Source organism: Podarcis filfolensis, assembly GCF_964270895.1.
Source record: "Podarcis filfolensis genome assembly, chromosome: 3".
NCBI lineage: Eukaryota > Metazoa > Chordata > Lepidosauria > Squamata > Lacertidae > Podarcis > Podarcis filfolensis.
In genome coordinates this window covers 47,255,026-47,327,114 of record NC_139606.1, presented here as the reverse complement: position 1 = coordinate 47,327,114, position 72,089 = coordinate 47,255,026, and positions in this window count along the sequence as shown.

The window sequence follows — 72,089 nt, the reverse complement described above, 5'->3', positions numbered from 1 at the left end:
CCCATACTGGGCTATGATGAAGGGTCCGAGATGCGGGCTACACCTTTCCCTTGCTCCTCTGCACCCCTCTGGTTCTTTCAGGAAGCAATCGCATCTTATGAGGCCAACTCTAGCCCAACAAAGCTTATACCGTAATAAAAGTGTTAATCCTGAACAGGTTAAAGGTTTCCTTGTTGTTTTCCCTTTGAATGTCAGTGATTTCTAAGTGATGTTGTCTTCTGGGTAGGAAAGAAATCTATCTAGTTTCAGTGTCCATTCATGCAAATGCATCTGAATGGAAGATAATGCAACCCACAGCTTCCCATTACACACCTTTGCAGCCCAAGAAGTACGTCTAGGTTTGGATTGCTTCTGAAGCCAGAATGGAATGGAAAAGGCATTTGACCCAGTGGCGTAGCGTGGGGGGTGCAGGGGGGGCGGGCCGCACCGGGCGCAACATCTGGGGTTAGGGCAAATCCATGGGTTAGGGGGCGCAAATCCACGGGTTAGGGGGCGCAAATTACTTGCCTTGCCCCGGGTGCTGACAACCCACGCTACGCCACTGATTTGACCCAGGGTGCAGCTGATCAGGAGTAAAAGCGTATGTGCCTAAAAAGTTCCATTGGCTCCCAGCCTGAGCTCAATTGTAAGTGCTTGTGCTAAATTTTAAAGCCCTGTAAAGCTGAGTGCTTGGGAAAAGAAATGATTACACCTGTATCCACATTGGAAGCTGCTTTGTACCAAGCAAGACCATCGGTCCATCTTGCATGATACTAAAGTTCTCCTGGGTTTCATGTAGAATCTTTCTCAGCCCTACCTGGAGAAACCAGGAGTTGAACCTAGAACCTTTCTCAAGTAAATCAACTGTTCTACCACTGTCCATACACAGGTCACTGATGGAGGCCCACTTCTGGTGCACCTTCCATTGTAAGTAAGAAGGAGAAGCTTCAGAGAGGCACCTTTCTTTTTTTATTTCTATACCGCTTTATATTTTTAATAAAAATCTCAAAGCGGTTTACAGCATATTAAATCAATAAATCAATAAAACATCGATGTTCCTCCAGCCTCATGAGGAGCTACTTTTGTAGGGCTGGGTGAGTGTGGGCCCCACCCCCTAGGCTAGGTGTAAAGGGCATTGCGGGGAGGGGCCTTCACACTCACAGCCGGGCGATGTGGAGCCCTAGCTCTGGAATGCCCTTCCAAAAGATGCTCACTTAGTACCTACGCAAATGTCAGTGATAGGCAAAAAGCCTTTTTAATTGTTCAGGTATTGAGTCTTATGTTCAAGGCCAGATTTAGGTTTGATGAGGCCCTAAGCTACTGAAGGTAATTGGGCCCTTTATATGTCCAGCTGTCCTTTATCAACAACAAATTGTCGCTGTTTTTGTGTTTAATAATAATAATAAAATTTTTTATTTATACCCCACCCTTCCCAGCCAGAGCCGGGCTCAGGGCAGCTAACACCAGTTATATATGTTATATATGCTATATGGTAATTTATGGACCTAATAGGTATCTAAAGCCATTTGCACATAACAAAATATATATTTTATCAAAGTAATTGTTGAACTGAAATACAATTGAGAAGAATATTTTAGGGAGCAGGCTAGCAGGCGGGACCCATTACTTACATCACAGGAGCCTATACAATACAAAACACTGTTGCTTTATGTAGGTTTTATTTTATTTGTTTTTTATCTTATATTTTGGAAATGTACATCTAATTTTTTCTCCTTTACATTTTTTGGTGGGCCCCAAGAGAGTGAGGCCCTAAGCTATAGCTTGTTTAGCTTATACATAAATCCGGCACTGCTTATGTTGCTCCATCAATGCAGTGTTCATCTCCTGGATATTTTATACTGCTGTCCTCTCCACACACACCCCACCTCCCCAATTTTTGTTCTTGGTTTATTGGCTGCACTTTGCTGTTGTTTAATAAAATTATGTAAGATTCCCTGGAAAATACAGTGCATTGAGGGCTGGAATAAAAATTTATAAAAACACAAAAACAAGCAAATAAATAAAATAGCCTGCTTTCATACAATTATATTTTCCTTGTGCATACATCCTCCTGGCTTTTAAATCAACGCAGGACAGGCTGATCCAGAGAGTACATGAATATACTGTATAACAGAGTAGAGCCTTTAGCAATATGTAATGGGGTGGGGGAGAGACACTTGGGCAGCAGCTCTTGAGATGAAAATGGGAGAGTTCCAAATGTATTTCCTGTTTTTATCTGTGGAGTCTTAGAATTTTTATTTCGTATGGTTCAAAGTACTTATAAGCTGTTTTTCACAGCTACTATCTCACAAAGTGACATACATCAAAGAAATGTTACAGGTTCAGTAGAATAGATTCACGGAGAGCTGAGCGTAGCCGAGGAAAGCTAGGCCTCATCTGCACTATACATTTAAAGCAGTTTCAAACTACTCTAAACAGCATGGCTTCCCCCAAAGAATCCTGGGAACTCTTAAGGGTTCTGAGAGTTGTTAAGAGACCCTTCATGCTCCTTACAGAGATACAATTCTGAGTTGTTTAACACTCAGTCCCTCTTCCCAGGGAATTCTGAGAACTGTAGCTCTGTGAAGGGAAAAGGAGTGTCCTAACAACTCACACATGGGTTGTGGGCATGGAAAATGGGAAGCCTGGGGTGAAGAAGAAGAAGAGGAGGAAGAGTTTGGATTTAATATCCCGCTTTATCACAACCCCAAGGAGTCTCAAAGTGGCTAACATTCTCCTTTCCCTTCCTCCCCCACAACAAACACTCTGTGAGGTGAGTGGGGCTGAGAGACTTCAAAGAAGTGTGACTGGCCCAAGGTCACCCAGCAGCTGCATGTGGAGGAGCGGAGACGCGAACCCAGTTCACCAGATTACGAGACTACTGCTCTTAACCACTACACCACACTGGGAAGAAATATTAAAATTATTTTTCTAAGCAGTGATGGCGGCTAGGGTATTAATAGCCAAGTGCTGGAAGGGTAACCATATACCAACTAGAGAAGAATGGCTACAAAAGCTGAGCGAGTACTTGGAACTTGCTAAGTTAGCTGAAGCCTTAAGGAACAAGTCAAATAAAATAGTCCAGAAGGAATGGGAATGCCTAAATACCTACCGCCCTAACAGATGATCTCCGCAGGCAGCTGGATCAAGGCGGGTCAGGGCTGCTGATTCTTCTAGACCTGTCAGCAGCCTTCAACATGGTCGATCACGAACTCCTAGACCACCGCCTTGCCGATGTGGGGATCCAGGGCACAGTCCTCCAATGGCTGCGCTCGTTTCTCTCTGGTCGGGGACAGAGGGTGGCGCTTGGGGGGAAATTGTCATCGCGCCACTCCTTGGTGTGTGGAGTGCCTCAGGGTGCGATTCTCTCCCCGATGCTTTTTAACATCTTTATGCGCCGCCTCGCCCAGCTTGTTCGGAGTTTTGGGCTGGGTTGCCATCAGTATGCCGATGACACCCAACTCTATCTGTTGATGGATGGCCATCCTGACTCGGCCCCAGACACACTGACCAGATGTCTGGAAGCTGTGGCTGGATGGTTACGTGGGAGCCGGTTGAAGTTAAATCCTTCGAAGACAGAGGTCCTCTGGCTGGGACGGGACGATATGGGATTGAGGGGGCAACTCCCATCTCTTGCGGGGGTGCAATTAGTGCCAGCACTGTCCGTTAAGAGTTTGGGTGTAATCTTCGATACCTCCCTCTCTATGGAGGCGCAGATTACAGCTATAACAAAGGCGGCATTTTTTCATCTCCGCCAAGCTAAGCAGTTGGCCCCTTATCTCTCTCGCCCTGACCTAGCCACTGTGATCCATGCGACGGTCACCTCCAGACTGGATTATTGTAACTCGCTCTACGTGGGGCTGCCCTTGAGACTGACCCAGAAACTCCAGCGGGTGCAGAATGCCGCGGTGAGACTCCTTATGGGGTCTTCGCTGCGAGACCACATTCATCCGGTACTATACCAGCTGCACTGGCTCCCGGTGGAGTACAGGATCAGGTTTAAGGTGCTGGTTTTAACCTTTAAAGCCCTATACGGCCTAGGACCCTCGTACCTACGGGACCGCCTCTCCTGGTATGCCCCACAAATAAACCTACGGTCTGCAAATAAAAACATCCTGAAGGTCCCAGGCCTCAGAGAGGTTAGGCTGGCCTCAACTAGAGCCAGGGCCTTCTCGGCTGCGGCTCCAATCTGGTGGAACGCTCTGTCACAAGAGACTAGGGCCCTGCGGGACCTGACATCTTTCCGCAGGGCCTGCAAGACAGAGTTGTTCCACCAGGCCTTTGGTCAGGGCGCAGCCTGACTCCCTCCTCTGGCAACCTGCACAGAGTTTTGCTTAATGGTTGCCATCAACTTGATTTTAATTAATTTTTATAATGAAATATTTTTAGAATGTTGGTTTATTTGATTGTTTGATTATTTGATTGTTGTTAGCCGCCCTGAGCCCGGCTTCGGCTGGGGAGGGCGGGATATAAATAAAATTTATTATTATTATTATTACCTATCGAGTTAAGGTTCAACAACCAATATTTGGTTGTGTTTAGAATAAACCTGTAAGTGGGAAAATGTCTCCTTATACCAAGATGAGGAATCTATTGAAATACAGAGAAATTGCTTTAGTTATAAGAAATGAACCACCGTGAGGTCGATGGAAGTCAAAAAACCAAAAGTATAATAAAAAGAGATTCACCCCAGAAGGGTCAGCATCTTGGTAGAGAAATGACATTCTGGGATGTCTATTATAGTTATCTTGTAATATACTTATGTTCTTACTTTTTGCATTTGCTCTGTTTTCTTTTTTGTATTCAGTTGAAATGTTTTGTTTTGTTTGTATCTGCATAATAATTCAATAAAAAATTAAATCAAAAAAAGGAAAGATAGAACTTCAAATCTTCACACCTATACCTAAAGGAGCAATACATATATCAATAGGAAGTCAGTTCCATAGCTGTGGGGGCACTGTCAATTATTTTGGACCAACCCTTTGCTCAATGTAAGAATCTTGCAACTACAGTATCCTTGGCATATGTTTGCACAGCCCCAGCTTATGTGTGCCCAGTAAAGGAGAATCTACCAACTCTGCAGGCAAGATCTAATACCACAGCAGTCCAAACATTACCCTGTGCCCTACCTTGATACTGTTTTACTGAAAGCAGGAACTCGGCAGAGCAGACATGACAATGAGCAGTTTTCTCTACCCAAAGCTCCGATTTCTGGCCGCTGTGGCTTTATAGATCCTGTAATTTAACATGCTGTTACTTTTTCATGACACCTTCCAGCAACCCAAGAACTTGTATGGTGCCTTAGGATTTACCACTAATGTCTCCTAGGTAAGCTCTTGAATGACCCTGAGGACGTGCGACACACATACACTTGTTTCACAGCAGTGCTACAGAATAGAGCAGAATGGGCATCTCTTAAAGGTACAGTTCTGTAAATTCTCCACACAAGTTAAACAGCATACAATGTGAAATAAAAAAGGCGGGTGAAACACTAAACATCAATACATAATGTGAACAAAGCTCAAATGAGCCATTGTCAAGTTCCCAATGGAAAGTAATTACTGATAAAATCCATTTTTGGAGTCCTTTCCTGCCTTCACTTATTTTTTCTCCCTTCCTTGCTTGCAGTCTTATTTTAAATCAATCTAATTTATTCCACTGCCACTGCCTCCTAATGTGCCCTTGTTGTTTGAATAAGGGAGGAGCCAGCATGGGAGAGCTTTGTTATTCATCAGGACTCTTGCTTCAATAAAGTCCCAGCCATGTTTTCTTGGAGAATTCTTTTGCTTAAGAAAAGGCAGAAGACTACCAACGTGTTACTGTACCTTTTTTTTTTTACAGCGCATTAGCTAAAAATATACAGATTATCACATCAGAAATGCCACCGAATTTAAAGCTTTTAAAATCCACCTTGTATTATGAAACTATGTGTTAAAAAAATACCTTTCAGCTCTTGTATTCCCCTTAATATTATGTATCCACAAGTTCATTCTTGAAGCTTGCTTTTAGTAAGAAGTTTAAGTTTATTTAAAAAGCAAGATCAGCAAACTTTATTTGAAAAGGTAATAATGATTCCACATTAATATCTATATGTAAATACACTATATGTTTTAGGCCAAGCTTCCAAATCCTATTACAGATTCAATCCTATTAAAACATTCCCAAGTTTAAGCCTGCTTTAGAGTTTTTCATCGAAGTGCACGACCCTTCCTAAAACCCCTACATGTGTGGTCAAGGGAGCTAAGGATAATTGTAAACTCCATGGGCTCCCATTAATCTTAGCACAGTCAGATATTAGTGCTTGTACCTAAACAAGGACAATAGTTAAAGCCATCAATAGTCTTTTAATGAGGCAGATCAAAAACAAATGGAAGCAGCAGGAGGCTAGGTTTCCACAAGGAGGGGAAGCACAGGAAAAAGGCTTTGTCTGATTTCTTGCACAAAAAGTAGATGGAATTAGTCCCTCTCAACTGTTAGATCTGTTGTAAAAATAGTGTTTCACTCACTTTCAGCTTCGAAGATACGGGATAAGGAAAGAGAGAAAGAGAGAGGAAGAAGGAGAGGGGGAACAGAGACAGAGAGATGTCTACTGATAATCATGTCAGGAATATGTGTGTGTCTGTCAAGAATTGTAATAAATTATCTCAGTCCTTGCAGGCAAATGAAGCAGCCTTTGAAATCCCCACAGATGTTATTTAGCCATCAGGGGGAAAGAGAGGGAAAGAATGTCCTGTTATGGAGTTTGTTATTTAACAGGAGGAAGGAGGAAAGTTGATAAGAATTTACGGCCTAACATGCATGTGCTGCAGTACTGTAATAGTTGCCGAGCAACAAAAAGGCACCATGTCATGGCTGTGTGTGGGGTGGGCTGAAGAAGAGAAATGAACAGCAACCCAGCTAGCAGAATAAAGTATCTTACAGAAAGCGGTACTAGTTTCCCATATCAATTGCACCTCTCAGCTTCCTTTTGTAGTTATTTGGAATGTAACCACCATTCTGAACACAAAGGGGTTGGTATCCAAAGAAGTCCTGCTTTAAATTAGGCACATTGAAATCAATGGGCATTGTTAAAGATATACATTTAATATGCATAAAATGTAGTGTCTGTATGCCTTGAGGTAAAAAAAAAACTTATGCAGAGAAGTTTGCAGTTAGGCAGGAGGTTCGTCTCTAGGTAAATGTGGCAAGGAGAAACTGGAGTTTGCTAATAGATGACTCATAGCAGGAAGATGAAACCTGAGAACTTAGTGGCTTTGTCAATTGATGGAGCCAACAACAGTTGTAGATGCTCAGCTCAGTGTTGTTGAACAAACAAGTCACTTAGGCTTTCTTCCCGGGGTTACAATAAGGAAAGTTACTGAACTTAAACAAGAATGGACTGCATTGCCTGCGATTAAATAGCAATGTGTTATTTTGTAACATTTATTTGTAACCATTTTAAGACTGTTTCTAGTAAAACTGTGAAACATACAGTGGTACATTGGTTACAAACTTAATCCGTTATGGAAGTCCGTTCTTAAACCAAAGCATTCTTAAACCAAGGTGTGCTTTCCCATGGCAGCAGGGGACTCAATTTACACATGGAACACACACAACAGGAAGCGGAACATGTTCTTATTCCAAGGCAAAGTTCACAAACCGAAACACTTACTTCCGGGTTTGCAGCCTTCTTAATCCAAGTTGTTCATAAACTAAGCTGTTCTTAAAGCAAGGTACCACTGTATTATTGTGGTGGAAAGCAAATTCATTTCTACTCTGCATGAGGTCCAGATCAGGGATTCCGTTTGCAGCAAATCTAACAGCCATGACTAGGTTCAAGTCCCCTGATTTCAGTGGCCTATTTGAGTAACACTTAATTGCATATAACTCAATGAAGTTTTTTAGCAGTGTGTGTGTGTGTGTGTGTGTGTGTGTGTGTGTGTGTGTGGTTTTCAATAGAGAAAACAAGGGCAGGGTGGAGGTATGGGCAAAGCTGTTTCATATTTTCACATTGAAGCAAAGGTTTTGGGTAGACCTTTCAAAAACAAAAGAAACATAACACGCTCATCTCCTCATGTCTTTGGAGGAATTTGTTTCCCACGAGGCCTCTCAGAATACACATTTACGGAACTTTGAGAACCTTCTTTTCATTTTAGCCTGGACATGGGGTAAAAAGACAGCATGGCAAAATGTCTTCAAATATTCTTAGTAACCCAAAGTTCAAAGGTGTCCCCCCTCCAATTTTTTATTTTTGTACTGCAGTGTATAGAATCCAGACTAGACGGAATATTACTTTGGCTGCCTCCAGTGCACTTGCTAGAAGCAGGCCAGTTTACTAGGATACAGGGCAGATTGTTTGGCAAATACTGCTCTGCCCTCCAAGACCTCACCAATGCTCCCGGCCACCCAACATCAGCAGGCTGAGGCAGCGACCTCACTCTGCCTGATGGCAGGTAAAGGTAGGCCTGCAAGCAAATGAAAAACTCTATAGAATTTAGCACGTGCAAGCATGTGTAAACAAAGACCATTCACATATGTAGAAATATTTCAGGACAATATCACTTTTCTTTTTTCCTGCTCTATATATACATAAAGCAAAATTTAAAGTGTTCTACTTGTGCCATGGAAATTCCCTTCCTCTCCTCACCCCACACTCCCTCTAAATACTTTCTGTTTTACCCACAACTTTCTGAAGCAGATCTGGGGAGGGTGTGGGTTATGCCTGGGGAAACGAGAGGGGACAAGTTGTGCAAGCAAAGGAAATTTCATCCAAATGTGAATGATTAGTAGCCCTGAAGTTTCAACCGTTCTTGCCCGGAGAGATTGCAACCATGGCATGCCATGCTCATTCATGCTCCATGCTTATGCTACACATGATGAAGGTTAATTCACAGGGAGACTGAGGTGTGGTATGAACTGTTAGTTAATGTGTGGAGGATTCTGCCTTTGTGCATGAAATTGGATGAAATGGTATCTGGTCACATCCAGTGCTCTAATGCTATTATATATTTCACAGATATCTCTTTCATTTGAAAATTGGTCAAGGGACCTAGTAGGTAGCTAAGCATAGAAGCCATAGAGATATCTGAGGTGGCAAGAGGGATAAGCAACTGGAGGGGTCCAAACTACAAGCAAAGAAGATCACTTGAAGGTGAGAATATTTTCTCTGGAAATTTAGTCTGAGAGATAGAATAAGAAATGTTATAATAGCATTAATGAACAAGTGGGCATGAATATTTGATTATTTTGGGGTCATATCTCTACACATTTCAAAGTGGGGAACAGAACACAGGATACATTGATATGTGGTGCTGAGGTGACCAGTCATATACCTAACAGTGTAGTTAAATTTTGTTGCTTGAACTGTGAAATATTAAAGATCCAAGATAAACATGTGCTTCTCAATCTGACCAATTCCATTACGTGCACTACTGAAGGATGAAACTTTTCTCCTAGATAAAAATGATGATGAAGAATATTGATAGTTTACATAAAGCTATCTTCAATAAGCCAAGTGAAAGAGCTAAACAGAAACCCACTCCCATAAACTAGCTTTATTTGAATTTTCAGATAAATCAGAACTTAATTTTACTTTTTCACATGTTAAGTTCTTCTCATTCAGCCAGATGTTGGAGTTACTTATAGAACAATGAATCAACATTGTTTACAAACTTGACTTGTGCAAGGAAAATAATTCTGCATATTCCATAATTCTCAGTGCTCACCTCAGTCTACTACTTGGCAGCAGGTGTGAGGGTTCTGAAGCACATAAAAAGTTGTCAGGGTCACTCATTCACTTCTATTTATGATTAGCTCCAGTCCAAACCCACATCTGGTGGCATACCTGGAGCTGCCCACTTCATTCGAGTAGATATAAGAGTCTACATCTGCAGTCTGGTGCATATGCCTTTAAGGCAACACATTAAAAATATCTGCTATCGTTATAAACCTTGGTGTTATTTTGCATTCTCTATCTTTACATGTCTTTAGAAAGCTCTTCATGTGTCAAAGGTTTTAGGAGGTCACAGTGTGTCCTCACAGTGGGCAAGCTGGATGTTTATTAGATTGCTCTGGGCCCAAACATTTAGGCCTTTAAAGGTTAAAACCAGCACTTGAAATTTGGCCCAGAAATGGACTTGAAGCCAGTGTAGCTTATATAACACAGGAATGATTGAAACTGACCACCGTACTGTACACTCATCAGGACTTTGGTGGTTGCTTTTAAAGGCAGCGCTACGAAGAGTGCATTGCGTTAGTTTAGTCTGACTGTGACCAGAACATGAGTCACAGTGACTGGGTCTGCACTCTCGAAAAAGGGCTGCAGTTGGCATACCAGTTAAACCTGATAAAACACACTGATGGCCAACAGTACTGTCTGGACTTCCCCAGTCAGGGACAAATCCAAGAGTACTCCCAAACGGTAGGATTAGTCTTTAGAGGGAGTGATACCACAGCCCAGCACAAAGTGGTTTTGTAGCATAATAGCCCCTTCTGAGGAGATGAAGCCTGCAAAACTTTAGATTGATAGGTGAAGGAGGGGTTGTGCGAGGTGTGACTTTACTTGCTGGAGTGATCTTCAAGGGGTTTTTGTTTCCCACTTGTGTTTTCTATAAACCTTTACTTGTACTTGTACACTATCTGATTCATCCAGTTAGAGAAGGGATTTGTTACTCATTTCAGAGACAAGAAGCCCAGTATATCACTGTGCTTTACTTTAAAAGCTAGGAACCCATGAAAGATGTAATTCTCCTAAGGGATGCTGCAGCAGGCTGGGCAGAATGTTAGAACCAGATGGAAGTTAAGAGGTTTTTTAGGATAGGAGGAAACTGCTCCAAACAATTGGGGGTGGGGGGTGGGGCGGGGGGAATTCAGCTGAATGGATTAAGAAGCTTGTAGATTTCTAGTTTTCCTTTAATAACCAAGCCGCTTCTCTAAACTTTGATTTGGCTGAAAAATGGGCAGCCTAGTGCTTTCCATTTTGAAAATGGAGCATGGTGAGAGAAAGTGGGGAAAGCCAAATGCTACACAGCTCAAGAGCTACCCCATTTATCTCAAAGGAGGCTTAAAGTCATGTGTGGGCATTAGGGCATACATGGAGCTTTGGATTAGGAAAAATGTCTAAACTCTCCTCAGGGATGTCAGTAAAAGTCAGCAACGAAAGAAATGTTTGTAGCTTATACAAGTGAATGGAAGACAATACAAGAAAATGGATAACAGGAAGGTGTGTTAATATAACTGTTATACCAGAAAATTAAAGTATTAAAAATACTGTACATTAGCTTATAAAGGAATATACCCAAAAGACTTTATTTTAATGTCTTTCCAAAAGTCTTCCAGAGAACATTTTCCAGTATCGTATTGTCTATCATGAACAATATTTCTTTGTAAGTGAGGAAGGGGCTTTGTATTTCCACAAGAAAGAAAACCACATCTTTCACAACTACAACCTTCTGTAACCTCCCTGCCCTCCTCACTCCCACACCCATACACAAAGACCCTCCTTAATTGTATTACTATGAGGCTGCCCTCCAACCCCTACTCAAATGAGGACAAGGCTAGTTTTGTATTTCATGGGATAACAATTTATGAGCAATTAAAAATGAAGAGACACAATGCATTCATCACAGCCGCAGCTAGACAGGCAGCAGAGGTCAAAGGTTCCGGCAATGAAGTGTGCACAATATATTTTTATTTCTGTTTTCACTAAGAAGGAAACGGGTTAGCTAAAAATTATGACTTGCCGCCTCCATTTCAAAATAGGCGCACTTAATCTTTCAAGACAGTCTATTCTTGGACAGATGGGTGATGGAAGTGTGTTCACAAGCATACATACACACAGGCATACAAACAGAAGGGAAAGCCATATATATTATTGGAAAACACAGAGTACTTATAAAAGGAAAGCTATCAATTGCTAATACTGTTCATAGGTGAGTACTGGTGTACTGTAGTTACCAAGAGCGTAAACTCTAGCCTAGGAAATCTCTGCTTCAAATCTTGCTTCAGTCATGATCCAAGTAGTGGGCTGATCTCATTTCTTTAACTTCTTTCTTCGGGCCCACCTGTAATGCAGAAAATGATAATAATAACACTAGCAGTAATAATAACACAAGGTTTTGGTAAGAACTGTAGGAACTATTACTGGGATTAGAATTCTTTCCACACTAGCTCTTTGCTCTGGCATTCTCATTTTATTGTTGATGGGGAATCCACACAATATCATTTCCAAAGCATTGCATTTCTATTAATAGCAAAATAGGGCTATATTGTAATAATGGAAGGAAAAGATTTTTTAAAATAGAAAGAAGCCAGTAGTTTCACAATAGATGATTAAATAAGGAAGAATAAGCTGTGCTGAGAAAGAGCACAATAATATGAGCCTGCAAACAGGAAGCTTTCAATGAATGTTGGACAAGTCCTTTGTTGAACAGAATGTTGTTGTAGAAAGTAGGCTACCAAAATATTCTTGGACACAAAGCATTAAGATAACCCTATGTGCAGGTTAAATTAACCAGTAGTGCTATTTACGTAGGGTTATCTGACATAAAGTCAAAACATAGATACAGAAAGCCTTATGTACAAAAAAAATCTGTATCAAAAAAATAAAAGGAAGAAAAGTGACCGCATAGTGTTGAAACTAGCTTGCATTTGCAGCATGAACATAAAAGCAAAACAGATATAGCATTTCCCTCCCCATGTAATGTCTGGTTGTGATCTCTGTTGTGATCTCTGCCACTGAAAAAAGGCAAATCATAACTGAATTTATGCATCCTAAAAGCTTTTGCTTCTGGGATAGCATGGAACTGCTGCTCTGAGCACTCCGCCCTGAATGATCCCATATTTTTCTAGAGTAACCCAAGCATCAGCGTTAATCACGTAGCAACCATATGTATATCAATGACATTTCGCCTAATGCAAAAGCAGTTTTGAAATCTATGAAAATGGGACTGGGAACATACATTCGTTAGGTTGCAGAATAATAATCTATATCACATTTAGGCTGATTTTAAGATCAGCTCATATTAAGAGCATATTAATGGTCCCTATGCTATCATTTTATATCTATTCGTGAATCTTAGTCCTACTTTTCTCTCCAAATCTCTTATCACTTTCCTATACTGCTGTCCCACTTGTTTTCCCCCTTTCCTTTCTGTCCTTACTTTGAGGTTCATGACAACCTACTTCTGGTCCACATTTAAATCTTTGTGCTACTGCCTTCTGCTTTTCAGCCCCATCAGCCACGTCACAAAGTGTCTTGCAATGAAAATTAAGACTTTTAAAGAGCACTTGTATGCCTTGACTCTGCAGACTTTCACTGTGGAAGCTAGACTGTGGCTGCAAACATATACAAACTTACCTGAGAGTAAACTGCACTGTACACAGAGGCTGAAGTATGAGTAAACATGCTTAGGATGGCACTACATGAGGATTCTTCATTCTTCTTAATTCTACAAAAAATAATAATCCTCATTTACATGAATAGCTTGTGATGCCCCCTGATGTCGTTGGACAGTGTGGCCCAATGATCAGCGAGATAGGAACTATAGTCCAATAACTTCTGGAGGGCCTTAGGTTCTCCATCATTGATTTACATTGACTTTCTATGTCTGGCTGGTCATTGGTATGGAAAACAAGTTCTGCGAGAAAAGGTTAAAGGAACTGGGTATGTTTAGCCTGTAGAAGAGAAGACAGATGGGAGACATGCAGTGTTTATTCTCTTCTCTCTCTCTTACTTCAAAATTAACTGAGCCAGGAAAGCTGGGAAAATGTGAAAGAAAGAAAAAGAGAAGAAAATGAAGGTGTCTTGAAAACAAACAGGGGAGTAAAAGGATGCTCGCCCTTCGATTATTTAGGAATGTGAGCCCGTAACCTAACCTCTAACTGGTACTGAAACCTCCTCACCTGTCCCCCAAAAGCATGACAGTTTATAACTGCGGAGACTAAGATTACCTTTTGACAAAACGGTAACAATCCTTGGAAAAGTGTTGAAGGTTCTCTTTATATTCACTGTTACGGTATACTAGGGACTAAAGGAGGTTCTGCACAAAATGCATAGCTGTTGCCTCTAATAAAGAACCTTTGAATTAGTCCCTCCCTGGAATAAGATCTAAGGCAGAAAGTTATAATATAAATATATTTGTGTTTCAGTTTTTCAGGAAGCTATATGTCTCTTGGCCTACTGAGCTCTTTAATGTCATGTAGTAACACAGTTTTATTTTATTTATATATTCATTTGCAGTCAGCATCATCCTGTGCTGCAGGAAGGTGTTTGGGTAACTGGATGCAAGTGTTCTAGCTAGAAATTACAGCTGCTGGAGCCCAACCAGTCATACTGCGACTGTAAGGCTTAGTTCTGCAGTTATTTATTGTTGTTGTTTAGTCGTGTCCGACTCTTCGTGACCCCACGGACCAGAGCATGCCAGGCACTCCTGTCTTCCACTGCCTCCCGCAGTTTGGTCAAACTCATGCTGGTAGCTTCGAGAGCACTGTCCAACCATCTTGTCTTCTGTCGTCCACTTCTCCTTGTGCCCTCCACCTTTCCCAACATCAGGGTCTTTTCTAGGGATTCTTCTTTTCTCATGAGGTGGCCAAAGTATTGGAGCCTCAGCTTCAGGATCTGTCCTTCCAGTGAGCACTCAGGGCTGGTTTCCTTAAGAATGGATAGGTTTGATCTTCTTCTAGTCCATGGGACTCTCAAGAGTCTCCTCCAGCACCATAATTCAAAAGCATCAATTGTTCAGCGATTAGTCTTCTTTATGGTCCAGCTCTCACTTCCATACATCACTACTGGGAAAACCATAGCTTTAACTATATGGACCTTTGTTGGCAAGGTGATGTCTCTGCTTTTTAAGATGCTGTCTAGGTTTGTCATTGTCATTGTCATTGCTATTTGCCATTGTTATTTATTAGTTGTATAGAAACTTTGTATTTCCTGTGTCCGGTGTCCAGACCTGGGCATTGCAATGCTATTCATGTTTATTCAGAAGGAAGTCCCACTGTCTTTAATGTGGGTATGCCATCTAGAAAGGTGTTTAGAAGAACTGTAGCCTTGGCAACCAATTATCACATAGCTTGAAGGATGTAAACGCTAGGAACAGTCATGTAGTTTTGTATTGTATTTGTATTTTTGGACTGTACTTTGGTTTAGGATCGAGATCAGCATGTCTTTTATCAAGTGCTTTATAAATGAGGTGTGTGTCCACTGAATATCACTATGACTCCCTTTTTATATATATATTCACTCATTCCTGGGAAGAGGAAAAAATTGAGTTTTCCCATTTTCCACCTTTGGTGGAAACATCAAGAAGTGCAAACTTATTGAACCATTAACAAAATCTTCCAAACTGGAATGTGAGCTAACACATTAACATGCCTTTTGAATTATGTTAGTAATACCAGCATTGTAAGAAATGGTCAGCTTCAGGTATAATATATATACTTACATTGGCTAGAATTACATTTTCTAGAGCTTGGAAAGAAAGCCCAGCAGACTAGATTTAATTAAGCAATTATGGGAGCAACTAGGGACAATCAAACTAATGGCTATGCTAAGAAGTCGGGAAACATGAAAAAACTTTTAAGTGATGAGAACCTGATGGGCAGTTATATAAAAAATTAGAAATATCAGATATAGGTAAACAATCAAGACTGCTATAGATTGTTTAGTTTTTTCTTTTACAACCCCGCCCACCACAAATGTAATGCATGTGCCAATATTACCCCCCTAACATGGTATATGGCAATGTAATGTGATATACAGATAAATATTAAGAAACAGAAACTAGAATGTAGAGAAGATTTACAATTCAGATTGAACAAACTGCATGCTGAAAATGAAATAAAATTCTGTTGATGGTAGACCTCTGAAGCGCTTACCACGACGGCTCCTATCAGTGCTGCATTACACATTTGGCATTCTTTTTATCCATTTAGAGTAATGGGAATTTATTAGAAGCAATCTTTAATGCTCACTCCCAAATTCCAACAACAAATTACCGTAACACGAAATGGCATGGCATAGATGCACTACAGAAACTAGAGCAGGTTCTCAGAGTTTGATTATTGGCATACAGGTCCCCTGCAGCTCTAATTAAATTTGTGTAGAGTTTAGATTGTGTTCTTTACTCCCCCTCTCCCACTTTGTCTAATGTGGCTTTTTTCCATTTCTGTGTTATTTTCCTTGTTTGTTTAACTAGCAGATTCACGCACCTGAGCTTGGCAAGAGGAGGGAGGGGGAAAACATTGCTGCTCCCTGATAAATCTTCTGCCTTGATTTGTTATCTTCCTATTGTTTAATACACAGTGTACTGAAAGGAGGTAGACAGGAAGGAATCAGTACAAAAAGAAGGTACCCTACGGAGAAGCTGGAACTGTTTGAAGAAAACAATTCATTTCATTGCGAACATAAGCTTCAAGTAATGTAATGTTGCATACAATGAGTTGTCTGTTGAATCTTCCTTACTCACTCGGGTACCACCCATGTTTTGTTAATGTTTCCTGTTTATTAAATGGATTTATATGCAGCTTGTTGGTAGAACAAAGGTTTGCAGCTGGGCTTTTCTAGAGAAGGGCAACCTTTGCCCCTCAAGAAATATAGTTGGGCTACAGGTCCATCAGCCCCATCCAGCACATCTAATTATGAGGGATAATGGCAGCTCCAACAACATCTGGAAGGTCACAACTTTCCCATCCTAGGCTAGTCCATTGGAAACTGGGAAGATAAGGAAAAGGTAAGGCAGAGGCTGGGCTGGTATTTAGGGACGACTCTAAGCTGAATACAACATTCTACATCTTTCCCCTTTTTAGGACACCAGTCTGAGGACCTTACTAGATGTAAGATTAATTACATGCTTGTCTGCTTGTTTTTTTCCTTACTAAATATCAGCAAGTTTTGGGGAATTAACTGAATGATAGCATCAGAACTGCAGCAGGGATAAAGGGTTAAAGACCCAATCTACCAAGGCTGCAGTCCTGATTCAGGTGCCACCCCTGGTTACTGTTTAGTTTTTGAAAAAGCAAATTAAGCACACAAAGGTCAAAAGAGATTGTCATGTCCACCTTGGTTCTGGGAGTGAAGAAGACATTTAGAGAAAGGCTGCAAACTCTTTTCTAGCTCAAAATTGCTATCCTGCAGCTGCTTTTTTGCTTGTGGAAAAATGATATGGAGTCCCCATCCGCACCTAAAATACAAAGCTGTGGGGAAAGGTTTACTAGGCTGTTTGTGTGTACTTTCCTTTCTGCTTTAAGTTTAAAAAGGCCACAGTGGATTAAAAAAATCACATTACACCACATAATACGTAGCTTGATGCATAATCACCAATGGAATAATCTTTGTTTGCGTTCATGCAAATCAACAGGTACATCAAATAAACAATTATTTTTGTAAAGTTACTTTTACTTTTTATAGCTCTGCTCATTTTGCAGGAAAAGAAAAAAAACCTTTCCTTCCTCGATTAATATTTCAAAAGGCTCATCTCAAAGATTTATGATTGGTTGTTGGAAGTTAACACTAAGGATCTGCCAAGTTACACGAAGGCCTGGAACAAAGATTTTGACAGACAATTAGATGAACAATGCTGGAACAGTATATGGAAGAGTGGTCCGCAAATTTCAATTAATGTCAACATCAGAGAGAGTGCTATTAAATTTTGCATTATGTGGTACCTTATGTCTCAGACAGACTAGGAATATACTCTGGACAGGAAAAGGGCTTTGCTAGAAAAACCATGGCCAGCTTAGGTCCTTTTATTTGTAGAGGGTTTTTCAAAAAATAGGGTGGCAGAGGTTGGCTTTTATAAAAGGATTTGAAACTGTCATTAGGATAGCTGTCCCTAATGACCCAATGCTGAACCAATTCCATCAAATTTGGTAATTGTTAATTGCTTTTATTGAGTAAAGAATTGATAATATTTGTGACTGCCAGCTACACTGCTTCTTTAATAGGAAGTATGGAGTTTATTTTTAATCAGGTCCATAGTGTGAAGAACATGAGGTTTTTTATTCTTTCCTCATCAGCTGAGATCTCCCTGAAAACCATCCCTGCCTGTATGCTGCAGTCCCAATATAATTTGACCCCCACACCAAAATTGGTTCCAAAGAGTAGGGAGAAGCATGGAGGGCTCCAGGGAGGAAGGAGAGGATGGGAAATGCCTGTTCTGTTCATGCAATGTTGGATTTCACCCATTATACTTATTCAGTCCAGTCTTGCTGGGGGCATTGTACCTACAGAAGCCATAGATGGACAAGGAACTGAGCACACAAATGGGTGCTTCTTACGCAATTCCTCTGCACTATCCAACTGCTAGCCCTAGTTGTTGTTTAGTCGTTTAGTCATGTCCAACTCTTCGTGACCCCATGGACCAGAGCACGCCAGGCACTTCTGTCTTCTACTGCCTCCCACAGTTTGGTCAAACTCATGTAGGTAGCTTTGAGAACACTATCCAACCATCTTGTCCTCTGTCGTCCAGAGAACCCTCTTAGAGAAGTCATAATTGCACTGAATAGCTGTACTGTATAGTAACAATAGTAGGGACCCTCTTTAGCCTCATTGTCCCCCTCTCTACTGAACAACTGAGGATATCACTATTCTAAGATGTCTCCCTGCATGCACAGTTGCATCCAAGCCACTGATTATGTACACTTGAACTAATTTTGCATGACAGCACTCTCACTAATCTTTTATTTGTGTTTATAATTTTATTTACAGCTAATCTATGTGTTTTTAAAATATATCTTTGACTGCAATATGAACAATATTATAATAAAGAGAAAAAGTATTTAACTGATGATGAGACAGTGTATCTCCCTGTTCAAACTTTAAAGAATAAGTAGTGATTACAATCCCTCTTATAGCTCTTATAGGAAATGCTGGAATAATATTATTCTCTTTTATCATTTATGTCCAGCTATAATCAATTTTTGGACTAATGTGCTAGAAAAGATTAATTATTTGACTGGTTAAAGCTTGGCTATAAACCCTTTGTTATTTCTTCTCACAGATACTAAACATATTTTAAGAATACAGAAAATTGGGCTTTAGTCCCATATACATAATTATCTGAGAGTAATTCTTGTTGAACTCTAAATAGTACTTCTAAATAGACATGTATAGCATGGCACTGTTCATCTCAGACATGGTGAATTCTTTGAGGATCCTCTGAACAAAATATTGGAGAACAGAGAAAATTCAAATGTATCTGAACAGGATTATAATTAGTTTAAGAATGTTGCAATGGCTAAATTAACTAGCATGAACAGAAGAAAACAATATTTTGTAAAATACTGGTTATCTTTTCCTAATTTTTGGAATGATAAGCTGTATGATATGCTGTATGAATGATAAGCTGTATGAGTTGAATAGGATCCAAACTGCAGCAGTCTGATTGGTCCTAGAACAATAGGATCCAAAAGGCAGCAGTCTGATTGGTCCTAGAACAATAGGATTCAGAAGCAGCAGTCTGATTGGTCCTAGAACAATGCAGCAGTATGATTGGTTGGCAGGAACCACCCAATCACTCTCCAGATAGAAGTGAATCCACAACCTGATTGGCTTACAGTAGAATTCCGGAATTAGCCAATCATGTGCAGCCCTTTGTGTAAATAATGTATATAAAGCAGATACTTTGAGGGGACATTCATTCATTCCTCCTCACCACTATGAGCTGAATAAAGAGCATGAAATCACTTTGCGACTCTGAGTATATTTCACTCGGCATATTTCAAGTATTTAGGACACCGAGAAATAGAAATTCTGTATATGCTGCATGTGTTCTTAAAACAATCCTAATCATAGAGTAATATCTACTTGTATCTGCGCACTAAAGGAATGGACTTCCGTGATGCTATGGACTGGCTGGATGTAGAGGAGTGGCGGGAGGCATCAGCTGTGGAACCCCCAAGGAACCCCCAGGGGATGAAGGCCAGGGGATTGGTGAAGAGGCAACAGGGTTTAGTGAGCATGCAGAGCCTGTGACAAGAGGGCAGTCCAGCACCAGAGGCTGAAGTGGAGGCTGGAGAGCAGGGGTTCAAGAGACAGAGTGGATGTAATTTCCCCCTCCTGCTGTGACCACTGGCGGAGGAAGGGGGTGCGGTGGGTGCAGTCTGCCCCGGGTGTCATCCCTGAGGGGGAATGACATCACTGCCCCACCCCCCTGGGATGCTAGCTCTCCTCACGCCTCTGGCTGTGACCAGCTCTCCTCACCCCTTGTCTCCCAGAACATGAAGAGGAATGGAGAGGGTGGACCAAAGAGAGATAAGGTGACAGAGCCTCAGTTTTCTGGGGAAGAACCTGAGGGAGGAGTCTTGGAGATCAGAGGGAAGGCTGGGATCTTCATTCCTCACAAATGCCTCATTGGGGAAAGACCTACTGGGAAGGGTTGCTGTGATCACTAGGCCTGACCTGGGCTGGAGCTAGACATGTCAAAGAAGTGTTTCAGTTAAACGCAGTGTATTCTCACACAGGGAAATCCCGTAGGGAAAGACGGAACTCCACAATGCCATCTGGTGTCATGTCGTATATATGCAACACATATAAAATGCTTTTTCTTTACCAGTCTAGCTGAGTCCCTGGTCCTGGACTTCTGCTCCTGACACATGAGCAGAACTGGACTGCTCTTACCTTTCCTCAAACCTGTAGCCTCCTGCATGCCCATAAATCTGATCTAGGGGATTGGGAGAAGCAGATTTTGTGGGCACATGGAGGGAAGAGAGGAAGAGAAATGCCTGTTGTGTGAGAGGACTTTTGTTCACATGACTTTGAATATCTCCCATGATCATAAAACTGGGGAACACTCTGACAGCACTGGTCAGATATGGTGGGTCTCTACAGGTCATTGTTTATATGCACAGATTGTTCATGTTCTTAACTACAAAAGCTATTTGAGGTGTTGCTACATTATAAAAGTTGCTCTGGCACAGTCTCTGATCTTAAAAACAATGTATTTTGTGTTACAGTATATCTGTGTACTCTGTCCTGCAAGCAATCCACTAACAGCCTTTGCTGCTTAAAAAAACCCTGCACTGATTTTCTGTGATTTTATTTGAGAGTTGCAGCTTGATCAAAAGAGATTAAATAAATCAGCAAGCACTAATCGGAAGCCATTATGACAACTTTTCTGCTCAAATGGCTTGGCAGCATCTATCTGCTGACTTAAATGCAAACAATCACAAGCTTCCAAACTAATTATGGAGCAGAACATTATAAGGCATAGGAGATTTGACAGCTATCATTACGAGAAAAAATATGGAATTTATTATGCAAATGGATAGAATATCTATCTAATGAAAATAATATAGTAGGATGCGAACCTTCAGTACTGGAGTACTGATCACTGCTCATTTTTTATGTATATTCTTAATTTTGTTTAGTTAGAATGGAAATTTTCACTGTATAGAAAGTCAGATTACTGGTCCAGGTTGCTCACTGTTGTCTACACAGACAAAGGTCTTTTTCAATTCTATCTGGCTGCTGGTCACCAAACCTGCTGGTCAGGTCTGCCATAGAGGAATTCCTTAGTCTTACTCCAGAGCAGGCTTTAAGCCCAAATGTATTCTGCATGTAAGTTAAATAAGCAATTCTTTAAAATTGCTCATGGTGGGTTCTTTTTGGGTGGGGTGGGGGAGGAAGTATGATCAGCAGTCCTGTGAGCCACCTACTGTTTCATTTGGCTTTTATTTAATCACTCCAGTTCTCAACATCGTTTCACTTTATCCTGTGATTAATTAAGCAATCGTCACTTTTTAAAGATTTATTTCCTTTTTGTGGAAAACGGAGGGTATGGTTTTAATAAAAACATAAGATATATGATCAATATCCACAAATGCGACAAAAATATTGCAGGTTGGGCAATGAAGTTTAAATCAATCATATATTTTTATTACAAGCTAGACTCTCTCTTCTCAAGAGAACACCCACAGATAGATTTTATAAAACCTGCAGATTGGGTGCACACACACACACACACACTCACACTCACACGAAACACAATATGTTTATAAAGGGTAATTACAAAAACAGTTATGGTCTGATGGCGATTCAGGGTTTCTCCTGAGCACACAAAAGCTATTACATTATAGGAAACAATAATATATTATTGGTGTGTTTAATTGGGATTGATTAATAGATTAAACAACCAGTATCAATTTAAACATTGGGAATTTGTTCAGATTTTACTAGTTTTATTAACCAGATGAGTGGGGCAATCTGTGTTCACCCAGCCCAGCATTCTGATTGGGATGTTGTTTCTCCCACCCACAAAAAATCAGATTGGTCTTCAGGAAGGTAGAGATCTCTCAGTCAAGTACCATGGTACAAATGAAAAGAGCTTAGCCCCTTTTGGAACACTTTTTTTCTTTGTGTCCCACCCATACCCAGTGTTTGGTGTCTGTTTTGGTGGGGAAATGATTCAAGAAAAAGGGCTTCGTAGTCCCTCTGTTCTCTTATCAGCACCCTTGTGGTTATATTCTATTTAAAAACCTGTCCCTGAAAAGAATAATATACATGAGGTGTAGTTCAACAATTAATTTGACCCCCAAGAGCCACTGAATACCGTATTTTTCCCTCTATTACACGCAGATTTTTTCTCCTAAAAAGTAAGGGGAAATGTCTGTGCGTGTTATAGAGCGAATGTGTGGTCCCTGGAGCTGACAAGCGTGAGTGAAGGCAAAAATCAGGCAAATATCAAATCGTCCGGAGAAGGGAGGAAAGAGGAAGCTGCTGCTTTCCTGCATTCTGCCTCAGGGTCTTACTGCCCACCCGCTTCTGTTTCCTTACTGTGTTTGCTCAGACGGAACAAAGAGCAGAGAAAACCCCTCCCCTCCAGGCAAGCAGAGTGGAAAACAGATTCCTCTCCGTGCGTCTGGGACTCGAAGGCAACATGCAGGTTGGGGGGGGGGAGAGAGAGAGAGCGGGCTGGCTTGTGGGGGGGGGACTTTTGCCTTCCTTTCCTCCCTCCGGTAAAACCCCTCTCCTGCATTCTTAGCCAGCTGCTTCTCTGCACACCCCTCTCCTTGTCGCTTCTATGTTTTTCCTTCCCTCCCTACTTAAAACGTGGTTCCAATCACGGATCCACATGGATCCTCAGGATCTTTGCATTGAGTCACCCCAAATTCACCATCAGATCACATAGCAATGATCTGATGCAAAAACAGGGCTGCAATGCTGCAAAAACATGGTTACAAAGCACGGATCCACATGGATCCTCAGGATTTTTGCATTGGGTCACCCCAAATTCACCATCAGATCACATAGCATGTCCATGGCTACAGCCTGCACCAAAAAAATCACGCACCCACTGTTTCCTGGGGCTGCAATGGTGCAAAAACATGGTTACAAAGCATGGATCCACATGGATCCTCAGGATCTTTGCATTGGGTCACCCCAAATTCACCATCAGATCACATAGCATGTCCATGGCTACAGCCTGCACCAAAAAAATCACGCACCCACTGTTGCCTGGGGCTGCAATGGTGCAAAAACGTGGTTACAAAGCATGGATCCACATGGATCCTCAGGATCTTTGCATTGGGCTACCCCAAACTCACCGTCAAATCACATGTCTGTGGCCGCAGCATGAAGCACAAAAATGATACATCCACTGTTTCATTCAGAATTTTTTTTTCTTGTTTTCCTCCTCTAAAAACTATGTGCGTGTTATGGTCAGGTGCGTGTTATCGAGCGAAAAATACGGTACATATTTTGCACTCTTAATGTGTGGAATGTGCTTCTTAGTTTGTTTCATACATGCCTAAACCTTGGAAGGAGGTAACTTAGAAGTTAGCCTGATTTCTAAATCATTTTTCCTTTTGGAATAGTATAATCTGTGGTAAACTAGACTTTTGTAGACACGAAACCCATCTGAGTAAGGTAAACTAACAACAGGTAGAATATAATCTCCATTAATGGATGCATTGTCTGATAGCCTTGTTGTAGACAATCAATGGGTATCTGTTGATTTATGCAATAAACCTAAAGATAGTTTTTTGCAAAAGCCTTTGACTATGTTGACCACAGCAAACTATGGCAAGTTCTTAAAGAAATGGGAGTGCCTGATCACCTCATCTGTCTCCTGAGAAATCTCTATGTGGGGCAAGAAGCTACAGTTAGAACTGGATAAGGAACAACTGATTGGTTCAAAATTGGGAAAGGAGTACGGCAAGGCTGTATATTGTCTCCCTGCTTATTTAACTTATATGCAGAATTCATCATGCGAAAGGCTGGGCTGGATGAATCCCAAGCCAGAATTAAGATCGCCGGAAGAAATATCAACAACCTCAGATATGCAGATGACACAACTTTGATGGCAGAAAGTGAGGAGGAATTAAAGAACCTTTTAATGAGGGTGAAAGAGGAGAGCGCAAAATATGGTCTGAAGCTCAACATCAAAAAAACGAAGATCATGGCCACTGGGCCCATCACCTCCTGGCAAATAGAAGGGGAAGAAATGGAGGCAGTGAGGGGTTTTACTTTCTTGGGCTCCATGATCACTGCAGATGGTGACAGCAGTCACAAAATTAAAAGACGCCTGCTCCTTGGGAGAAAGGCGATGGCAAACCTAGACAACATCTTAAAAAGCAGAGACATCACCTTGCCAACAAAGGTCCGTATAGTAAAAGCCATGGTTTTCCCAGTAGTGATGTATGGAAATGAGAGCTGGACTATAAAGAAGGCTGATCCCCGAAGAATTGATGCTTTTGAACTGTGGTGCTGGAGGAGACTCTTGAGAGTCCCATGGACTGCAAGAAGATCAAACGCATCCATTCTTAAGGAAATCAGCCCTGAGTGCTCACTGGAAGGACAGATCGTGAAGCTGAGGCTCCAATACTTTGGCCACCTGATGAGAAGAGAAGACTCCCTGGAAAAGACCCTGATGTTGGGAAAGATTGAGGGCACAAGAAGAAGGGGACGACAGAGGACAAGATGGTTAGACAGCGTTCTCAAAGCTACAAACATGAGTCTGACCAAACTGCGGGAGGCAGTGGAAGACAGGAGTGCCTGGCGTGCTCTGGTCCATGGGGTCACGAAGAGTCAGACACGACTAAACGACTAAACAACAACAAGTTTTTTGAACCATGCTGTATATTCCATTTGTCATTTAGGCTGAATTATCATTTCTAAATGTCCTCAAACTATCATTCTATAAAGGTTTGATATGGAATCAACCTCACATTTTTCAAAGAGTATCTTCTTCCAATTATCTTCACATGAGTCTTCAGTTTTGGTTAAAATGGACATATATATTTACAGGAGGAAGCTCTGAATATAACTGTACCTATAGGATGCTTTGCTCCACTTTCATTACTGTCAAGAGACAATTGATGGGGTGAAATCAAGGCTTCAGAATCGAATTCTGAAGTGGAAGCACTTTTGTACTGCAGCTCATCAGGAGGTAGGCTTTGATAATGGTGGGTTGGGGTTTTTTTTTTTTTTTTTGCCCCATGGCTATTATTCTTCATATGGAAACATTGCAGAGAATTCATCAGTATGTCCCAAGTAAAAGTTGCAGCAATACTTAATACTTTGCATTAAAACATTTATGAATTTTATTACCACAAAAGGAAAACACAGCTAGAAACGAATATTTAAATGTTAAAGCTGTATTCCTATTAAAGAAAGAACATATTAGCTGAGTTTATTTAAATGTGGGTACCATGAATTTTAAATATAAGAAGAGTCAGTCTGCATTAAAGGATTTTGTTTATCCTTTCTCGAAGTCAAAAACATGAAGGAGCCTTGAATTGCACCATTATGTTTTGGGTGTCGGATACCAGGGATAGACAGAACAATTAAGACTGCACAAGAATCTCCATCATGCACAGACAATAGGAATAGGATTCTCTTTCCCCCGGAATGTCAACCCAGCCACTCAGGCGAGTCGAAGAGAATTTCTTCCACTTTAAAAATCCTTTGTTCAGGAAGGAGCGAAGGCCTACATTTTGTTCCTAGCCAAGCTGTGTGCCATTTTCACCATGAAGAATGATTTCTGAGAAGCAGCTGTATCCAAACAGCTTTGGAGAAAGTGCAGGAGGTGTAATAAGACCGGACTATCCTTGCAATTCAAAAAGCGGGCAAGTGGTTAAAGAGAAAATTGTGCAAATGGAACAATGTTGCTGTTTATTGTTGAGCAAATGATTATGTTGCTTTTTCATTTCATTTTGTTGTGTAAATTTCATTACTCGCTATATCACCACAAGTGCCTTTGAATTGTATATTTCTTTTAACTTTTATAATAAGTATTGCATATAAACCAATTTAAAGCCCCAGTTGAAACACTCCATATGGCTGAAGAAATTGGCCTCCCAAAATTCTCTACCCTCTTTGTGGCTGGCAAAACTGAGAGAGGCACTTCACTGAATATCCTTCAGGGTATGAAGCAAAATCTCCAACCTCCAGGATTCTGAGGGAATTTCTTAGAAAATGTTCTTCTCAGGGAAGGGTACACCAAAATTCAATTTAAAATAAAACAATTCAAGTAACAGTGAATAATATATATGAAATAAATAAATACAACTTTCATTAAAACTATAGGATGCCAACATAAATCAACCAAAACTGAATAACTAATAACCCACAAATACCTGGGAAACAGCCAAGTTTTAAGCAAGTTTGAAATTTGCACCTTTATTCTAGCTTTATTTCCTAAAATAAAGGTATAAGCATCTGTGGTATTTCCAGTCATTCAACCTATCTCCTTCTCCTTTTTTTCATCCTGGTGACAGTAACCACCTCTTATTCCCTGTTAGGGCCTTGTTGCTTTACTCAAGGAAGCCTCACAATAAGTTAGTTTTTTTTAACATTGGAGGTCAATTAAAGGCTTCACGGAACCATTATGGCCTGTCTGTCATTCTGTAAAATCTTGTAACTTATCTGTACATTTTCGCCTTTCTGCCATATATTAAAACGTATGCTTCCAACAGTCCTTTCTGTCAACAGTGACAGTGCTATTATTATTATTAAGAAGCAGCACATATAGTGCTATGCCTGGAGGCTGCTTGAAACTAAACTAAAAGTACAAATTATGGCTACTTTTCTGTTAATGAAAGTTTCTCACCAGGAGCACATTATAGCCATTCTCTACTGCTTGCCTGCACTCACTTCCAAATCATTCTCATGTCCATAATTGCATTGGTTGGAATTTACTTCCCAAAATAGCTTTGGGCTTTTATGTCCCACAACATCCTTTGAGAGCTGACACACTTGGCTTCAGCTTTCCCATGAAAACAAGCCAACAAGCTTTAAAAAAAATCTTACTCAGATTCTACCTTTCCCACACATATGGTTGGTGGGCATGGAAAATGGGAAGCCTGGGGTGAAGAAGAAGAAGAGGAGGAGGATTAGGAGTTTGGATTTGATATCCCGCTTTATCACTACCCCAAGGAGTCTCAAAGTGGCTAACAATCTCCTTTCCCTTCCTCCCCCACAACAAACACTCTGTGATGTCAGTGAGGCTGAGAGACTTCAAAGAAGTATGACTAGCCCAAGGTCACCCAGCAGCTGCATGTGGAGGAGCGGAGACGCGAACCCGGTTCACCAGATTACGAGTCCACTGCTCTTAACCACTACACCACGCTGGCTCTGACAGGGGTTGCTGGGAGTAAGGGAAGGAAATGTGTGTGTGTTTATTAGAGATTGACCAGTTCAGGAAATCCCCTCATCTTCCTTGCTTGAGGATCAGTGGAAGAGGGAATATTTTCTATAGATTGAGTAGCAGTGGACTAAAGCTGATGCATGGAAGAGAAAGGAATTTCCTGTGCTGTCCAATCTCTTATCAGTTTTAAAACATCAGAAGCATCAGGGTGTGTGAAAATGTTGCTTTGGTAGGGATGGGGGAGCAATTTGATTCTGTTCATGTTTAAAAGCTAATCTACTTAAACATCACTTTCCAAAATAATATGTGAACTGAAACATAGCCATCTTTCAAAATTTGCACTTCTCTGAATTTTATGATGCAGTTCTGAATCAAAGTAACGTGTACAAAAATGAATGCACTAGGGTAAACAGTGTGCATAAAAATGCATGTATTAGTGAAAATAAAATACCAAACTGCATTGTGTTTCAGGAAACTTGCTTTGCAGAAATGTTTATATTAGGCAAAATGACATACACACATGTGCTTATTTGCACTAAAATGCTGGTGAATTTTCATGAAGGCTTAAAAATATATCTACAGACTGATGTGGAAATATGGAGGACTGAAGTTGAGATTGGGAAAATGGAAAAAGAGAAACTAAAATTGGCAAATTCCCATATCCCTAGGTAACAATAGGAATGGATGGATCTGTTGACTTCAATTTCTCATTTTCCAGTTCTTAAATTCAGTTCACCACGCTTCTGCAACAGTTAGATTATTTTTTCCAGTTCTCATGAAAAATTTGTCACTATTATGTTGCAAATTTCTCCTAAGGTAACCATTTTTGCAAACAGTTTTCCCATGTATACTGCTTTTCTGTATGTTGTTTTCATTAATACATGCATTTTCACACAGCCTTTCATTTACTATATACATTTTGGGTGGGAGAACTTGGCAACATTCAGACAGGTGTGAATTTTGAACTATACCAGTGTTTCAGTTCATATACTGTTCTGGAAAATGTGAATTAGGCAGGTTCACATTAAAGCAAGAATTGATTCAAATCTCTTTCCTCTCTCTATGTACCTGGCATTCAATACAGGGTGCCTTACATCCTGCACCACCAAAACTCCAACTCCCTTACAAATGTGACTAAGCACTGCAGTGTAAGACACCCAATGCAGTAATTGTCAATTGATCCCACAGGTCAATCAATGATTACCTTAATATATAAAGTCTTGGCTTCAGAGCTGTTCCAGTCTGAGCAACTGCAGTTGGTGTCTTACCTTGCTTTGCCTCACTATCTTGTTTTCAAATTAATATATCCATAAATTTGGGTGTGCAAATTCTAGCAAAATATCTAACATCAAAATAATTTTCAAAACCCCAAAATCTTTAGCACGGTGGCAGCAACGTTAAAGGGATTCTAAAAGAGTTTAGCATAATGAAGCTCAATACAATTGAGAGTCAAACTGAGTCACTGATATAACTAACTTATTAAGTTAAAAAAAGTTTTGGTTTGGCACAGTTTAGGTGTGTGTGTGTGTGTGTGTGTGTGTGTGTGTGTGTGTGTGTGTTCTGTCTCTGTGTGCACGTGTTCATGGTGGGGTGGGGACTGGCTTAAATCCAGGGACTGTGGCTTCAATTCTGTTCTTTGCCAAGTTACATAACTGCCTAACTGTAATACTTAACCTTTGCAAAAGCTGCAGTGAGACATTGTCAAAGATACTCTGAAAATCATGCAGCTGATTGCTGCAATGACAACAAACCAATGTTGGTTTATAGCGCTGCTGCTTTTTGCTGGCTTGTTTGTTTTCCTTAACTTTTCAAAACCTGTGTGTGAATTTCACTCTTTTTAATGATCCCATTGTCTGATCAGGACAGAAATCACTTTGCTGTCCTCTTTGCTTCCCTTGTTTTAGGCACAGCTATTCCAAAGAAAGAAAGATGTAATGTCCGTCCGGTAAAAGTATGGTCCTCTATAGCACTGGTCTTCAGCTGGTGAGTCACAGCCTGATCCTATGTGTCCCGCAACAGGAGCACCTGCACCATGCAAATATGTGGTAAAAGATTAAGAAATGGGACCCCAAATACAAGTTTGGGTTAAAAGTGGTCCTGTGTCAGTAAAGGCATAAGGTAACTGCTCTATAGCTTCCCCCATTTCCACATGAGAGCCTAGGAATCACTTTGGCCCATAGAAGCAGCAGAGATCAGCGCACACATGAAAGTACCAGTGGAAAAGTCCCATATGCTCAAACTGTCCCTATTTTTATCAGGCAGCCTTCTTGTGTACTGTCCTAGCCTGGTAGGTTCCTGTCCCCGTTTGGAGATATTGCAGGGTAAAAACAACAACTGAGTACACAATCATTCCTTTCCTTTCCTTAAAACAACAAACAACAACAATTAGGGTTTGGCTACAGCAGAGCAAGCCTGTGTTGGTGTTTAGTTGTTGCATTTCTCCTTCCTCTCCTATCTCCCAGCTGCATTAACAGTGGTAGACATAAGAAACAAAATGTGGGTAAATGATAATTTCTGCTTTAAATGGAATCATGTATGTCATTGGTTTTTAAAACTGTGACACTGGGATGGAAGTTCAGAGTGCCTATTACGAAATGAAATTAAGATTCTTTGGTGGAAATACTCCTGGCTTATTTGTTTTGAAATCTTTATGGAAGAATATTTGCAGTTGGAAGATTTCTCCAACCAACCCCCCCCCCCAAAAAAGGGGGGAGAGACAAGATTAAAAAGAGTATACAGTGTTTTGTATTTGCTCCAGAGTTATCTGTTAATACGCTTGTACTGCCTATTTACTAAAGCAGGGACCGTAGAAGCCCAGTGCTTCTCATTTTAAAACAATCATTTATGGATGTTAAAGTATGCCTGTGAAAGCAGAAGTGTTCGGTGTCAATCAAAGCTAATCACTAGTACAGGCAAAGAGCTTTTGTTGGCCTCCATGCTCTAAGCCGTGCTTCCACATCTGTGTTTGAAGAGATTAGAGAGGTGCTTCATATAAGAACTGTATTAGTTAAAGCTGATCGACAGTATTTGGAATAAATCATTAGGGGGGGCAGAAAAGTTGAGTGCCAGTAGAAGAGGCATGGCAAGTGAGGCTGAAATGGACTAAGGTGAAACCAAACTTCACTCCCCTTTCGTCTTCCCCATTCCAACCAGAGAGCACATGTGTATACTTCTGAGAACACTGCCCACTTATCCTCCAGCAGACTCTGCAGAATCCCCTGTTTTCTGAAAGTTGGATGAAATGTTAACCAATAACCTTTGAGATGCTAACCTCACACAACTAGAGCTGGGGAAGAAATTCAATTCAGTTCACATTTATAGGCAAACTTACCTGATTCACTCTTTCCAAAACAATAAATGAATCAAAACACACCCATCCTTCAAAATGTGCACTTATCTGAATGTTGGAATGCCATTCTCTAGCCAAAGAAGCCAAGGAATATGTCGAAAAATGCATATACTTGGGCAAAGTATGCATAAAACTGTGGGATGTATCCAGCCTCATATAACCAACATACTTAACTCTAATTAATGCATGAAAACCCTAGAATAAGCTCCTGCAGCCAATCGGAAGCCGTGGAAGCCCCATCAGACATTCGGCTTCCAAAAATAGCTTGCAAACCGGAACAGTCACTTCCAGGTTTGTGGTGTTTGGGAGCCAAAACGTTTGAGAACTAAGCTGTTCGGAAACCAAGGTATGACTGTACTTGTTTGTGTTCTTGGGTAGATATTACAGGCCTCCGGTATTTTGTTTTTGTTTCATTTCTTGTCAAAGCAGAATAAAGTAGGACTTAAAAAAATAAAAACTTAAATGAAGCTTTTAATGCTGACAAAAATCCTCTGCTGCTGTTCTTTAACAAAAAAGAGCTCTTCAATACTCCACAAGCAACATTTTGGACAACCACACCTCTTGCAAAGCCCAAGGACTTTGAGAAATATAGATCTATAGGAAAACCTATATTTGTTTTTATTGTTGATGCTTTTATTATGCTTTCATTGTCAATCACTTTGGAATGTTTCATGAGAAGTGGTTCATTACTAAAATGAAATGAAAGAAACAATAAGAGCTATATAGAAAAAGTATAGAAACAACAGTGTAATGTAAGGCTTTTGGGGGGCCTGATCCAATATGGGATGAGTGTCTCCATATTAGAGGGACGCGGGTGGCACTGTGGTCTAAACCACAGAGCCTAGGGCTTGCTGATCAGAAGGTCGGTGATTCGAATCCCCGCGACAGGGTGAGCTCCCATTGCTCGGCCCCTGCTCCTGTCAACTTAGCAGTTCGAAAACACATCAAAATGCAAGTAGATAAATAGGTACTGCTCTGGTGGGAAAGTAAATGGTGTTTCCGTGCGCGGCTCTGGTTTGCCAGAAGCGGCTTAGTCATGCTGGCCACATGACCTGGAAGCTGTACGCCGGCTCCCTCAGCCAATAAAGCGAGATGAGTGCTGCAACCCCAGAGTCGTCTGCAAATGGACCTAATGGTCAGGGGTCCCTTTACCCTTTTACCTTTTATCTCCATATTATTGACATCCTGCTTCAAGTCAGGAAGGAGGCAGGTGCCCCCTGTCTCCAATACCTTGTTATTCTGCATCCAAGCACAGCAGATACATGTTCCTGCGACCTACATTCTAAATGTATAGGGCAACAATGAAACACTGTATCATAATCAGTGCCAGATTTACGTATAAGCTAAACAAGCTATTGTTTAGGGCCCCACTCTCTTGCCCCCCCAAAAAAATGTTTTTAAGGGGGGGAAAACCTTGGATGTATATTTCCAAAATATAAGATAAAAAACAAATAAAATAAAACCTACACACAGCAACAGTGTTTTGCATTGTGTAGGCTCCTATGATGTATGTAATTCATATATTCAACACAAAAAACAGCGACAATTTGTTGTTGGCAAAGGACAGCTGGACATATAAAGGACCCCATTACCTTCAGTAGCTTAGGGCCTCATCAAACCTAAATCCGGCCTTGATCATAATTATTGTTGCTTACCATTTTTTTGCTGCATTTTTCTTCTGGTAAACCATCCTTTCTAGATCTGTCACTCCACTATTTATCTACGGTTTGATTCTTAACAAAAACGATACTTTTTGAATAAGCAACAGGAGTTGTTATTTGTTCAGAGTTTGTTAGGGTCATGTTTTATTTTAATTCAGCTGCAATAAACTTAATGAACTACAATAATTGGTACAATAAAATCCCATGCAAGTGCAATATACACAGAGAACAAATACCAAAAGCCTTTGGGCAGCAATAATAATAATATGCAGAGATGCTTTAACCAAACAGCTTTTGCATCTTACGTTCAAGGAAATGCTGCGAAACTCTTAGGACAGAGCCTAGACCCCACTGGGGTCAGCAGCAGAACTTTCTGCAAGCAGGCTTTCAGCCTTAATGACTTTATTTATTTTGCTTTATGATTTGTTTTATAGAGAGTCATAATGTTAATCAAGCTGTACCCTTTGCAGGCACTCATTATTTGCATCCAAGCAAAGAAAAGGACACAGCCAAGTCAAAGTTAAGCACTTTTAGGTGTCTTTGATTTCAATTGGGCAGAGTTAATCATGTGCATAACTTTCCCGTTGAATTCAATGGGCCTTCAAAGTGCTGACAGTTTGCTCTGGCTACATCTCCTAACAAACATATTTTAAAGTAATGTGTAAAGCATTTATGGGGACATTAATAAGGCATTGGTTAAGACATTGACTCATACAAACAAGAAATGCCAAGAGCACCTCTCAAAGGTACAATCGAGGAAGCCCATGTGCTCTCACAGATCCTGTGAGACTTACCTCCTCACATACTTATTCTTGCTCAGTGATCTTCATGTCTCACATCAAGTAACTTGTTTAAAATATAGGAGACTATTCCACCTCACACAAGTAAACCATGAGAGGTACCCCTGATGAATTATGGAGAGAGAAGTGCCCACAAACCATGGAGAGGAGGAGGGCATTTTAGCAAGGTTTCAATGGCATGAATCTGTTACTGCACCTCTTTTACCACATGGAGGTACATGAAGAAGAGCAAGGAAGCATGGAAGAATCACAAAGATTTTTCAACCTGATGTTGCAAGACTTTGTATAAAAGGGGAGAGAAAGAAAGTCATATAAACAAAGCCATAGGAAGATGAGTCTACAAATTGTTGCAGAGAATTAATAATAATAATATTTATTAATAAGAATAATAAGAATTCTGCTTGAGAACTATTCTGCATTGAAGTGAATTGCACAACAAGACAACATTTCTGTATCCATTTTGGCATTTTTCTTAACCCTGCCTGATAAAGGCTACCGTGCAACTGGAATACTTGGACCTCAGTAACACAGGAACCAATGAAAGCAAACCTCTTCTGTATTGTGATGAATTTAAACAAAGGAACAAAAAATGTGACCAAAATTATTCCTGGGAGGAAACGCATATTGGAATTTTTGAGAAAAATATGTAACAGTTTCCAGAGCTTTCCATACCTGCTGCAATTTAAATACTTTTGTATTATTGCAAGAAATACTAATAACTGTAGATTTTAAGATCTCTGACCAGCATCATCACCAACTTTTTGTGAGTCTGCAAGGAACCACCTGTGCAAGGCCTTGTGCCAGCCAGCCAAGGAGAAGGTATGGGGGGAGAACTAATAAGTCCACTCACCTCTCTTGGTGTGGCAGCATTGCTGGATGGAAGAGGCTTCACTGGGGCCCTGGTGGTAAAATTCAAACGGCAGTGGCCTTCCTGATAGGCTGGGGCAAGGCATACCCCCCCCCGCCTATCAGGAGCTGGATCTTAGCCTGCACCCTGCATTGGCGAATGGGGATGCAGGCTGGGACGTGGGCTGTGCCAGGGGGCAGAGCCAAGGGAGCTGACAGTGGGCTTCCCCCGGAACTGGCCCTTGCCCATTTAAGCATCCCACACCTGGGGCACCGCCTATTTGTTCCTGCTCCAGATTTCCCCCCTATCCCACCCACCTACAGTTTACACTGATAGGCAATGTCTTAGCTGTGACTACAGTGGTTGCAGTTCTTTACGGGACTAGTTAGGAATTTGCCCATTGAGCTAATTGGCACTGATCTGGGGGTTTTGTCTACCACATAGCAATTCATCACAACTGGTTGAGCATTGGGGCAATCCCTTGTTTTGGACGGAGGGGAGGTTGTATACCCCACCTGCCCCTCCAAACGCTGGGATCTGGGGGGAGTGGCCATGTCCGCGTGCCCAGGGGGGCCAGGGCTGAAGGCACTCCCTTAGTTGGCGGCCCCTGTGGGGGTCACTCTATTTGACGCAAGTCTTAGGAACCCCTGCCTGGATTGACCACGTGTCACTTCCGGTGGGCGGGCTGGAAATATTTAGATTGCCCCATGGGTGGTGCTGTGGGTTAAACCACAGAGCCTAGGACTTGCCGATCAGAAGGTCGGTGGTTTGAATCCCCATGACAGGGTGAGCTCCTGTTGCTCTGTCCCTGCTCCTGCCAACCTAGCAGTTCGAAAGCATGTCAAAGTGAAAGTAGATAAATAGGTACCGCTCCAGTGGGAAGGTAAGTGGTGTTTCCATGCGCTGCTCTGGTTCGCCAGAAGCGGCTTAGTCATGCTGGCCACATGACCCGGAAGCTGTACGCCGGCTCCCTCGGCCAATAAAGCGAGATGAGTGCCGCAATCCCAGAGTCGGTCACAACTGGACCTAATGGTCAGGGGTCCTTTTACCTTTACCTATTATGCCCAAGCCAAACCTCTTTCATCTGTATTCAATAAAATTGTGGTCTGTTTTTACCCCAAAACCAGTCTGATTGGTCTCTTATTTATATGGGTTGCGGTATGGGAAATCTGATGCCTTGTTTTGCAAGACACTGGGGTCTAACCATCAGCTTACATGGAGGGTTGCCGCTTCAAGGGAACCTAGAAAGAGACCACCCTGATCAGGTGGCATTGACCTCAAGGCTCACCAGCTTGGGAATGTTGATGCCAAGAGCCTTCTGGGGGCACTTCTAAGTTGACAGTGAACAGGTAGCTTTCATGCTTTAAGCCAGTGTGGGGCCGCCCAAAGAAGTCACAGAATACAGGAGACCCTATTTTCTAGCTTTCAGCTTAGAAGGAGGCAATTCACTGCTAATCTCCATGTGGCATTAGTCTTCTGAAGAAGAAGCTGTCAAGGGGCTCTGATCTGGAATGTGTTCTGAAGCCAGACTGCTTTTCTGATGAAGATTGCTGTTTTGCCTTTGAAAGTGCTGTTTACTATAAACAAATACCAAGCCGTTAACAGTGATTTCCATCAGAAAATGTGTGCAGTCTAGCTGAAATCAGTGGAAATCACAAAGAATTCGTGCACAGTTATGTTTCTAAGCACAATTGAGAACACACTTTGAAATCTGTGGGTCTTACTTCCAAGTAAACATGGCAGTTAGCTCCAATGATTGCAAAACGGATTAATGTGCCTCCAGCAATTCCATGGAATGGATTGCTGTAGTCTTCAATCTGACGTAAATTATTTTGCCCTGACATTACAAACTCAGTTATCAAAATCATAATAAGGAGGAACACCATAAGATGGTGGCTACATAAGAAATGTGTAATTCATTTTGATAATTAGGGGCTATCTGCAACCTGGCTTTGGAATATGCCTCCTGAATATTTTAATGTTTAAGGTATACATTTGAACTGTGTCCCATTTGGTTAAGAGATGCACTCCCACCTGGCCTATCCATTAGGCAGATTAGATAGCCACCAACAACCGTGGTTTGGCAGGGAAGAGTTATGCACTGAGTCATATATGTAATCACTGATAGTCTACAAGCCTCCAACACTCACCTTCAGAATATAAGCATGGCTGACATCCGCATTGGCATTAATTATTTTTTATTATTTAAAAGCCAAAGTAAGCCATCTCATATCAACAATATGTAGCTTTAATTTTAAATCAGCATTGTTCTGCAGTGGTTGCAATGTATTGAAATATATTTTCCTGATCCAATTCACACAGGATGAAGAAAGAAAGAATTCTCCACTTTTAAAAACTGTAAACCCTTGTTCCATAAATAGTCTAGTGATAAATATTGTTCAAGCAGATTGATCCACTTTATTTAATGATGTCAATGGAACTGAATTTCAAATGAATAATGATGTGTCTTTTTTATTCCATATTAGCTATGACAGTTAATAAAAATATCTAAAGGCAAAATAATATTGCTGTAGAGGGCAACATTTTACTATCCAATTCACAGTCATTTGAGCATAGTAATAAGTGGGCAGATCCTGAGTGCTGCTATGTCAAAACAGTTGTTTGCTAGAGCTGAATTTAACTCTTTCATAGTGGTAGTAACTCTCTGATGAATTAACCTCTAATAATTTTATGCCTAAGCCTTGCTTTACCAATAGTTTTTTTTTTAAATTTATGGGTTTATAAACATTCCACAAGACCTAAATTAATTAAGCCAATGTCTTGGAAGGGTTCACATTAATTGTTGAAGCCAGATCCTTCAGAGCAGAGATTACAAAGACTGCAACCAGCATTTTCCTCAAATTTCTTCTTCTGACAAAACCACTATTTTCCTGCAAACTGATATGTTCCATACTACAATTGGGCACATGCTCTCTCAGTGGCCATAGCAAGAGTACTAATAGACAATGTGCTTTTTTATTCCAGAAACATTTACTCTGTCTCTCTGTGTATGTGCACACATATGTATGTAAGCATGCACATTAGCAGATTCCAATTAGAAGAATTTTTTTTCATCATTATGTCAAAATTCCAGCACAACCAGATTTATTTTCAAAAATTGTGTTTGCATTTCACTCATAATTTGGGCACATAGTGAAGATGTCTACTTTGCTACAGTTTTGGCATTCATTGTTCACCTAATAATCTTCATCTTACTCCACTAAAAGAGTACAGTATTAGCTCTTGTTTATCATTAAGGATAGGGCTCTGGATATTCTCTATGTTTAAAGGGTCTTTATTCTGAAGGCCTGGCACAAGTAGAATTTTTAGGGAATTTGCACAGGTCGCAACTGACAAAACCAACAATCAGGCTGCAATCTGGTCAACAAAAGTTCTCAGGAGGTACCGGTACTTTCCGTGACAGTGAGACGTGAGTTTTGTTCACCTTCCTGATGCTGCAAGGAGATAGATGGGTAAGAATGCTTATGCTGTCCTTGTTGCTGTTTGGCGGGTACCTAGTATTCCCTCCATTTCCTTCTAATGTGGTAAACAAGCCTTTCCCAGTCCTCGGGTTAAGTACTTAATTCGTTCCGGAGGTCCGTACTTAACCTGAAACTGTTCTTAACCTGAAGCACCACTTTAGCTAATGGGGCCTCCTGCTGCTGCCATGCCGCCAGAGCACAATTTCTGTTCTCATCCTGAAGCAAAGTTCTTAACCTGAAGCACTATTTCTGGGTTAACGGAGTCTGTAACCTGAAGCGTATGTAACCTGAAGTGTATGTAACCCCAGGTACCACTGTATATGTGTTCCCTCCGGGAATGACAGAAGATCCTGTATGTTCTCTAAAGTTGGATAAATAATGGTCGACCATTATAACTGTTTTAAGAGAGATGTTTCTGTCACTGAAAATAGGATTGATTTATTTTTTTGCATGGGTAAGCCTTTTGGAACTATACTTAGAATTTACAATTTTCTTTTGGGAGCCACAAGAATAGCATTGCCTTAACCAGTCCCAACCTGGTGCCCTCCATTTGTTTGGGACTAAATCACCCCTGCAGGCTGGGCTTGATAAGAGTTGTAGTGCAAAACATCTGAAAGGGGACCAGGTTAGGGAAAGCTGCTCTAAATAAGTCACCATAACTAGACCATAGCTCTAATATTTGTTGAACCTAGTGGGAGGGCATTGTTATGCATGCTAGTTACCTGTCCAGATCCTTTGGGAATCAGACGAGATAAAGAGAGAGAGCACGAGAAACATCAGTAGGAGAAGGTGTCTGAAGGAATCATGCTGTACTGAAAATAAGGATTTGTCAAAATGTTGAATATTGTATGTTACGTTACCTGACTGGCAAGTGCTGTGACTTCCATGTTTCCTTCCTTCCCTCGGGTTAGATCTGATGGTCTGGAAATTACTGCTGTTAGGCAAATAGATGCTAAATATGTCGGCTGTTTAACTTTTGGGGTTGTGGAGGTGGGTGGGGGATGGAAACCCACTATTTTCCTCCTTCTGTACAAATTAATCTTTGGATGGCTTGCAGCTCAGCTAAATCATATCCTCAGTGCACTGCCTATTTTAAATAAACAGCATGAGGGTGGGGAGAAGGACTGCATTTAGCACACTTGATTCAGGGAGAGAAAGTAAATGGCAGCGGTAAATATAAACACAATAGCATGTTGGCATAATGTAGTAAGGTTCTCCTACTATTAAGGCTTTGTTCTAAAGCGTGTCTGTGTACACAAAAAGATGATGAACAGAGAGCATCACATAGCTAAATTTAATATATGCAGGGGTATGGATGTTTGCAGTGCATGCATTTCAGCAGGTCCCATTAGTGCGCCTTTCCCCTCCAGTGAAAACAGAATGAACCACAGCCCCTTCTGGTTTGCATAAAGCAAACAAAATTAGATTTGCTTTGCTGAATTGAAACCCGCTTGGGATTGTGAGCCTCTCTCGGGGACAAATTACTTCAAACAATCCCTTTGTACCATAACAAAATCAAAAAATTCAGGCCAATCAACACGGCTCAAAAACCCTTAACACAAGAATTAATAATACAACCTAGTCTATTTTTATTGCTTCTGTGCTACAGATCCCAGTTTTAATGTAATTACGCTTATTCATTGTCCACATGTTAAATAAGCTTGCATATGTTAACCAATGTGACATAAAACAACTTTTCATATTTCTCCATCGCAGGCAGCTTTCTTCCTGTAGAATACAACCTGCAACTCAGATAAGCCAAACATAAAACTGAGCAGGAACTGAATTGCACACCTTTCTAATGTGTAGGGGGGTAAAGTCACATATTTGTACACTTACATAATAAAGGATGCCATTCTAAGCATGCTTATTTGGAAGCAAGTCTCACAGATATAAATGGGGGAAGAATACTGAGGAAGAAGAAAAATAACCTGGTTTCAAGTACAATATTTCCTGCAAAAGACTCTCAAACTGCTAATTTTGCTACAGAGAAGCCATTCAAGCATAACTCAGGATGTATTTATCCTCAGCTCACTTCCAACTATAATTTCAAAATACAGGCAAAACCAACAACACATTTAATTCTTTTCATTCCCATCCAAGGTTGTGTTCAGTACATGAGCATTTCAGAAGGTTTTAGATCCTTTGCAACTTTCAGCGTTACAGTGTTTGATCTCCAACCGCTGTGAAAAACGTTAAAGCTGAATTTATATTTGTCTTGTCCATCACAAACACTTAGCCTGCTTTAGCCACAGGGAAGAATATTTGTTTTTTTATCAGCTTAGCAAAATTTTATATTATTGCTTCTGTCAGTATTATCTTACGGTTTTTACGATTCCAAAGTAGGTGTTATGCTGCATTACTGTCAATAGCATAAAGCAATGGTAAACAACTGGAGCTCTTATTCTCAAAGCTAGCCTAATATATGATTATGGTTAAAAATAGAGAGGGCTGATTTTATTACTTGCTAATCAAATGTTATATTATACAGCCCTTTGGATATATCAAGATTTCTGTTTGTGCACCACAGTGCAGGAAGTGTTTTATTTTTTTAAGGAAGTTATGAGAGCTGATGTACAAATGCAGCAGAATCACGGTACAAATTCTCCAGGACTGCACCTCTGATTGAGGTTTCTGCCCAAGCTCCCAAAGGAACAAACATATAAACACAATGCCCTGAACGGACAAAACTAGCACGTTCAAGGTGACCTATTTCACAGAGGACAGTCCCCTATTTAAAGGACTGCCTGCCCAGTCCAGCTTCAAGATAAGCAACCATAGCAAAGGAGAGAAGGGGCCTCGAAGCTTCATATCAACAATAAGGGCATGGACAGCAGGCTGGGCACCTGGTCAGTCTTCCTCACTATGGGGAGACGTATTGTATTTCTATTTAAATTATAGTAATTATTTCTAACACCAATTAGCATATGCAAAATTTATGTAAAAGCTATCTTTTGTGCCTTCTTTTTTTGGTGATGCCATTCCTCTTTTCTGGGGGGAGTGATGCATAAGTGGCCCACCCTCAGAACATTAGGTAGTCTGCTAATTTTATAGGTAAAGAAAAAGTTATTTCTGGTAGAGGAATATTTTTTTTAAAAAATGTAACCTCACCTGCAGTCTTAACGGTACAGTCCAACAAGAACTGTGCTATGTGATTCTGCTGCACGTGTAGATCAGATAAACAGAGATTTCCCAGTCCTTTGAGTCATAGTCCTCCAGAATAGAATTTTTAATCCAGGTAGCAGTCTGTCACGTTCCCAAAAAGGCACAGTTTCAGTTTCTAACTCACTTTATGAATATTGTGGAATTTATATTTCTTTCTTCCTCATTGACCTATGGCTAAGGCCAATCCATGTGACTCAAGGTCAGATCAGGCCAATCTATCAAATCGTTAATTAGACTGTCTCTCTCCCCTCCCCTCCCCCACATGTATTTGGATTTTTCATGGATTGTGAGGAATCATTAAAAACTTACAGCAAGCCCACCTAAGTTGGGCTGAAGTATGCCACATCCAACTTGTGTGTCAGGACTACAGCTAAGACCAGTGTAGAATCCAGTCACAGTGAGCTCACTGGATGACTTTGGGCTAGTCACCATCTCTTAGCCTAGCCAACAGAGTTGTTGTCAGGATGAAACAGGGAGGAGGAGAACCATGTATACCACCTTGAGAACCTTGGAAGATAAAGGTGGTATATAAATGTTAAACAACAACAACAACAACAACTGGCCCTGGTCCCTGATTGAGGGCAAATCTACATTAATAATAATAAATTGCTTTCAAATTAGATCAATAACTGTAGTTTATAATGGAACACAGAACAGTAGATCAGTGATCCTTAGTTCTCTCATAGAGCAGTAATTACTTGACTTTCCAAAGATCACATGAGAACGGCATTGTTCCTGAAACGCAGTCTTGACTCTTGCCGTTTATAAATCTGTATTAGTGTCCATTCACATCAACCGATCAGGGGCTAGATGACTGTCCAGTATGAGGGTTGCAATTCAGTCCTATTCAAAGTTAGTACAGCACTGAACCTAAATCTGCATAGGACTGAGGTGATGTCTTGGTCTCCTCATACTATAGATTATTGGCCTCAGGGATAGGTACATAGTTTAGTACATTGCTTTTCTTCTAGAGAAAAGGGTGCTGGTACTCACTGTGAAGTTGTTACAGTTAGTGCCACACTTTAACCAGTGCTTTTCTTCTAGAAAAAGAAGTGCCGGTACTGCATACCCATGAGTACCCCTGGGGGGGAAAGCACTGATTTTGTAGAAACATGCAGTCTCCATGCTTAATCCCTTAAAATTCTTAAGATATACATGCATTTCTGCATGTGATTTAGCATATAAATTGCAGCTGTATGCAGCTAGTTGACTTACACACTTTCTTTGTGCGATTGAAGTCTGAATTGTGCAAGACTTATCATATTGCCCGAGTATAATGGATGGATGGCAGGGATGTTTTATGCATATCAAGGAGCTCTACACCTTAACCTAGCTCCCCCCCCCCCGTGGGCTCCCCACCCAGATGCATGGTCTCTTCACCTTTTACGGCTGAGCTCTTTTTCTGGTGCATGGTTTTGAAATGGGATCAATGCCGTAAAGCATCTAAAAGTCCATTGCCATGTTGCCTCAGCAGTGAGGAAGCTACTCTGTAGCGTGGCTGATTTTTATACCACTCCAATACCATAGGTAACCCTGGGCAGGAGATCTCATGGATAGATTTACTTCCATTGTCATAGGAGCAAAGAATTGTAGACTTGGAAGGGACTCTGAAGTTTACCCTGGGAAATGCAGGAATCTCAACTGAATGACAGACAACAATCCAACCTCTGCTTAAAAACCTCCAATGGAGGGGAGTCTGTTCCATGGTTGAACATCTCTTGTAAGCACCATAAAGATGCTTATTCTGAAAGATGCTAGTGATGAAGGTAACGACATCACTGACCCTTCCCATGTGATCTCAGAGTTACTATACTAAAGAGAAGCAAGGCTTCTAAGATAAAATAGCAATGATTCCTAAGAAGACAGTGCCTCGCTGTTATTAGAACATTAATTTCTTTCTGAATTTATTCACTCCCCACATACCTGGCGACACTGGCAAAGGGAGGTGTTTCATGGTCCATGATGGGATTCTTGTGCAACCCCTGAGTGTAGAATCCCTGACCATGCAATGGTTTGGCCTCATTTAGTTCACAAATTTTCCCTTTACACCAGCACCGAGGGCTGTGTTTATTTTTGTTCTTTGTCATATGCCACCATGCGCTTGGCAACAGACTGACTAATGACTTGTGCAGGAAAATAAATTCAAGGGAGTATTGCACTGAGCATGCACCCATTAGAATTCTGCTTTCATTGTGTTCACATTTGTGTGTGTTGTGCACACATGCACTCATACTCAAACGCAGAGGACAACCCTGGCTTTAATTTGCTGTGAATGGGAGCTAAAAGCATTTACAAATTTGTACTAATTTACTGTTCAAACACCAATCAGCTGTTAAAGGACTTGGAAGAGTTCAAAATGTAGCCTTTTTACAGCTCAGAGAGTGCAGAGCTTTTGCATACATTTGCTATGTACTTAAGCTTGTGTTAAACCAAATTAGATCCCAAGGAAATCGCAGTCATTCATGATTCATTGAGTCATTCATATCTGAAAGTTGTTTCTAGCTTCAGTGTATATTCTTAGGTTGAGACAGTTCTACCTACAAAATATATAAAGTATTATCCATGGGTAATTACCCACTTCCACCCATCTTTCCGAGGCAGCGCTATTAGCAATATAAATTATTCATATTATATAATGTCACACACAAGTGGTGTGCTCTGCCACAAATGTAGCCTTTCCCTACCTCCTAAGGGCAAAATGATCCTTTTAGATCTGCAAGAGAGTCGTTATCTTTAGTATTCAGCACCTTTTGTATCTTGGATTTCCCCTTCCCCAACTGGTATTTTGAGGGTAGACAGAACCATGGAGACAGTAGGGATGCTTGAAGAATATGATCTCTTGGAATTCCAGTGTGAACTCAGCAGATCTGTAGCTTTTTGACTAATGCGTGAATTTGAATATCCACCATCAGATTTTGAACTTCCTTTAATATTGTGGCACAGCGGAAAGCACTATCAAAATACATTGAAAGGTTTGCATTTTTAGAGAAAATACATTGAGAAATGCATATTTTAGGAGAAGTGCACATATTCTAGAGAAAATACGTGTTTCAACATATTTTTCAATGCATTTTTTAAAAAAAAATGGTAAAAAAGCAAGATGGAGTGGAATTATATAAGAACACATGCAAAAGCAGCAAGGACTGTAGATAGACCAATTCACCCATCACCCATCAGGATGCAAAATGATGTGATCAGTGGTCACTACAAGTTGATATTTCCCTTTAATTATTCTCTGACCTAATGGTGGGGGAGGGATATAAAAAATAAGGTAGACATAGTGCTGGGGTTGGCAGAGAGGTTTAAACCTTTCCACCCAGTTCAGTGCCCTACCCAGATGGAGATAGAACTAACCCTCTCTCTCCCTATCTACCAGATTGCGTGCAAAAGGAATTATAATCACCCTCTCCACCTAAGAAGCTGTGGTTGTGTGCCTTATATGTCCACATGAGAGAAGGTGGTCACACCCACTTTTGGCTACACCCACAACTGGCAACCAGACCCTGGAGGGTTGGCCAAAGGTGAATGCAGCCCTCAGACCAAAAAGGGGCAGCTATTCCTGCACTAAAAGACAGAGGGAAGTGTATTCGTTTTTAAATGCAACATCTAAGATCTCAGTGTAATTGTCCTGTCCTAGCTGGGTCCCAGGTTGGAGGGATCCTCCAGATAACCAAGGTTATCTGTTGCCGGCAGAGCGAGAGGCCATAGCATCCATGGTCCAATTCCAGTCAAGCAGTGGTTCCAACAAGGACAAGTCAACAAGAAGGAAAGGTCCAGATAAGCAGAGGCATGAGAGAGAGAGGGGGGGCATGAATAGGCAGGTATTTCATTTACATGGTACTTTCTTTTCCTCCTTTGTATTTGTAGCCAGCACTGTCTCATCTCTATGCAAAGAACTGGAAGAAACAGAAGCTACCAAGTGTCATCATGTACAGTAACACTACAGTTTATATTTATGATCTATGCAACATCCCGGACAAGTGATTAAATGCCCTTTTGAACATACCCAGTGAAATACCTCTTGTATAGCCCAAGGACATATGATGAATGTTTTACCTCTCCTGCCATTCTATTGGAAATAATGAACCTGCTTTAAAAATCAGGCCCCTGGGTCTGCTTGGAGGGATGGCACACAAGAGTTAAAATTTTAAAAAATGAACCAGGAAAGGGGAGGGGGGAAACACATGTTATCCACATTTGGTCAGCTTCTATTTTCTTTCTTTTTGGGGGCTGGGGGTTGGAGAAGAAGAGACTGGTTGATCCAAGGACAAAGACAATGGTCTGATTGGAAGAGGTGGGAAAGTAGATATAATTTCTCAGCTTTGTGCTGTAAGCCATACGGAAGCACAGCATCCTATCTCCAGATTTCTTTTCAAGATATGAGAATATATGCGAATGAATTATATTACATGGACTAAACATTCAGCAAGATGCTGATGTAGCTGCATAACTAAGGAAGTCAACTTGATGATGCAAATAAACTCTTGGAATGTTTATATGCCCATCTAACAGCAAGTTTAATTAAGGAAAGGCAACAGAAAATAGATACTGCTAGAATCAGGAAATGTCTGCATTATCAGCCTTGTATAATATTTGACTCCTGGCAGATCTTTGGGGCTTATCTGGCATTTTTTAAAAAGTTGTAATGATTTATTTTTTTAAACATACATTAATTGTACATACACATTCCCAAGCTGGGTTGTTTCCCTATTATAATGTCTTTGAGCCTTTTGATCACCAACAATAATTTTTTGTGGATGCTCATACGCTTTCCAAGTTATGGATGATAGATACTGTAAGAGTAAAAGAAAGTCAGTTCAATGGTAGAGCTGATTTTCAGTTCTACGGGGTATTCAAGTGACCCTACCTTCATGCGTTCATCGGAAGTGTGAAGAAGCAGTGGAAGCATGCCCACTCACCACATCCCCACAAAGCACCAATGGCTGTACATTTTGCATTAATGACATGCGCACAGTTGTGTGCATCAGGGCTCTTCCTCATTACTGGTACCCTGGCCCAGTTAGGATTCCTGATTGTTAGGAAGTTCTGTATATACACAGAGTATTTTCTCATTATCTCTATACACATGGCCATCAAGGGAATCACCAGTGAAAATATTGGCCACAGAGGGACTTGATTAGCAAGCATTTCCCGTCACATATTTGCTAAGCATGTGAAAAGGTTTGACTTAACACCTCAAAACTCCCTGTGACGTGGAAATAGACAGAAACATTATTACATGTAGGCAACAGATTTCTGGGTTCATTAATTTGAAACTATTAATCCAAAGAAGTCCGTGTGTTCTGCCAACATGCCAGCCCTGGGCAAGAGCACAGTTGCCAACTAATCAGAATAAATTCCAGCCAGGCCTGCTATTATGCATTTAAGATAAAACGAGCTCTTTTGGAAGGACAGGATATACGTTGAAAACCACAGCAATATTAGTAGCCAATAAAGCTTTTCACTGAATGGAGATGGACAATCATCATAGCAGACTGAGCTGCTACTCAACTGCTACGCAACTACAACTGGCCCCTCAAAGAAGGAGGAAATAAAGTAAATTGTCCCCAGACTTAACTAAAACCTTCCTAGCATTCACTTGAGAGGGTAGGATGGGAGAGTTAAGCTTGGTGTGAATTGATGAGATTCATAAAACAGGGCTTCATCTTTTATCGGACCTTTCTGTAGCATCACCAGGTCACCTGGTAGACCAAATTCACCTGTACTAACAGTAGCCCTCCTATCATTTCCTACCTTCAGTCAAATCCTAGGCTCTCAGGTCTTTTTCCTTGCAACTGTGTCATTTCTATGTTCTTTGCAATGCCTAGGACTCTGTCAGTGCTAAATAAATATAATAAGGAATGAAAACAACAGTGTCAACCTATTTTCCTCAGCTGCTGGTAACTTAAGGATGAGAATCATTACCCTTTGATATTCCTGGGATTAGAAAAAGAAACATAGCTCACAGGCAGCAAGAAGTGAATGCTTCCCCTGCAATTTATGATGTGTTCTGAAATATTCCCTAGTCTTTCCTCTAAACTGTATTCTAACAGTTGTGTTTTGCTGTCTGGAAAGGTTTCTCTATTGGCACCAGCCTCCTTTTTCTTGCAGCTGCCTACCTGCTCCTGCTCATCTTCCTGAGTTGTTTTATTTTTTATTTGAGCCATTGCTTTTTCCCAGTGTCAACTGTATCTTTAATTCAACATCACCTATCCAGTTTTGACCGTGGAAGCCAGGCACAAGGATTTCTACTGATGCAGTGGGGCTCCCCCCCCCACTCCTTCCTCTGCATACCCCCTGAAATTGGGACAGGAGAAGGGGAATTCTTCCATCTGGAAAGCTTGCACAGCTAGGATGACTGGAACATCCTGACTAGATACTGACTAGATGACTAGATACAACCATATGGATTTAATTCAGAATCATTACTTGATTTCATGGAGGATATGGTTATCAGTAGCTATGTCCTACCTCCACTGTCATAGGCAGTATGCTTCTGAATATTAGTTGCTGGAAACCACAAGTGGAGAGAGGGCTCCTGTGCTCCTGTTTTTGGGTTTTGCATAGACAGCTGGTCTCAAACTCAGGACGAAAGGCAGAAATGTGCTAAGAGGATGGCATACTCGGCAAACCCTCACCGTGATCAATTCTCGCCCGGAAAAATTCTCCCCACTGTGGAAGGAAGTGTGGCTCCAGCGTTGGCCTCCACAGTCACTTACGGATTCACTGTTAAGACTATGTTCATGGAAGACAATCATACTAGGCTACGAGTGATCGCCAAAGAAGAAGAGACACCTGGTGAGAACACAATGCTTGACAAGATTGGCCATTGGCCGGGTCCAGCAAGTTCTTCTCATGTTCTGAGTAGACCCAATAAGATCAGTCAAGTTCATTACACAACTGGAGACAAAAGCTACCAGTATATTGGAGCTTGCCATTTCAGTGTAATGGGAAACCATATTGGGGAAGTGTGCCTTCTAACTAAGTGAGCAGGCTTACATGAGCCTTGGGTTCACATGCTGCCCCTTCCTTTCCTTTTGTGTGGCCACAAGGAGGAACTTTTTGCTTCTGCTTTTAAACTGTTACTCTGAACAGGGAAACTGGTATGTTTAAACTACAGTTTGTTATAGTAAATCAAGATGAAGCATGGTTTTACATCCAGACTTGTTATGAAACCACAGTTTAAATAACCCCCATTTCCCATTTTTATGTAACATGGAACTGGGGCTTGTTTAAAGGTTGGAGCAAAAGCATTCCTTTCACTGCTTGAGGCTGTTTCGAGAGGAGGTGAGCATGCAAGCCCAACGTTCATATGCTGTAGGATCATTCATGTAGCATGTTTTTCAGTTATGTCTAACTAGCACCTTGTAGTTGCAAGGGGGGGGTGCTTATTAATTTTATTTTTGACATGAAAATCAATTCCCTTCTCAGCTTCTCTTTCAGCTCTAAAAGCCCTAGGAGCAGCTATCTTCTGAAACACTGCATTTGTAATTTCAAAACCATTTCCAAGGTTTTAATATAACTATATTATCTTCACTGCAGACAAACAAAAATAGTTTATATGTTTGTGGAATAAAGTTAATGTTGTTTCTAGTGCACATCATAGGGGAGTATTTCACACATCTAACTCAATTATAAACTAATGCTGGCAATGAATATTACAATTACTTACTGAATGGTTTTCTTAAGGAGTCGAACTTTATGAATATTCTAATTTAACTAGACTGATTTGTAATCTCCCACATTTTATTACTCAGTGGTTTAAGATCAAGCACATCAAATGTGAAAACTAAAAACCTAGTAGTTTGAGAGTTACTAAATTCATGACAGAAATGGAAATTCAATGGAACTAACTTAATTTGTTCTGTGAATCATCTTAACATGCAAAAATGGATTTTATTGTTATTGTTGCCAAACACAGAAGTATGCGGGATAAAGTAATTAAAATGCACATTCAGCAGAAGGGTGTGAGTATGAGAATTGTTATTTAAGTATGCAAGCAGTTATCTCTATGGCAGTAGGTCTACCTAATTACATATCCTTCGTCATAATATGGATTCAAACCTAAGTAGGCCAGGCTGATGAGAAATGTCAAGTGGTCAAATGCTTTTTATAAAGAAACACTTTTTCCCAAATAGTTTAAAAAAATAATAATTTCAAACTACCACTACTGCTAATTTTTCATGAAGAATATCAGCCTGAACTTGTGAACAGTTATCCGAAGCCCTGGGTGTGTGTTTTTTCTTTCAGTCACATATCAGGCCAACTCTTTGAGTTCATTCGCACAGCAGTCTGTGATTGTGTCTCTGTGTGTTCACACCCCAGGTTTCCAGCTGTAGCTGCTAAGGCTTCTGGCATCTGCTACAGACACCTGGAGGCTTCATTCACAAGCTGCTGTGTACCAGCCCTTTGTAAACTGAGGGCTCATCATCCACACTTGCCCCATGTCTAGAAAGCAAGAATCTGAGTGGTTTCCCGCTTGTCCTGTACTTTCTAGGCACAGGTTTGAACAGTTTTGTCTTTGTCCCACCACTTTCCCACAGAAAACCTAAGCAAATGTTTGGAGAAAACCTGAGGGACATTTGCTCTGATTCAGCATTAAAGTGAGGGTTTCCCCAGGGGAAAGTGGCGGGGAAAGTAGAAGTGTGGATGAGCTCTTGTGTGAATGATTACTGCCAGATTATTTCAGAAGTCTTCAATTTCACTTGGTTAAATGGGGAGGCATACACAGAAGTAGTTCTAGTAGTCAGAAACCCTAACCAAATGGATACACATGTACCAGAAATTGTTGTTGTTGTTTAGTCGTTTAGTCGTGTCCGACTCTTCGTGACCCCATGGACCAGAGCACACCAGGCACTCCTGTCTTCTACTGCCTCCCGCAGCTTGGTCAAACTCATGTCCATAGCTTCAAGAACACTGTCCAACCATCTCGTCCTCTGTCGTCCCCTTCTCCTTGTGCCCTCAATCTTTCCCAACATCAGGGTTTTTTCCAGGGAGTCTTCTCTTCTCATGAGGTGGCCAAAGTATTGGAGCCTCAGCTTCACGATCTGTCCTTCCAGTGAGCACTCAGGGCTGATTTCCTTAAGAATGGATATGTTTGATCTTCTTGCAGTCCATGGGAAATTACTTGGTGGTAATAATCACATTCACCAGTACTTTTCTTCTCGGAAAAGAGGTGCCGGTACTACATATACACCCGGAAAAAAGCACTAACATTCACCTTTTCCACACTGCAGTACCCTCATTTTCTGTCATGAGACTGCTGCTTTAAACCCATATTTTCTCTCAAACTTTTTTGTACTCCTTTCCCAAAGTTATTTTTTTCTGGATCCTCCTACTTTAGGAACTCCCTTTAGGAACTCCCACTTTTCCATTCCCATCTTTTGCTTATGCATGTTCTTTGTCTAATGTAGATTGTGAGCCCTTAGAGGGCAGGGATCTGTAAAAAGAAAGAAAGAAAGAATCTTATTTGCTTGTGAAGGGTCAGGCACATGGCTGGAGCCTGATGCATTATTAATGATCATAAATAATATAGCAACCACTACGATTTCCTATCACAAGGAAATGTCACCTCATTTGGTACTAATGGGCGGTCTCAGCAAGGATGCTCTGCACAGGGTTTTGCATCCTCAAAGGACGTTGGCGGTCCAAGCCAAGTTGGATTCAGCAGGCCTTCGGTGACCACTCATTCTTTGAGGATCAGGCTGCAAATGAACACTGAGACGGAAATGTGTTCTTGTCTGTTGATGATGAATAAGCAGGGCAGGGTTAAGACAAGACTGACAAATTAGCTTCTGGAACACTGGATAAATTAAAGAGGCAGTCTAGCTGTGTCAATCTTGGTTCGTACACAAATCGAAATGATTTTTTTAAAAAATGCAAATAACTTAGAAACTATATCTATGGATGAGGACATCACATAGATTTCTTATAACACCATCATGCAAGAATAAATTTAGTGTTTCCCCTTTTCAGCATTGTCTCCTTGATTAGTAGCCAATCTGTCAGAAATTATGGTTAAGTGTGTGTGTGTGTATAAGTGTGTGTGTGGAGTCAGGCATTTAGGAGAGCAAAGCTTTCATAAGTCTCATTTGATAGAATATACATTCATCAAATCATTTTAGCTGGGAATCCACCCCCTCTAATTTATTGTTTCAAAATGATGACATTCTTAAAACATTGATCACGTGCAAAATATTTTTGCATAAAATATATCGTATTTCATTTTCACTGTTACTTGACTAGAGAAGGTCAAGATATTATTTCATCCACCTAGCTGAAAGAAATCTTCTCTACTCTACAAGGTTTGCTTTTAACTGAAAGGCATCCTTGAAACTACTATTACAATGCTACTATCTTAGAGTTCACCTCTTTCCAATTAAATCATGACCTTTCCTTCCCCATGCAGTTTTTTTCCTAAGTCCCATGGCTCAAATGTCATTTCAAACTTTATTTTCTATTTCTAACCTGTAATTTGGAAAATAAGCATGAATCCAAAAAAAGGTTATGCGCTCTCATCTTAATATCTTATGCTTTCTGCCGGGAGGCTGACCTCCATTGGCAGCTGGATAGATTACTCAGTATGGTGGATTTATTTTATGACACCATGATTCTTATCATATGTTGGGGAAACTATAGTACAGGAATAAAATGGATAACTTTTTCAAAGTTATCTGAAGATAGTGACTTTTCAAAGACTGAATCACAAATTGGGGCAGGTACCCAGGCCGCTACCAGCCAGGACAAAGCAAAGTAGCCACTGCAGCCTGCTGAAGGTCTAGTAAGGTAAAAAGGTAGAGGACCCCTGGACTGTTAAGACCAGTCAAAGGCGGATACAGTCGTACCTTGGTTCTCAAATGCCTTGGTACTCAGCTGTTTCGGCTCCCGAATGCCGCAAACCTGGAAGTGAGTGTTCTGGTTTGCAAACGTATTTCGGAAGCTGAATATCTGAAGCGGCTTCCACGTGGCTTCCAAATGAGTGCAGGAAGCTCCTGCAGCCAATTGGAAGCTGCGCCTTGGTTGTCAAATGGTCACAGGAGTCGAACGGACTCCCGGAATGGATTAAGTTTGACAAACCAAGGTACAACTGTATGGGGCTGCAGCACTCATCTCGCTTTCAGGCTGAGGGAGCCAGCATTCATCCACAGACAGCTTTCTGGGTCATGTGGCCAGCATGACTAAACCGCTTCTGGCACAACGGAACACCATTACGGTAACCAGAGTGCACGGAAATGCCGTTTACCTTACTGCCGCAGTGGTACCTATTTATCTACTTGCACGGGCATGCTTTCGAACTGCTAGGTTGGCAGGAGCTGGGACAAAGCAATGGGAGCTCACTCCGTCATGGGGATTTGAACTTCCAACCTTCCAATCGGCAAGCCCAAGAGGATCAGTGGTTTAGACCACAGCGCCACCTGTGTCAAGTATGCAATAGTAGTACAACCCACACTTACCTAACCCTGCTGCCTTCCATTAGGTTTCTCAAAGTATTTTGGTTTCAACATCTGCCTGAGGAGGAATTTCCAAATGTGTTTGCAATATAGGTTTGTTCACCCCATCATGCCAAACACACGTACAAGCTCCCTTTACATACGTACAGCTGTTTATGTGAAATAGTGTGCACACGTTGATTTTCCAGGTCAACTATCGTGTGCGCAGACATTGGTTGAATGCTACATGTGAATAACTGTACAAGCTCAACTATTTGTGTATATAGGCACACAGATTCTTCACTCTTTGAATGTAACATTTGAACACCCTTGATGTCTTTAGTAAAAAACCAAGTGAGAGACTCTTAGGTGTTATGCCCTTCATACCATGAAGCGGACAGTGGGTGTGTGCCTGCCCATGCCACCATATATGAGTTTGAGGGCAAACATTTGCAGCGAGGAGCACACATAGCAGCCTGTGGTGGTAGAGAAGGCTTCCCGCAGTAATTTTTCAGCACATCAACTCATAGAGGTGACATGGCCAGTGATACAAGGCTAGCATGCTTACCTGTGCTCTTCCTAACGATTCTTATCATGGGGGTGGGGGGAGAGATTTGACAGAAGCAGCTTGCCAGGTGGACCAGATCAGCTACACTAGCTTCCCAGCAGCTGGGCCATTGTTTGTTACCGAGAGAGAAGGTGGCATGAAGCAGCCAGGAAGTTCATATGGCACATTTTGGTTTGGTGGGAAGTCAGCAAGAGAATCTACCGTTGAAGAGTTCAGAAGAAACCACTGTAGAACTCAGTCTGTTTACACCAGCTCTTCTTTTTTTTAAAAAATAATTTTTATTAACTGGCCAATCACATCAAATTAAATCACATCACATAAATTCCAAATTACAAAGCCAAATTTTTAAATTTTGTTGGGGGAACCCATACTTCAAGATCCAAAGGGGGATTCAAATCATGGTTTACACCAGCTCTTCAAGCATGTTTTATCCAGTGCCAAAATCTCTCCTCTAACTTCTCAATAGCTTTCCCCCCTTCCATTTTTCTATCTCATTCTTGGGAACTTTTCTCTGGGTGTGGGGTTTTGGTTTTTACCATATAGTATGAAGTGGCTGAGGTCAATGTGTGTGTTTTTCTACCCAGTGAATATTTTCCAACACTTTGCAGCCTTGCCACCCACCCACATTTCCTGATCTGGAGGAGTTGCCTCATATCGTCTTCCCCTGGGCTTGGATTGGAGCATAGGAAACCAGGAAGTGCAGACCATCAATGACATGATGTATAGAATGAAAGTAAGGACACTCAAAAACGTGCCTTGGCCATCTCAAAAGTAAGTTTAAGACACCAAAACCCTGAACCCCGCCCATGATAATTTCACCAAAATTTTCACTCCCTTTTGATAATTTTAAAATTCATTTTTTTCTCATTAATTGATGGAGAATGGTGAAAATGTGGATAGATTTTCATTAAACCACCAACTTATCCACATCTAGGCTGCAAAATAAATTGTGCCCCCTCTTTTCAAATCAGATAAGAGACTTCCTTTATATAAAAAAGTGTTGTGGTTTTTTGTTTTTGTTTTTAATATTAAAACCACTGAGAAAAATTTATGGCACGTGTGAGGCACCTTTCATCCATGAAAGTTTGAACTTCTCCAAATAACAAGCAGAACTTGATCAAGCATGAACGCTCCTTGGCTATCTATAGATTTGTACTACCCAACCTTAGAAATGTCATTGGCACACTTCACAGTGTAATCAATACGTTCTTTTTAACCTTTGAGCAAGAAGTTGGCTACGGAGCAGGGCTGATTGAAAGACTCTTTTGCAGTGTGAAATGTGCAAATCAGAAAGATGAAGAAGGGGGGAAAAGCAGCCCATAGGGTCTTGTTAATAGGCAATGAGAACTTGGCTTCGAAAGAGCCTTTCCACTGGATAGCCTTGGATCAGCTTTCCAAGACTCACTGGACAGATTTACATGCAACACTGGACCATCTTATGGTTTATATAGGATTTGTCTTGGTACCAATTACAGTATTCATTACAACCAGTTGGATAGTCAGACTTCCTGGGTTTGGGGGCCACTTCTGGATGGGTACAATTCAATGTGTGGGTGATAATCTTTCATGTCCGAAATGGCCTGCGTACAGAATATCTGACAGGTGGTCTTTTCCTAAGATCAGGAAAGGAGGCCTTTCTCTGAGCCCCACCTACGAAGGAGATATGGGTGATGGCAACAAGAGATAGAGACTTGTCGGTGGTTGCAGCACTATTGTGGAGCAGCTTGCCCCATAAAGTGTGGGACATTTAATCTCTGACTGCCTTTCACCATTTGCTGCAGAGACTTTTATTGCAACAGGCTTTTGCCTGCCCTATACCTATGGTTTCCAAGCATCCCTGGGTGCTTTGAAGTGTAAAGATACAATACTTAGGAATCCTGATACTCAGGACACTTCTGAGACCATGCTCAGCAGTGACTCAGGTACACACATCTTCTGAATCCCAGGAAAAGGAAAAAAATGAATTACAGCACAATCCTAACCATGTCTACTTAGATGTAAGTTCTATTTAATTCAAATGGGGCTTACTCCCAGATAAGTGAGATTAGGCTTGCAGTCTTACTTCGTTTTTGTTTTTGTTGTTGCCAAATTACATGCACAGGCTCACCACTATATTTAGGGATACAACAAAGTCAAGCATTTTAAAGACAAATGCATTTTAATGAATGAAATTTAAGCACATGCTTAAGGCTGAAATTCTATGTGTGTTTTCCTGGGAGTAAGCATAATTTAATAAGGTGGTCTTACTTCTGAGTAAACCTGAATAGGATCACATTTACTTGCTTACTGAAATAAACAGAACATTAAAATGCCTGGCTTTGGCTGGATTATACTCATAGTTTTAAAATTCTTGTAACTTATGCATGAAACTCCTAATTCATTTTGTTCAGAGAAAGTGCAAATGCCAAATTTAACACATTGCTGAGGTTTGATTAACAAAACTACATGAATGTTGCGTATTGTGAAAGTTGTATGCTTTGCAGAGAAACAACCAAGGCTTTTACGTGATTGGTTTTAAAGTAACCCGTATCATTTATTTATTGATTTGTTTATTTGTTGCCACCTAGCAATATTTTAGTTCAACCTCTGTGGTAGGCACTAGGCAAATTTGCACACATTTGCATAGATTTCAGGATTTTAAAATATGCAAATACACAAAAGTGGTTTCCCTCACTTCTGGTGAGGTGACTACCCTAGACTTAAATGTTATTATATCCATAGGAAATATGAACACATGAAGGAAATTTACTACAGATACCAAATTTGTGCTGTGCAAGCCATGAATTTATTAATCTTTCAAAAACAGCCATGTATTCCTTCTCTTCTTATTTTTAATTTAAAGGTACAAAAGTTCCAGCAAACAAAGGTATCCTACAGCAAAGTCTCAGTGAAAGATAAATACGTTTTTTGTTTGATTCCTGAAAACTCACTAAGTAACCAAAGCAAATTTGGGCAATTTTTTAAAAAGCCAAATGCATGAAATAGACATAAACTGTACTCAGAGGTGAGTACAGAAACTTATTGGTACATGGACACAGAAGATTATTAGTGAACAGTAATGACACATTACTTTCTAAAAAGTAATATAGCATGCCTATGGGTCTGATACAGATTCTGTCAATTACAAGACTGTGTATGGTACACACGTGATGATTTTCCTACATCAGCTTTCCCTACTGCACCAGTCAGTTGCTGGTGTGCAAAGAAAGAAGTTCAGTGGTGAGCAGAGTTTCATAGGGAAAGCTCACTAGATCCTGGTTACAGTTTATTTTCAAATTGAAATGTTACAGATGGAACACAAAAAGTTCTTAATAGTAAATCCCAAAAGTTTGAATGGGCATTTTTCAGATCCATTAGCAGTTGAATGGCTACAAGGTCATCTCATATATCCAGCGCTATTTTTCTATAAAAAGAGGTGCCTGAACTCTCCATGAACGCCTCCCTCTTTCTAGTAGAATGGCAATGGCACCCACTGAGAGTTCCAGTGAGTTGCCCCTGAAAGAAAGCCCTGCATATCTACTTCCCATACTGGATTTCTTGTGTGTGTTTGTGTATTCAAGTTGGCACCCTTGCTTAGGCATGTCTCCTATTGTGCCTGAACTAAACACCAGGCACTCATTAAACATTCACTGTATAGCACTATGATTTACAATACAATGGTATACATGTCTACTCAAAAGTAAATCCCAATGTGCCGTACATATTTATCATACCAATTCAGACAGAATCCTGGGAACTATAGTTTAAGGGTGCTGAGAATTGTTATGAGACCCCCGATTCACCTCACACAGCTTTAGTTCCCAGAGTTCCCTGGAAAGGGGCTTGACTGTTACACCAGTCTGAGAGCTGTCACTCATAGGGGTTTCAGTACTTTTAACAAACTAGAGTACCCATGACTGTTTAAATCGGGATGATATTGCTTTAAATGTATAATGAAAATGGGGCCTAGGTCTCTTCTTATTTAATAGGGCTTACTGCAAGGTAGGGATGCGGCTGGCACTGTGGGTTAAACCACAGAGCCTAGGACTTGCTGATCAGAAGGTCGGTGGTTTGAATCCCCATGACGGGGTGAGCTCCCATTGCTCAGTCCCTGCTCTTGCCAACCTAGCAGTTCAAAAGCACGCCAAAGTGCATGTAGATAAATAGGTACCGCTCCGGCGGGAAGGTAAACAGCGTTTCCGTGCGCTGCTCTGGTTCACCAGAAGTGGCTTAGTCATGCTGGCCACATGACCCGGAAGCTGTACGCCGGCTCTCTCAGCCAATAAAGCGAGATGAGCGTCGCAACCCCAGAGTCGGCCACGACTGGACCTACTGGTCAGGGGTCCCTTTACCTTTGAAAGAAGGCATGGGGTATAAATAAACAGATATATTCTACAGGACTGTTGCCTAGGCTTTGGTTTAAAGTTGGTATTGGGGGAAAGCAGGGTTCTTGTGCTTTTCAACAACTGTGTGGCAGGCAGAAATTCAAAAGAGTAAGACTGATGTAGTATGGGAATACAATTATAGGAAAAGCTTCACCAGTTTACATTATGTCTGACATACATTTTCCACGCGTAGGCAGACTTATTTTGGGGCCTTCCAGCAGAACATGACACAAATTTGCATATCACACAAAGTATATGCACGTTTTATGCAAATCTGTGTCTTATGTGAGTAGGTCAGAGGGCCCAATCTACATACAGTGTACTGGGCTCATAAAATCCTATTGGCACCCCTGCAGAGTTCTGAAACCAAAGAGTTTATATCTATAAATCTGTGTTGGATTGTGCCCAAGAACAGAAAAACAGAATCAACAAGATTCCACAATTCTTTTCTGGCATGTCTGCTAAGTACAGCAACAATATACCACTTGACACTTACAAAAAAAATAAAATATCCTGCTAACATATTCTGTAAAGCTGAAAAAAAATCTTCAAACTCTTCTCTACTTTTTTATTGAAAAATATGAATTCACTTCACAGTAGCCCAAGCACTAATCATTAATAAGATGCAACAAGCACTGGCAGAAAGTATACAGAGATAGTATCGAAAGTCTTATGAATATTAAAGTCATAAATACAATAAAAAACAAGTCACTAAGTATCCTCAGCTATAATAAAGCTAAAACCCAATTAAGTATAAACATTGACTTATTATTCAAAAGTTTTTTTAATCGTATTTAGCTGCTTTGATACGCTCATTTGCCTTTTAAAGATGTATAATCATCCTCTCTTTTTGCATATTCCATTGACGAAGATTCATTTATTTGTCTAATTGAATAATTAGGCTCCTTGATTAATTGTTTCAAATAATTCCATGTCATGGGCTTCCTCTTGCTGAAATTCTTTTATAATATTTTCACTCGCTGGCTTTTTCCACTATAAATTACACAAGCTGAATGGTTTCGACTTCCAGCGTTTTTAAAGGATGCGACTTAAAAGGATTTTCCTATGTTGTTTGGCATCCCCTCCCATTCCCTGGCTCCTGCACTCCTTTGTTGTTGTTCTGGCTGCCACTGTTTCTAAGCTTCTGCATCCCTGATAGTTTTAAACAGGCGAGCTAAACAGCATCAGTGGCCTTCCACCATCTTGTTCATCCTTGTTATCGTGTACACGAAGCGCAGCTTCAAAGGTTTCCCCAGGGGTCCTAGCTCAGTAGAAAATCCTGATTATAAGTGACATTTGAGTGGATTTCTTTGGAATTAGTGTATTAACAATTATGCCAACCTTGGGCTCTTTATTAGCAATATGAGGAAGATCATAGAGGAGGCCATAGGATCTGGTTATGAATACAATTTCCAATAGGTGGCTGCTGACCTGATTCAGAGAAGGCAATCTGTATGTGGAAACAGGTTTGGGCATGGAAATTAGCTGTGTGTAAGGCTGTCGCATGAGGGAAAAGACAGACTACATTTAGATGCTGAGTAACACATGCATCCTTCCTCGTTGGTTGATTAGGGTGCCATGCATCCAAGCGTGCAGTATAAAGGTGGCTCTATGCTGCTTTCACAGGTTCCAGAATGGGGACATGACAATGCATACAATCTCAAGACCATTTTGAAAAAGAAAAGAAAAAGATTTCCTTTTGGCAGGGCCATAGCTAGGGGGTGGCAAGGTGAGCCCTCACCGGGGCACAGAACGGGCGGGCGGGCGGGCGGGCGCAAAATCGGCTAAAAATATGTCCATAAACAAAAATATTGATTCTTCTTCTTTCTTTGGCGATCACTTGTAGCTGAGTAAGATTGTCTTCCATTGTCTTCCTCACTGTCTTCCGGTTTTAACAATGAGTCCGTAAGTGACTGTGGAGGCCAGTTCTGGATCCACACGTCCTTCCACAGTGGAGACATTTGTTTCCGGGCGGGAGTTGACTTGGATTTGCCAAATGTGCCTTCCTCTTAGCATGTTTCTCCCTTGCGTCCTGAGTTCAAGTGTCTTCAAAGCCCATGACACCTTTGGAAAAGGCTGTTCTCCAATTGGAGCACTCACAGGCAAGTGTTTCCCAATTGTTGGTGTTTATTATTGCCACATAAGAAAAGGTTTTAAATACTGTAGAGGGTGAATTGAATGGGGGGAGAGGGTTTGGAGGAGAAGCAGAAAGAAGAGCTAATTTGTCAGTGGCTAGGGGGTGCAATCTGGACAGTTCTGCCAGGGGCACAAGATCACCTGGCTACAACTCTGCCTTTTGGTCAAGCCTTTTCAGGCTTATGATTGGTCTCGTCAATCTGACTAGGAGATGGAGGAGTTTAGTGAGCAAAGCCAAAATAGATGAATAAATTAGTAGCCATTTTCTGGACTTGATCACTAACTAGATCTCCCCTGAGTTCCAGAAGACAGTTCGAGTTCTGAAACGTTTAAAAATGGAAAACTCAATACGGAAGCCTCAAAACGGAAAACTCAATATGGAAGCCTCAAAACGGAAAACTCAATTCAGAAACCGCATTTCATGTTTGACTTCCGAGGCATGTTCAAAAGCCGAAGCATTTACAGCATTTGAAATCCAAAATGTTTGTCAAAGGAGACCTTCGAAAACTGAGGTACCACTGTATCATGACATCCATTATAATATGCCGCCATTGGATAAGTGGGACCTCAGAGCAGCAGTTCTGCATTGGCTGCAGAAGAAGGAACAAAGGGTGCAAAGTAGGGCAAAGCACAAAGCCAGGGGTAGTTTAATGGTATTTACAAGGATGCAGATTAGTGTGAGCTGCCCAAAGGTGAAGCTGAGAAGCTTCTGGCCCCAAAGAACATATGGTAAGGAAAGTTTAAGTATAGAAACTAAGTGCAGTTTGCTCTTTTATAATGTGTGTACATATTGTCAGCTTTCCAACCGCACAATTTTGTTCCAACAACATGTTTTATGTCCAGCTACACACTGATTTAAAAAAAAAAAAATCACCCTGCTTTTTGTATGCTTATGGTACCCTGTTGCTCATGTAAGTAAATGATGTGGTTTAAATATCAGATAATGCAATACAATAGAAATTTCTAATCAACAGCTGTTTGGATTCGTTTGGACCTGAGCAAGGACCAGGACTAAAGAAAAACATCTCCGTGTGTGCATTTGTGTGTATAAATCTATATATGTATATCATTAACTGTAACTAATAACCAAATCTAGATGAACAGGAATGAACTAAGCTCCACCTCCCTGCCAGTGTTTTGGTAGTAATCATGCCATCAGTGTTTAACAGGGAACAAACAGAAGAGCTGAGTGATTATTAAAAGCATCTGTGATTACAGAGCACAATTATGGCTATTTCAGTTATTGATTAACCTGTAAAAAAAACACCACCGAACACACCCTGTAATAACTTGCTTATCACTTGCTTTCTAAGAAAAGGAACACATTGGCTTTTAAAAGCTTAAGTAGGAGCAAAGATTAGGGTAAGTCAAGTATCAGGACAAGGTGATTACTTAACATCTGTGACCACAAGTGAAAGGCTAAAGGGGGAGAGAAAAAATCAACTGTCTGTACTCTGTAAAATACTTGGGGGGGGGGGGGACACAAGTGAAGTGTGATTAATCACCTTGGATGTATGATTGAGTCAATTGACTTACTTTTTCATGATGATTAATCAGCTACAAAAATTATAATTGTCCCACTTCTAGTGGCTGCATGCTGTGCCTGATGACATCATTTTGTCTACAGATACTCACTGAGTGGCTTTCAAAAGAATATGCAGATGAATCAAAAAGGGTGGGTGAGGTGAAAGCTACAATCTGGAGAAGGTTGACAATTTTGCAGTTCTCGACAGAGGTTGACCTGTCTTTTAGAACACACTAAGTAGCCTTATATCTAGCAGATCAGAAGAAGGCCATCAGCTGGCAGGGACTTATTAGTTTAGAGAAAAGGGGTGTTAATAGGGGATAAGAGAGGTGTCTAAAATTATGCATGGTGCAAAGAAAGTGTATAGGCTCCCTTTCTTAAAATACTAGAACTCAGAACAATGCTGGATGTTGAAAGACTGAGAACACAGGAAAGTAATTCTTCGCACAACCCATAGTGATGTAGTGATAGTGGCCAACTTGGATTGCTTTAAAAGAGGATTAGACAAATTAATGAAGGATAAGGCTGTCAGTGGCTGCTAGCCACAATGTTCTGCCTCCACTGTTAGAGGCAATATGCCTCTGAATACCAGTTGCAGAGTCACAAGTGGGGAGAGAGCTATTATACTAAGGCCCTGCTTACAGGCTTCCCATGGATATCTGGTTGGCCACTCTAAGACCAGGAGGCTAGACTAGGTGGGCTTTTGCCTGATCAAGTGGGGATTTCTTGTGTTCTTAGGGCTTGGATGATTTTAGCGTATTAGGAAAGAAGGGCGGTTTTTGGCAGAAGGGTATAATAGATCAATGCAGTGGTGCCACCAGGGGCCCATATTCAGTAAGGTTGGCTTACGTAATGTAGGAGCATTAAATTAAAATAAATTAAATAATAAATTAAAATAATCTAACTGCACCACCCACTGAATAGGGAAAAAAGTGAATCTCCAGTCCATAATACCTGATGCCAAATCCGATGCAAAAATATGAAAGAGGTAGTAAAAATAATAATACTGGGATATACTGAAAACCCTGAACCCAATGCAATATATGAAAAGGCAAGACACAATATGAGACTGAAAATTAGAAAATCTGTTGTAACTTTTCTTTTTATCCTGTTGTCCCACCCTCCAGAGAACTGCTGGGTGGCAAATGTTCTTACCCACTTCCCTGCCCTTTATAGATAGAACAGGCATAATTCATAGAGATTTGCATATATTACCACCATTGGATGCTGTTGCTGTCTCTGCCAAGTTCAGCAGCCTTTTGTGTATCTGCTACAGCTAATCCATGCATGGACACCTGCTTCCGTGTATGGACTGTTGTTGCAGGACGGGTGTGAATGTCACTGCAACCCACAGGTCAATTCTCATCCTGATAAAATATTAATATTGTTAATGGTAAAGTGAAGCAGAAGCTATCTGATTAATTCATTTTTTGACAGCTCCATTTTCAATTTTTGTACAAATCTTGGACACCAAACAATGCATAGAGGGGGCACTATACAAAGTCCCCACTGGATTGTTTATTAAGCCTTTGGGGACCAGGAAAGGGGCATTTCGGAATCTTGAAGCTGAGAAATCCTCGAGTTGTGCAGTCCCTATGGACAGTGGTGGTTGGTGTGGCAGTATAGGCAGGCCAGTTGCTCATCTGCCTTCCCAACACCGAATGTCGCTGCTGGTTTCTGAGAGGGAAAGGTATGGTGCAGGCATGGTGGCAGAGCCCATATGACCAGCACTGCTTCTGAATAGGCTCTCAGAATGCCCTCCGGAGCCCTTTCATAGAAGACTTTGACAAGATGCAAAGAAACACCTTCAGTCTTGATGGAATACAGCTATTTGTTTGATAAAATATTCCTCCTTTGTAGGTAATACAATTTTTTGACAAAAAATTGGAAACCTACAAATAACATGAACTTGAGGAATGCTCGTTGTCATATAAATGGGATCCTCCTTAATGAGGGTCCTGGTTGCGCACAGACCCCTAAGGCACCCCTGCTAGGAGAGTTGTTGCCGGGCATGACCCAAGCCTTAACCGTTGGGCCCCAGGATTGCGCCAGGCTGTTTGGGCCAATCGGGGCGGTTGGCGCAATTCCTGGGGCCTACAAAAGCGGCAGCACACTGTAACTGGGGGCATTTGCTTCGCGCTGCCGAACACCCACCCTCCCTTCCTAATTTTAGGCGGTGCTGCTTTGGCCTTGCTTTGGATTGGGTTGCCTGCTTTGGAGCAGGGGCTGGGTAGGAATTTTTTCCGTTTGGCAGATTGGCTGTAACCACTGGGTTTTCGCCTACCCCCTTAGCAATCGTCACAACTTTGTAAGGTTTGGCAGTTAGGCATTGGCTTATTGAAGTGTGTGGGAGGGGAGGTGCAGCCATCACCTGCCCCTCCATGAATAAGGGTATTCTGGTAAAGGAATCTGGGGGTCCTGGATCTCGTCTAAAGTCCGCTTGAGGGGTTAGGGCCATGCCAGGACCATAGGAACCCGAGGGTGAGCTTCGGTCTTCATCGATGTTGCTCTCTCGTTTGGTGTTTACCCTTTCAGACTTCCAGCCAGAGAGGCAGGAGTCAGTTATAGTCTGTTGCCAATGCCTAAGCCAACACCGCTCACTTTGCTGTAATTAATAAAGTTGTGGCCAAAATTTTATGTGTCAGTGTGACAAAATTTTCAGGGGAAGGGATTGGGGGCCTTGAAGCACAACCTCTCTGCAAGCAAATCAGAATGAATGCTCAATAATTGGGTCATCTGGAGGAATCCAATGGGAAGTCTTCTGAAGCTAGTGTGTGCCTGCACATATCCGTTTGATGTCTGCCTCGCTGCAGATTCCTGTTGCTTGCTAATAAAATTGTTACCATTTACCCAAGTTACTGTCTAGTGTTGGCATTCCTGTCGAGGTGGTGAATTACTTTACATTAATACTGCTGTTTTAGATGGAATAAAAAGCTCATCATCTGGGCATAAGTACATTGTTTACTGAAGAGGTATGGGAAGAAGCTACCATATGGGAAGAGGGTCCTTTTATATTTATCCACAATATATGGCTTTTCTTGCTTGCTCCTATGTAATGCCTTGAGAATTGGCTGCCATCAGAGTGAGGCAATTGAGTTAGATGGATCACTGATTTAATCCAGTCTGGCAATTGTTTAGGTTTCACCAAACAGTATGCAACAGAAGGTATTGCTTTTTCTTGTAAGGCTCAGAAATGTCATCATTTTTGAGTAGTTAAAATGCAGCATTTTATAAACATACAGCCCTGAAGGCTCTTAGGGAAAGATTTTACATCAGGATCTTGGTTCATCTGTATGGCTTGATGGACTAAGATCTGACACAATAACCCAAATGATGATTTATTCCAGGCAATTTTGCCCCATCAGGACAAATTCAAATATACTAATGGACTGCACAAAAGGGCTGTGCACTGCAAAAAAACCTCAACCTTTGTTCACTCACTGTTAAGTATATCCGTGGCTATGTGCAGAAGATGAGCTTATATTTTAAGCGTCAGAGTTCAAAACCTTATTTAGAAGGACAGATTTTCCTACATAAAAGACTTTTAAAAGTCTTAGAGAAAAATATCATCACCACATCAGGTTTGGAATTCATTTGATACAGATCTCATATTCCCTTCCCCACCCTCTTCGCTACCCAGTCTGAGATCTCATATTTCTAAGAGGTACATAAAATATTTCTAGTGACCTATGATGACGGATGTTATTTCTGCGGGTACAATGTTTAAGGTTCAAAATTCACCAAGATAGAACCTTTCTTTCCCCAGTAATGTTCCCTCATTCCGATAAATGTTTTCTTTAGAACTGTTGCACTAACCTGACATCGTTTCAGACAACCTTAATAGGTGTAGCTTGGTTAGTTAGCTCTGCAATGTTCATTCATTTTACTCCCCAAATACTATCCCCAAACCTGACATATATGGAACTGCCCCGGGCTCCATGTTACCCAGAGGGAATAAAAATGTTATGTGCATATATAAATGTACTTTCACTGTGTGCACATTTTAAAAATATCCAACACTAACAGGGAAACAAAATAGAGATCTATTTCAGGTAGCCATACTTCACCATCCCCTTCAGTTCCAGCCACTTCACCCCTCTCCCTTTCCTCAGTTTACTGAAATGCAATAAAGGGACTAGGATTTTGCATTTATAAAGCATATGCAACTTCTTGTATTTAGAGAAGTGAACAGAACACAGGAGGGTTTTTTTTATACCTTGAGCTTTTTTCTAGGTACTGCTAATTGTTAATTATTAGAGACTGACTAAGTCACTGAAGTGAGTCCTTTGGCTGGTGTCTCAAATCCTGTCATTTACTACTACACAAATCAGCAGGGTGATAGAGTGTCTTTAAATTAGGTTACCACCATGCAGTTATTGGACAGGGAGTAATTGATAAAACCATTAGTAACACTTGTAGAGATAACAGCCAGCAAAATCATGCAACCATAATTATTCCTAATGGATACATGCTATAAATTGTGGCAAGGAAAAAAAAAATCTCGTATTATCTTTCAATCAAATTTGACAGTCCTGGTAGATTACTGTAGGCTAAGTGTGTGTGTGTGTGTGTGTGTGTGCGCGCGCGCGCGTGTGCGCATAAGGAAAAAATGACCCATCAGAATTTCTTGGCTTCTTCTCCACTCCCCGCTTTACTTTCACTTCTTTTTCTTCATCAAATTACAGACTTTGGGGGGATGCTGGGGGGAGAGAAGGTAATTTCTTTCTGTGACAGCTCTCAGGATAAGGGAAGTAAAATATTCTTCTTTATTATTTGTACTGTCTGTGGTGTTTTATATTTTCAGTCACAAATAAGGCACGTTAAGAGAGCTTGTAATGTGACATGAAAAGAATTATAATTTTTAAAAAAGGACTGGAAGCTACTGTACAAATCCTCCCCCAATAGCTTTTTTTTGTGTGTGGATAATATATAAAGTCTTATTTACATCCTGGTGTTAACATCTGTTTTAAAGAATAAAGGTCCTAACATAATAATGGCAGAATAAAAAGACATCACTGGCCTACCTGTTTTCCTTTAGCACCTTATTCTTTTACTGAGATTGCTTCACATAAGACAGAAAATAATAATTTATAGGGAGCCCAACGTGTACCTTACTAGCATACGCTTTAGCAACATTTATGAGTATACAGATAAATTGACAGAACAAGAAGAAAGCATTAATTACAATATGGAAAAGGGAATCACATAAAAATATCTCCTCAGAAGAGAGGGGTATAATTTACTGGAATCCTGGGCCCTTAATCTGTTTTTCTGCTGTGGTTATTACCATGCATTTCAACAATCACAATTAATTACTTGAGTAACTCTCTTGTCCCAAGGTAACTCCCATATGCTCTCACAGTCGTGAAAAGGCCCATTAACATTTTTATTCCTGATTTGGAAGAAATAGTTGGGAACAGGATAGCTCAGGAGGATTCGACGCCTGGTTCAAATTGCCAAGCCCAGGCTGTGAGGGATTACTCTCCAGTGCCTTGTATCATACAGGGCTTATCTGCATAGAAAAGACTGCTAAACTGCAGGCCGGGTTCTGTTGTGCTAATGCAAAATCACAGAAGAGGGTACTCCAAAATAAAGCTGGTATTTCATTGCACAGGAATTTGTACCTGATTTATATCAAATTCAATAAATATGTACGTGGATGATTGTCAAGAAAGTCCAATACAGTCACATGATTTTATTTCCAAAGAGGAAACGTCTCAGAAATGAAGGTTAAAAAAGAAGTTGAAAGGGACAAAGAAGAGGGTCAGTTTCTCCAGAAAACTGATGGGTTGTTATTGTTTGTCAAAACCACAAGCTCAGCTACAATGAATAACACAGATCAGGAAATATATACTCATGGCTAAGAGAGGATGGCAGTGTGACTAATCTGCAGATTCAAGGAAGCTATTAGAGGCAAGAAGGCTTTCTTCAGAAAACTGAAGTCCAAATAAGATCAAAATGGAGTGAAACAAATCCAAGCGGACTATAAGCAATGCAGAATAGGAATGTGAGGGTCCCACTGTTAAAAACTTTAAGGTTAACAATGAAAAGTTATTTAAATACATTAGAAACTAGAAGCAGTCTAGGGAGGCAATTGGAGTCATGGAAGACAAGGGAGTCAAAGGAATACAGTGGTACCTGGGGTTAAGAACTTAATTCATTCTGGAGGTCCGTTCTTAACCTGAAACTGTTCTTAACCTGAGGTACCACTTTAGCTAATGGGGCCTCCCGCCGCTGCTGCGCGGTTTCTGTTCTCATCCTGAAGCAAAGTTATTAACCCAAAGTACTATTTCTGGGTTAGCGGAGTCTGTAACCTGAAGTGTCTGTAACCTGAGGTACCACTGTACTAAAGGTAGAAAAAGAGATTGCAGAAAAGTTGAATGAATTCTTTGCATCTGCCCTCACTGTAGAAGATGTAGGGCAGTGCTTGAACTAACTTTCTCAGGAAGGGAGTCTGAGAAACTGAAGCAAAGGCTGGTGACAAAGGAAAAATTAATAATTAAGTTTTGCTGTTTTGACAGGGCTTGTTGAGAGCAGAGTTAAGAGTTCACTAAATTTCCAGGACAAGACTCCTTCACAACTAGTCTATCAGTAAAGATCATGCCGCCTTCCCTGGTTACTATGTAACACCTCCACTGCCCCCTCCTGGCAAGTTGACTTACTGATGGTAGAATTAACCCTTAAGTTTCACACTGTATGATCTCTGCTGCTGCATTTTCAACAGGAGTTTGGTGTGCTGTAAAGCAAAGCACCAGCTAAGGTCCTAGCAACACAGACCACTACATTAGTTTCCCCAGAATGCTTATATCAGCTTTCCCAGAATACTCTGGGAAAGCTAAAAAACAACAGCACCACAAGCCTGACCAAAGACTATCAGAATATACAAAAAGAGAAGAAAGCCTGTATATATGAAAATATGTCTCTGAAAAAAATGCACAGTCTCAGATAAGTCAGCATCTTTTGTTGTTGATGTTATGCACCACATAATAGCATATTAAAATAGTTCCTTCTACAAACAAGCATTTTAGCTTCATATTGATTTTCAGCTTGTGGATTTAATGAATGTAATATATAATTTCACTGGATTGACATCCCAATTCTATAGGATGAAGTTAAGCTGCAGCACTGCAGGTAATAACTGCAGGTCCTTTTCAGAAAGAAGTATTTGTTTTTATGTCACTGGGTCCACAGCATTTAGTCCTTGCATCAAACAGCTTACACCACACCAAGGCTGGAGCTGGCCCTGTTACTACCAACAAAAGTAAATCAGTTATGCCCTCTTGCACTACTCAGATCCTAGAATGCTTTGAGCGGCCATTATAAGCAGCTCCCCCCCAGCCACTAGTCCTCACTCTTTTGTGAGCAGTCCTTTTTGCCACTGCCACTGCTGCCCACCAAGAGGCTTTCAGGGTCAGCAGTGGGCTCCCCTGCAGGTGTGTGGACCTTGGCAGTTGCCCAACAGTGCTAACTCCTTATGCAGGTCCTGGGCTGCTTAATCATTAGAGTGGCTCAGGTGTTCCACTGAACATTCTGAAATGTACAATAGCATTTATTTCTCAAAGCAAAGGGGTTTGATCTACAGGTGTTTCCAGATGGTAGGTTCCGGAAGGCGGCTTTTGTGTTGTCGGTGGGACTGCAGAATTAAGTTTGCTACCTTTCAGAGCCACCATGCCTGCCTGCAATATGGTTGTAAAATTACTAAAAAACTTGTGAGCTGGGATACTCAGTAGGCAGGTGTTTATTGAGCATCACCGTGAACACTAGACTTGACCATAAAGATGATTACCTCAATTACAGAAACAAAGATTTCAGTGGTAATATTTTAATGCATTAAGTAAATTGCAGCATAATCCAGTGCACGTTTACTTACCCCATCCTGCCATTCTGAAGAATCTGTTAAATGCAAGTGGAAACGCAAACATGGAAATGCTTTGTCTTACCCACATACGACTGTAATTTAACTTAAGCTGTTATCAGTAATTGTTTTCTTACATTTCTCATGCATATAAACTTTGACTGCAATACTTCCTAGATGCTAGTCAATATAGGTTTTATGCAAAATATGATCTAAAGCTCAACATCAAAAACACTAAGATCATGGCCACTGGTCCCATCACCTCCTGGCAAATAGTAGGGGAAGAAATGGAGGCAATGAGAGATTTTACTTTTTGGGTTCCATGATCACTGCAGATGGTGACAGCAGTCACGAAATTAAAAGACGCCTGCTTCTTGGGAGAAAAGCAATGACAAACCTAGATAGCATCTTAAAAAGCAGAGACATTGCCTTGCCAACAAAGGTCCGTATAGTTAAAGCTATGGTTTTCCCAGTAGTGATTTATGGAAGGGAGAGCTGGATCATAAAGAAGGCTGATCGCTGATGAACTGATGCTTTTGAATTATGGTGCTGAAGGAGACTCTTGAGAGTCCCATGGACTGCAAGAAGATCAAACCTATCCATTCTGAAGGAAATCAGGGCTGAGTGCTCACTGAAAGGACAGATCCTGAAGCTGAGGCTCCAATACTTTGGCGACCTCGTGAGAAGACTCCCTGGAAAAGACCCTGATGTTGGGAAAGATTGAGGGCACAAGGAAAAGGGGACAACAGAGGATGAGATGGTTGGACAGTGTTCTTGAAGCTACTAACATGAGTTTGACCAAACTGTGGGGAAAGGCAGTGGAAGACAGGAGTGCCTGGTGTGCTCTGGTCCATGGGGTCATGAAGAGTCGGACATGACCAAACAACAACAACATAGGTTTTACATTCACGTATGTGATGGCTACATCCCAGCCACCCTAGGTACTGTGCCATCTTTGGCAAGGGAGTTCTCAGACAACACAGTGTACCATTCTGCCCAGTCCACCCTTCCCTTTTAAAGAAATTGCTGCCATCAGTTAAAGGGAAATTGTTTCTACATGACTGCCCTTTCTCCATCAGTCTGAACACTGCCTTGAGGTCTCCTTGAAGCTTCTCAAAGCAGTGTAGTTTATGCCTTCTAGGTGTGGTGGTGTTTAAAATAAGATGAGATCACAACAGGCTTATGAAACAATAAAGTTTACTTAAACAAAATTAAGAAGTTTTAAGAAAAAGTTGTTGCAATGAAAAGTTGCAGAAAACCAGTGCATCTCTACTGAAGGAAATGAACACATAAAAGGGTTAGAAGCAACCCTCTATTCCTAACTATGTACATTCCCTAATGGTAGAATCTTATGCTCCTTTGTTTTCTACAAAATCTCAGCACATATTTCTTGTTGCCTTTCTCTCTGGGGCCTACAAAAGCCAATGATATCTCAGTTCTGCCTTCAAATACTCCCTTGTAGCTACTTGCAGATCTAGACTCTGCCTACCTGCCCACTTTACACTGCAGGCTCCGCTCAGCAGGTTGCAGGCAAAGGGAAGTCTTGGAGCCTTTTAATTTTCCCACCCTCAGACAAGACACATGCCATTTCTTACATACACAATGGCCTTCAGGGTAGGTCAGGTATAGCAAGTTAACTGTATAATCCCCAAACAGAGAAGAAAAATATGCATTCCTATAGAATACATAACAGCCCATATTAAAGCAAACTCTATACAATAAAAATCCACACAAACAAAGCCCATATCTTTTACAATGTGTAATGTGCATTTAGTTTTAAAACTGGTATCTGATTTCTGTCTGATTTTAACAATATCCATACAGCCACAAAAGGCTCAAAACCACTGTGAGTGCTGTGCTTAAAAGTATATTTAGCTTCAAAAGTAGTATTTGTACTTACTTACCCTCGCCTCACCCATACTGAGGGGGGGAATTTCTAATCACACTATAGACAAAACCCCATTTTTAACATTTAGATGGTAAGCATGTAATCAAGAATCAGTTAACTTTACTTTTGTACAGCACCTGGTACAGTTTAGATGATTTTGATGATGGCACTATTTTCAGAAAATGAAACTTTTTCGAAGGTTTTTTAAATTTTATTCTCAAAATCATGCTCAAAGTGTATTCTCAAAATAAATATGGCCCTCACTTCCCTCACTCTTCATTGCCCATACTTGTGCTTAGTGAAATAATCAAAGAACTACATTTACTTATCTATGTCACATTGAGGTAGCAGCAATCAGAAGAAACAATGGTTCTGAACAGTTTAGAAAAGGTGAAGATTTGCAGAGCCATGAATATTTTTGGCAGAAAATCGCCATTTAACTTAAAAACCAAACATATTTAGCACAGCAGCACAAAAGGTTTGTCAGAGTGTTTTGAGTCTCTTGGAAGCACAACAAAATATGCTGCAATTCCTTGCACACTTTATTGGGAATAAATTCCACTGAACTGAAAACCTGCATAGGATTGGGCTGGTAAGTCAGTGAAAATTGGTTCAAGTGAAGCCTTTGCATTTTCCCATTGTCCTTAGACTGGAAATTAACCCTCCAGGCATACATACTGTTCAATAGCTCTATACACTTTTAATATATCCAAAACTCATACAACCTACACACTTCCCTGGAGAAAGTTGAATTTCTCAAGATTTAATTCAGGTTCCAAGGTCAAGCTGAATAGATCTGAATTCCTTCTTAAAATGGGAGTTTCATTCCAATGAGGACTTGACTTCAATTTACTGCTCCTTCCTAATATGTAACAAAATGGCACAGAACATCGAGTACAGACAGCAAATCAAATGCAGTGACAGTACAAAGACAAAAAGAGTGCCCCAAAGTCACTATCAGATAGAAAATATTTCAGTCGTGTATCTATTTTCCCCCATACACTACAAATTGAGCTATTTTACTTTGTTATTAATATCAACAGCTGACACTACAGTCCTATGCATGTCTACTCCGAAGTAAGTCTCAGTGAGTTCAATGGGACTTACTCCCAGGAAAGTGTGTATAATGTATAAAACATAAATGAGCCAAAAAGTGGCTGGCTGGAAACTGAGCAGAGAAAACGTTGCAAAATAGGAGTCCTGCTCTTTAGGACAACATGGACCCCATATAATTCTACATTTTTTGTTTTCAATTATAAAATGTTGCCAGTTCTCTTAAAGCCTAATTGCACATTGTATTAAAGCTGTGATTAACAAATACATCACGGCATATGTGTGTGTTTTTAAAAATAACTAGCAGGGAAGTGATTTCCATGATCTTGGTAAAAATCAACCCACCACCTATCAGCAGTTAGCGTTAGAGGTATGTGTGGAGAAAAATAAGGCTAAGAGACTTGGCCTCCATGCTATTTGTGGGT